At 48.3% G+C, this 70,448-nt stretch overlaps 6 protein-coding genes across 7 annotated transcripts; 5 read left to right on the plus strand and 1 right to left on the minus strand.

Moving 5' to 3' along the window:
- The first annotated feature begins 17,112 nt into the window (after positions 1-17,112).
- LOC104585555 lies at positions 17,113-18,661 on the plus strand. The gene is made up of 2 exons (XM_010242478.1): positions 17,113-17,775; positions 18,650-18,661. The coding sequence occupies exons 1-2, from the start codon at positions 17,113-17,115 to the stop codon at positions 18,659-18,661; spliced, it is 675 nt and encodes a 224-aa protein (XP_010240780.1).
- Positions 18,662-24,410: 5,749 nt separating this feature from the next.
- On the plus strand, positions 24,411-25,583 carry LOC106865512. The gene has a single exon (XM_014895652.1). It carries the CDS (start codon positions 24,411-24,413, stop codon positions 25,581-25,583), a length of 1,173 nt encoding a protein of 390 aa, XP_014751138.1.
- A 2,431-nt stretch (positions 25,584-28,014) lies between these two features.
- Positions 28,015-29,079, minus strand: LOC100835173. Its single transcript, XM_003579563.4, has one exon. It carries the CDS (start codon positions 28,881-28,883, stop codon positions 28,299-28,301), a length of 585 nt encoding a protein of 194 aa, XP_003579611.1. The 5' UTR covers positions 28,884-29,079; the 3' UTR covers positions 28,015-28,298.
- Positions 29,080-38,940: 9,861 nt separating this feature from the next.
- LOC100832824 (vacuolar protein-sorting-associated protein 11 homolog) lies at positions 38,941-44,377 on the plus strand. Its single transcript, XM_003579555.4, has 5 exons — positions 38,941-39,324; positions 39,866-40,039; positions 40,162-40,485; positions 41,043-42,818; positions 43,743-44,377. Exons 1-5 carry the CDS (start codon positions 39,085-39,087, stop codon positions 44,097-44,099), a joined length of 2,871 nt encoding a protein of 956 aa, XP_003579603.1. The 5' UTR covers positions 38,941-39,084; the 3' UTR covers positions 44,100-44,377.
- Positions 44,378-45,820: 1,443 nt separating this feature from the next.
- LOC100835987 lies at positions 45,821-49,580 on the plus strand. Of its 2 annotated transcripts, none has more exons than XM_003579565.4 (4): positions 45,821-46,130; positions 46,713-47,073; positions 47,162-47,290; positions 48,237-49,580. In XM_003579565.4, exons 1-4 carry the CDS (start codon positions 45,910-45,912, stop codon positions 49,371-49,373), a joined length of 1,848 nt encoding a protein of 615 aa, XP_003579613.3. In that variant the 5' UTR covers positions 45,821-45,909; the 3' UTR covers positions 49,374-49,580. The 2 variants fall into 2 exon arrangements, with proteins under 2 accessions (XP_003579613.3, XP_024312229.1); XM_024456461.1 differs by having other exon boundaries at positions 46,023-46,130; positions 46,654-47,073.
- Positions 49,581-52,863: 3,283 nt separating this feature from the next.
- LOC104585310 (putative F-box protein At3g16210) lies at positions 52,864-54,345 on the plus strand. Its single transcript, XM_024456258.1, has one exon. The coding sequence runs from the start codon at positions 53,117-53,119 to the stop codon at positions 54,191-54,193; it is 1,077 nt and encodes a 358-aa protein (XP_024312026.1). The 5' UTR covers positions 52,864-53,116; the 3' UTR covers positions 54,194-54,345.
- Positions 54,346-70,448: the final 16,103 nt, after the last annotated feature.

The raw sequence follows: 70,448 nt of genomic DNA on the forward strand, positions 1-70,448 counted from the left end.
CGAGTTTCATTCATATTGAATGTCGGCTTTTGTAACACCCGTTCTGACTGAACAGATGAGAAGACTCGGCTAGCCGAGCAACACCAGAAGGAGATCTCTCAGCTGCAGGCTGAGATCACTGCACAAGGTGAGGCGCATAAGACCGAGGTGAACCAACTCACCTCGGCCCTCTCTGCTCGAGAGGATGTGAAGACCCGTCTGGAAGACGAGGTCAAGAAAAGCAAAGAGGCCGTTGCCGCACTTGAGACTCGCGCGACAGTCGCCGAGTTGGAGGATGCCGAGAAAGCGGGCCTGATCAACGCTCTCCAGCGTGACATTATCAAAATTGATACCATGCTGACAAGTATGCTGAACTTCTCCATTTAGCTATTTGTTTAAACAATAGCACTGTCACGCCGAGACTAATTAACTGTTCTCTGCCCCAGCCAGAATTCTTCCCCTTATCCGTCAAGCATGCCGAAGCGACCGTGACAAAGGCTCGCAAAAAGAGGGACCCGGCAGTGGCGACGGGGGCACCATTTGAGTGGAACGTGGAGGACCACCTGGTGAGCATTGTTTTCCGGGTGAAGCCTCTCAAATCCTTCGACATCGATATGGTGGATGCTTGCCTCCAGCTCTTCAAAGCTCCGTGGCCCGAGGAAGAGGTGCCTGTGGAGATCCCGGACTTGGCAAGGCGGCTGTCCGAGGGCCCGTCCCGGCTAGAGGAGTGGCGGGAATCCGCTGCACGCGTCGGAGCCGACAAGGCTTTGTCGTTCGTACTCTCCTGGTACGACGGCATTAACCTTGATGTGCTCCAGACTATGCGCCCTGACTCCCGTTATCTCTCGGACCCGGAGCTGGTGGCTAAACGCTGGGAAAGGGCTTACTCCTTCATACCATATGCCGACGTGCACAAGTTTGTAGAAGGCCCTCTCTCTGACGTCGATGCCGAGATGATGGATGGGGAGGAAGAAGCAGAGGATGAGGAAGCCGCTGTTGAGTCAGCCTCCACCGAGCCGAGTTCCGGCACCAATAACCCGGCTGCATCGTCGTAGGGCGCTTTTAAAAGAAACTTTTAGAATAGTTAGATCCCCGGAATGCCGGGTGCAAATGTAACCGACATACTCCTGTTTATTAAGTACCAAGTTGTCATTTTAATCAAGTCGTTTGTTTTATCATATTCCAGACCGAGTCCCCGAGTAAGTTTTTTCTCTTAGTGAAATGTTACAACTTTGGTTCTTTTGTCTGCCTTGTCGACGTTCGACGTATGAATCGCAAAGCCATAAAACCACCCTGTAGAAAAAAAAAAGATAACCCGGAGGACTTGCTTGGTAATAGATGAGTTAACATAAAATGCCGAGTTAAGGCAAAACAAATCTCGGATCGCCTTTTTGCTTATTTCCTTAGTCGTTTTTCGTGTGCTCGGTTATCTTATACACATCTCTAGCTTGCCATGAAGCCGGGTTGCGAACAACAGCGAAGTCATAGAGGGATGTTGTCAAGACCGACACAGTACTAGATCGACGTAAGATTACACAACTAAGTCATGCCGACATACGAGAAGTAACTGCAGCAAAATATTTAAATGATACAGAAGTCCCCGAGTTTCTTTTAAAAACTCGATGGATAATTTTATTGTCTTAGTTGAAATATTTGACATAAGGAAAAGACGATACATATACTCATTTTTCAAGTATAGAATGGACGAAGCAAAGCTACATTCCATGGCCTTTTGGTCTCCTCGCCTGACCGGTCTATCCTGTTCGCCTTGGGGTCCTGAGCATCTATAAGATAGTAGGAATCGTTGTGGAGTGCTTTGCTCAAGATGAAGGGTCCTTCCCATGGAGGTGACAATTTGTGCATGCCGGCTGTGCGTTGCACAAGCCGGAGGACAAGATCTCTGTTCCCGGAATACTCGCGGGCTGACCTTTCGGCTGTGATAACGCCTTAGGTTCTGTTGATAGATGGCCAACCGAGATAGAGCCAGTTCCCGTGCTTCTTCAAGCAGGTTGACATCGTTTTCTCGGGCCTCTTTTTCCTCGGCCTCCGTGTACATGGTTACTCACGGAGAGTCATGTTCAATATCAGTTGGTAAGACAGCTTCTGCCCCGTATACGAGGAAGAATGGCGTGTAGCCTGTATAGCGATTAGGAGTTGTCCGGAGACTCCATAGCACAGCTGAGACTTCGTGCAACCAGCATCCCGGAGTGCGCTCCAGTGGTTCGATTAGCCAGGGTTTTATGTCGGCCAAGACCATGCCATTTGCTCTTTCCACTTGCCCGTTGGATTGAGGATGCGCCATAGAGGCAACATCCAGTCGGATTTTCTTTTCGGCACAAAAACGTGCGAAAGGCCCCTCCGCAAAGTTCGTTCCGTTATCCGTGATGATACTATGTGGGTATCCATATCTTAAGATGATATCCTTCAGAAACGATACCGCAATTTTGCCGTCACACTTCTTTATCGTCTTGACTTCAATCCACTTAGTGAACTTGTCGACCATGACCAGGATATGCGTCATGCCTCCCCGCGCCCGCTTAAATGGCCCTATCATGTCCAAACACCAGACGGCAAATGGCCAAGTGATTGGGATGGTTTTAAGCTCGGACGCCGGCATATGGATCTTGCTGGCATATCTTTGTCAGCCATTGCATTTCCTAACTATATCTTCTGCTTCCTGCAGTGCACTCGGCCAATAGAAACCATGCCGGAAAGCTTTGCCTACCAGTGTTCTCGAAGATGCGTGATGGCCACATTCTCCTTGGTGTATATCCCGGAGTATCTCCTGACCTTCTTCCGGCTCAATGCAGCGTTGTAGGACGTTAGTGACGCTCCTCTTGTAAAGCTCACCGTTGATGATGGTGTATGCCTTTGCTCTTCTTTGGATCTGCCTTGCCGACACTTCCTCTTTCGGCAGATTCCCGTCTTTGAGGTAAGACATTATCGGCTGAGCCCATGCCGGCACAGGACGAGTAGTGAATATTGGCTCATCCGGTTCGTCTACTTCCATTGGCTCAACCGCCATTGCCTCCGTCGAGTTAGGGCTCTCAGTCCCCGGGTTACCGGAACCGTTGCCACTGTCAATGTCCATAGGGGTAGCACCGGCCTCAGAACTTGCCGGGATGAATATAGACTCCGATTCTGGCAATGGCTTGATAGACGGTTGCGTAGATGCTCTAGTGCTACCCCAGCCGGGATGGCCTGTCGTGTCGAACCGAGTTTTGACAATGTATCGGCCGCTTCGTTTCTTCTGAACATGAAACCGGTACAGTGCCATATTGGCATCCAATGCGTTCCAGTTGTCGGAAGCTTGCTGGACGACTAGATCGGAATCACCAAAGCATTGAATCCGGTGAACTCCTATTTCTTTTGCCATCTTCAGTCCATGCACCAGCGCTTCATACTCGGCGACATTGTTGGACGCTGCGAAATGAATCTGCAATATGTATTTGAGCTGATCACGCTTAGGCGAGGTTAGAACTATGCCGGCACCCAACCCCTTTTTCATCTTGGAGCCGTCGAAGTGCATCTTCCAATAGTTAGTCTTCGGGGCTGGCGGCTCATACTCCATCTCGGCCAATCCACCAGAAAATCTGCCAAAGGTTGAGACTTCACGGCATCTCGTCTATCGTATTGTAGCGTATAAGGTGCTAGTTCAACTGCCCACTTTGCTACCCGGCTGCTCGCGTCTTTGTTACCCATGGTTTCCGAGACAGGCGCCTCACAGATAACTCAGATCTGATGTGTATAAGTAATGCTTCAATTTCTTTGCCGCCATATAAACACCGTATGCCATCTTCTGATAATGGGGATAGTTCTGCTTGGACGATGACAGCACCTCGCTCAAATAATATACCGGTCTTTGCACTGAGTTGTCCTCCTCGACTCTCTCCACTACTATGACGGCACTAACAACCCGGTTGGTCGCCGCAATGTATAACAACATTGGCTTTTTCTCCATTGGAGAGACCAATATCGGCGCCATTGCTGTCATTTTCTTCAGCTCCTGGAAAGCTAGGTCTGCCTGTGGCGTCCACACAAATTTGTCAGTTTTCTTCATTAGCTGGTACAAGGGCATAGCCTTTTCGCCCAGCCGACTAAGGAAGCGACTTAGTGATGCTAAGCATCTTGTGAATTTCTGCACATCTTTAAGGCACTTTGGCAATTTCATTTTTTCTATGGCGGTGATTTTTCCACGATTTGTTTCGATGCCTCGGCTTGATACCAGGAAACCGAGCAACTTTCCTGCCGGCACACCGAATGTGCACTTGGCTGGGTTCAGTTTCATTCGGAACCTCCTTAGATTCGCAAATGTTTCTGGATATCGTCCAGGAGCGTAGCGCTTTCCTTGGTTTTTATGACGACATCGTCGACATATACCTGCACATTCTTGCCGAGTTGATCGTGCAAGCATTTCTGCATGCATCTTTGATAGGTAGCCCCTGCATTTCTCAAGCCGAACGGCATAGTACGATAGCAATAAGCCCCGAACGGGGTGATAAACGATGTCTTTATTTAATCATCAGGGTTCAGTGGTATCTGATGAAAACCAGAGTACGCATCCACAAAAGACAACAACTCACACCCGGCAGTAGAATCAACCACTTGATCGATCCGAGGTAACGGGAAAGGATCTTTAGGACACGCCTTGTTGAGGCTGGTGTAGTCGATACACATGCGCCACACCTTGACAGCAGTTGGGTCGTCTTTCTTCTTCTCGACCATGACCGGGTTTGTCAGCCAGTCGGGATGTAGTACCTCCACGATGAAGCCGGCGGCTAGAAGCAGGGATACCTCTTCCGATATGACTTTCCTTCTGTCGTCAGCGAAGCGTCGAAGGGGCTGCTTCACCGGTCTTGCGTCTGATCTGACATGCAATGAGTGCTCAGCTAACTCCCTCGGCACACCTGGCAGGTCTTGAGTTGACCATGCAAAGATGTCCTGATTCTCACGAAGGAAGCTGCTGAGCTCGCCTTCCTATTTCTCCCCTAGGCCGGCACCAATGATGACGGTGCGGTCCGGGAACTCGCTATCGACCTGTACCTTCTTTGTCTCTCTGGCTGCCTGAAAGGCTACGCTTCCATGAGGATTGGTCATTGCCGGCAGACCGACTTGCGCCGCCTGTGCCATTGCCACCGCTTCTTGCAATTTCTTTTTCTCGCTAGCGATGACCAGCGACTCGGCCAAAGCAGACCCGTCTGCCGCACATTCCATTGAGCGTTTGTAGTTGCCCATGATAGTTATGGTACCATTCGGTCCCGGCATCTTCATCTTTAGATAACTCATGTGAGTAGTAGCCATGAACTTGGCGAGTGCCGGCCTACCCAGCAGTGCATGGTACGGGCTGCTAAGGTCCACCACCTCGAACACTAGGTTCTCGGTCCGACAGTTCTCTCTGGTGCCAAACAGGACATCCACGCGGACCTTGCCTACCGGGGCACAAGACACTCCCGGTACGATACCATGAAAGGTAGTCCGGCTAGGCTCAAGCATGGTATCTGTAATGCCGAGCTTAAGCATCGTGTCCCGATATAGGATATTGATGCTGCTCCCATTGTCGATGAGAACCTGAGTGAACTTGACGTTAATGTCGGGCCCAATGAGCGTCGGATCAACCACCAGAGCATATTCACCTGGGTTGGGCATCACCTTGGGATGGTCTGCTCGGTTCCAGTTGACCTCCTGCTCCGACCAATACATGCATTTCGGAACCGCCGGCATAACGGCATTGACTTCCATTTCTTGCCTGCGCTGACTTTGCTTGTCAGTGGGCTCGGTGATGGAAATCATGTAGCTCTGGTGAGGCTCCTTGTATTCGTTTCTCCCGGCATACCTTGGGATTTCCTGCCCCTCCACCTGGTTGACCGCATTGTTTGCCTGAGGGGATCTTTGGACCTGTGCGTTTGCGCCTGTGAGAGGTGGAGGTGGGGGTAAGCGGCTTGCTTCACCTTTCTCGGCCCACTGCATCTACCCGGCGAGGACGCTTGCTTGTCGGCCCGGCTGCCGGCGTCTGCTGCCGAGTGAATAACCTGCGATGCGCCGGCTCTGCCGTGCATCCTTATGTATGCCTCATTTTGCTCGTTTGCTGTTTGAAGCAGCTCTTTCACGCGCAGTTGCTGCTGCCGACATGCCTCTCCCGTGAGATTCGGCAACTCCTCAGCTGCAGCCTCGGCCGCCCGGAGATTCTTGACAGGGGTATTGTATTTCGGCTTTAGTGCCGAGGCAAAACTTGCCGACACTACTAGCACAACCCTGCCATCTCTTGTCATCTCGGCATTCAAGTTCTTGCCACGGTTACGCACCTCCCCGACTCTGCTAGGGTTAGTAAATGCAGTAGAACCAAGACCATGAGCTTTGTTATACTCAAGAAGCGAGATCTCGAGCTGCTGCCGAGCGTTAGCGACGTCGACTGCTTCTTTTAGCAGCCTTTGCCTTTCCACCTCCAAATCTGCCTGCAGCTGAGCCGGGTTGGCGTTTGATGCTATCGGCATGGTTAGTCGCTCGATGGAGACCTGGAGCTAAGTCGGCTTCGGCGGCAAGGCCGACGTGCCGGCTTGTGCCGCGACATTATCCGGCTTCTCCAAGGGGAACTTCGCCGTTCTGCCGGATCTGCTTGGGACCGCGCCATTCTCAGCGGTGCCCTTGCCAGCATCGATGCCATGCGCCGTCACCATGACTTCCACACGGTCAGCGGGGCAGTCGACATGCCGGCCTCGAACCGTGCAGACAATGGGGGGATCTTCGGCCACCACCACCTACTCGGGGTACCTGCAAGGGCGGTCAGTAGCCACATAAACCTCGTGCATGCTGAAGTCGATGAAGCGGCCTGCGCAGGGAAGTAGTGCGCCGTTGAAGCAGCCTGCGTTGTTGTCGATGAAGCCTAGAGAGCCGAATCTCTGGACCAAACCGGAGACCACGCGCTCTCGGGTGACGAGGAAGCTTCCCGTTCGGATGAAGACTCCAGCCAGCGCCGCTGCTGGCCCCACGGTGGGCGCCAACTATCGTGGTGGTGGCATGGCAGATGCCATAGGATGGCTTGAGTTGGGGCCGATGGATGATGGTGGATCCGGAGGAGGGAGGGCGTGAAGAACACGCACAAAACACGCAAGAACGCACAGATCTACCCAGGTTCGGAGCCCTCTTGCAGAGGTAAGACTCCTACTCCTGCTTTGTTGTATTTGCCGGGATAGCCGAGATTACAAAGGTGCTCCTTGAGCCGTATTCTTGAGGAAGAAGAAGAAGAAGAAGAAGAAGAAGAAGGGAAATGAAACCCCAGAAAGCTCCGTCCTCCTTACCGCAGGGGGTAAGGGTCTAGTTATAGGCGCCACATGGTACACTGCCATGTGGGCCGAGTCTGACGTCGCTATCTACGGGCCCCGCCGGGCACGCGGCGTTGCTCCCTCTAGGTAGTACTATGGGGGACAAGACAACTTTACTTTTACTGTCTGCCGGCAGCAGGTACAGCTATCCTCTGCCGGCCTCGTCAGGGAATCTCCTTTCGGTGCTTCCAGCGCGTGGTCACCTGACGCCGTGGTGCAGGCGCTGACCGCTTTTCCGGGGTGAAGATAACTTCGCTTTACTCCGCACCGCTTGGTCAGGATAAGACCGTTGAGGGATCCCGGCTCCTGCCGGGGTTCCCGTAGTCATCTTGATCTTGCAAGCTTTGTGAAATATAACAGTCGAACCGGCATACACTGGGTATGCCGGTTTAGCCGACTTAGCGTTAGTCGCAATCGGAGATGCCGGCATGTTTATCTAAGCCGGCCTAGCCTCCGTTACCTCGGCTAGAACTGTCTCTATTAACTCGGCCAGAGTTGTGTCGACGTGATCCTACCTGGGATCATCCCCCCGACAAGAGCACCAAATCCCACTGCATGTGTTTCCCATCTATGGCAGCCTATTACAGAATAGAAGTATAAAAGGAGGTTGTACAAGCTAATCTATGGCACCTGTTTCTTCCATTGTGAAACATAAATGCACAGCTAATCTGTAGTATTCTCTGAACAACCATAGATGGGCTGCCATAGATTAGCTTGTACAACCTCCTTTTATACTTCTATTCTGTAATAGGTTGCCATAGATGGGAAACACATGCAGTGGGATGGGCTCGGCCACTGCAGTATTCTCTGAACAACCAAAAGAATCAAGCTAATCTGTAGCACCTGTTTCTTCCATTGTGAAACATAAATGCACAGCTGAAACATATGAATTTGGACAAAAGAACCATGAGAAAATGCAGACATGAATGAAGGAGAGGGCATCCTGTTTGAAACACACATGTCCTTTTTTTTAAGTCTATTATACACCCATGTATTGCCTGAAGAAACTACTCAATGCAGAATAAAGAAACCAACAGTGATGGTGGCCAAATAAAAAACTTTCAAGCACACATGGTTGTGCGGCATTCAAAATGGGGATGTTTTGAGTTTAGCACACGGAAACAGAAAACAAATTCACGAACCAATGCATAAACTTCACATGTGAACTCAACCGAAAAAAATGTTCTCCAAGAAGATCTTTAGTGATACCTCAGCTTTCAGTACAACATTAGCTACGCCATTGACGATGTATTTGGCACCAGAATCTGCATCTCATTGGAAAACTGGAACTTAACCCCATGAAAAGTAGGTCTTCGCTAGGAACTTGAAGGTCAGTATGAATAATTCAAAGATAGATAGGACCTTTAAGCAGTTAGCCACCTGAAATATAGAGAATATTTTTTTAATATGCCGTACTAATGCATTCTCTGTAAATTACAATCACCATACCCAGCCACCCAGGACCATACAACATTAAATTCTTGGTAATTAGAACTTTTCTTGCCATAGCTACAAAAGACCCGGTAAGAATAAGAGGATGTGGAGGGTGTCGGAGGAGTTGCCTGTTCGACGGAAGGGGCAGATGGTCCGCGCAGGTCGGGGGTGATGCAGCTTCCTCAGAGTCAGACCCGAGCACCGGGGAGTCGCGGCGCAGCTGTCCGGCCTTTGGACGGAGCAGCAGGTGGACGTCGGCGCGGCGCATTGGCCGGAGGATGGTGGAAGACGAAGCAGCGGAGTCAATGACTGACGATGGAAAACTCATGGTTGTCGGCGACCTGCGGGCGGCAAACAGGGCGTAGCGATCCAATGGCAAAGATGCGCTAGGGACCGCCGCCAGGAGCCGCATAGCCCCGTTCAGACTGCGCCCAGACCTCGTCGTCCTCCGGACTGTGTGCCACAGTTTGGATCTCGCAGCCCCTGACCGGGATGGGGTGCGTGCGACAGAGGCGAGGAGGGGCAGAAGCGGCGGCCTCGAGAGAGGCGAGGAGGGGCAGTGATGGACGACATGGTAGGCTGGTAGCTGTAGCGGCGGGACTATCGCTGGGACGGAGGATTGGATGAGGAGGAAAGATTTCGTAGGGATTGTTTTTGTTGTGAGGGGGCGTTGGTTTTGTTTTTTTGCAGGAGCGACCGTGGGGTTAGAGTATGGTTTTCTTGACGAGGCTTTTGCCGTGCGGGATCGTGAGGGAGGACGGTTTTTTCACGAGGATTATTCCGTTCCGTGCGGGCGCGCGAGGGTACGAGGGACGACCAACGTAAGCAAACTGGAAATTAAAGAATAGTAATAGATGTGCTATTCCCGTCTCCGTTTCTAAAACACGTTTGGATCAGCAGTCCGTACCGCAGTCTGATCGGAACTGCCGTAACGTCGGCAGCCAGGCCACTCCGCTGGATATTAATTTCTGCGGCACGAGAGATTTGGCCCTGCTCTGCTTTGGCTGCACGAGAGTGGAGGGATGCGCCGGCTAGGTCATTTTCCTGTAAAACTCGATCTCTTGGGCAGGTCGTCGCCGGCGGTGGCCATCCAACTTGATCTCGAGCACAGGTACGAGTACTACAAGGCGTCGCTGCTGAGGCACCAGGTCTCGTGGAAGCACCTCCAGGAGCCGGCCGATTCGGCCCGTCTCGAAGAGTTCAACGAAGCGATCCGGCAGTCGGATCACATGGCTTCTTCTTCCGCGGAGGCGGAGACCGACGGCGTCGTTGAACGGAAGAGGAAGGCCGGAAGAGATCGAGATGGGTCCCGATCGGATGACATGGTTTCTGCTGCCAACGTCGGGGTCGGAGGCGGCGGCCCGGAGAAGAAGGCCGCGCCCCTTCGCATCATCCTCGTCGGCACGACGTCTCGCCTGGTGGTGCCCGCGCCGGCAAGCGGCAACGCCGATCAAGCTTCCGGTTCGAGTTCCCCACCGAATCCTGGTCCCGGGAAAAGGATCCCTTCGTCGCGCACCACGAATCGACCGTCCGGTCCCGCCGTGCCTGCCGCAGAAGAATCGAACGGCGGCATGGACGACGACGACGACCTATGCAATCTCGGGATGGAGATAGCATTGCGGATGACCCAAGACGAACTCAGATTGGAGTCGGAGAGACAACAACTCGGCATGGACCACCGGCTCCAAGAACAGAGGCCGCATCGGCGGGCGGTGAGGCAGCGGAGAGCTGACGCCGCGGTGAATAATGCGGGGCCCGTGTACCAGTACTTCTCCCTCCGTCTCACTGACGAGGAGGCTGCGGAGGACGTGGCGGCGGTATCCCTCCCCGTCGAAGCTCAGCAGCCCCTGCCGGCGGGGAACCGGAACAGAAAACGACGTCGAGGCGGATGATGATACGAATTGCTCCAAGTGCCAACTACCAATGTACTCCGTACCATGTAAGCGAGCGGCCGGCGGCGCCGGTGGAAGAAGCTTGGGGTGCAAATTGTTTGCCAAAAGTGATCGCTCGGCAACGGCAACACCATTCATCCATCTCATCACCTGAGATCAGATCATGCTTGATTCATCAGTAACCTCGGGCAATGTCAGAAGCTGAGCGAACAGGTTCAGAGTGGGACGCTATTCCTGCTGGACATGTATAAATGTAGCTATGTGCATAGCTTTCGAATCTTAATAGTAGAACCTATATTTGTCTGATCATATAATTTATGTTTATGCAGTCCAGCCAAGCATTAAAAAAGAGAGAGATGATCAGGAAAATAATGAATTAAAATATGAAAAATAGAATACTCCTAATCAAGTTAAGGCTGCGTAGATATAAAATGGAAGAAAAAGTTTGAAAATTTAGGATAAAAAGATGGTCTAGAAAAACTATTTCCATCAACCATTTTACCTTTTTTTGTGATCAAGACGAAACTATCCATCACTTGTTTTTCGATTGTCCTATGGCGCGCCTCGTGGTCGAGAGTTGTCTTTGTGACTTTTCGTCTCCCCACACCCATTTGCATCTCAAATTTGTTCGGTCGTTGACTCCGTGGGATGGAGAAACTCTCAAATCACTCATTCTTGTTGAGTCTTGTGCGATTTGTTGATTTATTTGGAATTGTCGGAGTGATTTGATTTTTAACAAAAAAAAAGTTTTCAATTTTTTGCAAATGGTTTGTTGGACACGTAGTGACTTCGTACTTGATCGCTACTGCTTCCGACGGGGACCAAGGATTTTACGAATCATGGGTGCAACCGTACAAAGACGGTAGCACGAAAGTTTTAGGTTGCGCGCCGAATGGATGATGTTTTTCCAGATTCTTTGTTTTCTTTTGAGCCCTTTTAAATTGTACTTGTGGATAATCATAGGTTACCTTGGCTTAATAATATTATAGATGTGTGCGCCCATCGATGCCGTGGCCGCGAGTATTCCCTCATTTTTGAAAAAAAGAAGCCATTTGACCTTTTTTTTACAAGAAAAGAAGGTATTTTCATCAACCATTTTACCTTGACTTAGCCAAGAGGTTCAGATTCAGCATTTAGTATGAGATATTCCAACTTATCTTTGGCTACCAGTTTGCGCGCAGAAACCTGTTGGAATCACTATGCCAACCCCAATCAGAACTTGAATTATAACTACACATCAATGAGGAGCAACTTGAGAAATAGAAGCCTTATGTCAGGATCTAAACAACACCATATGTTACTAGTCCATCTGCAGAAGAGAGACCACAATGGTTGTTCTTAGTGCTAACAGAAAAAAAAAAAACTAGTCCGAATTCAAGACTTGGATAGATCACTGCTTAAACTCTTTCAATTTTCAAATATACACGTACGAGAGACGAGCGGGGAAAAGCATCAGAGAGGAGCGTTGGTTAGGACGCGTAAGCAATTCAATCCCAAACCGGACACGATGGCGTAGGCGACAATACGAGATGGATCCGTCCTTTTATGCCTATATACGCTCGCTTGCTCCGGCGTGCTTTTGTTGACAGGATGGAAAAGGAGCACTACTTAGTCAGAACCAATCTCATTGGCGGGTCGCCGTCCTCGTTCGTGGCCATCCGGCTTCTCTGCGCCAAGGACAAGCCGTCGCGGCTGATGGACATGACGTGCCGGATGATTTGGCTTATTGGATATCCATTCTCGAGAACTGGCTCTACAGAAACAAGTGCCTCTTGTGGAAACCACATTGGTTCGATGTCCCAAGTGATAAACTGCATCACATCATTTACCTACACGGACTGCTTCATCAGGTCAAGACAAGAAGAGATAAATTGAGAAACAAGAATGGTGTAAAAGATGAAGGCGAAGACATAAAAAGGATCCGACTGGCATGATACAATCCATTTAATAGACCAGTACAGTGCCCGGACGTTGCCACGGCCTCTTAAACATATGCACATGAAAATTCACATTATAGAAAAGACAACATGATTTGACATTCAATCGTAGAACGACACAATGGGTATTAATCAATACTTCCTAAATTACGGTCAATGTACAATCACTTGTGACACGTGTGAGTTGTCTACACGGATGGTGTTCTATTCCACTTGTATATTTAATCAAATGTTCACACGGACCTAGCATTAGAACATATCTTGTTGGGTTTGCCCAAAGATCAATCACATGAAAACGCACATGATTAAAAATTTATTTGGCTAGAGACACGTGTCGTGCCTCCTTTGCTTTATTTCTCTAAAATATCACGTTACAAACTTCACGTCCCATTATAAGGCAGCTCTATACGTGTTTATATATACACACACAACGACCGGCTACTTGTCCTAATCAGACACCAATTCAAGCTGTAACGTGAACCTAGACTCCTAGCTATACATGTACACGGACACACTAAAGACTCTAATCCGATTACAACTAGGACACTGCTATTACGTGCAGTACATTTGATTAGTCAAGATTAAACTAACAATCTCTCTTTAATCTTGACTTATCTCTTGCTCCCCCGATCTCGACTTTCCGTAACTTCACAACTTGCCGACTCAGCTCAACGTATGATCTTGACTCCCAGCCACGCTAACCTTGTGCACTACACTGTACACCCTATGGCAACACAGTCCACTTCTAACGCAAACACATCCACACGCGACTACTCACATAATCTCATGTTGGGAACATGGTCTCACTAAAGAGATTCATCGCTGGTTACCGTCTCACAATACTCTTGAGCTTCATCTTTTCATCGAGACACATAAATGACCACCCGCCACCTTGTCTGCACGCACGTTCTTCGCCCACGATGATACACCTCACCGGACAACCCTTCGACCGTGACGTACTTCCACTGCAACAGAGCCTCATTCCGACGAGCACTTGGACACAACGACGACTCACAGACACTGACCTGGACGTACAAACGCAGCTTGACCCGATGTCGAGTACTTTTCGACGATCAGGATGATCTCCCGTTATTAGAAGATCGGTCCACTGCGACGATAGTCCTATCTGATCTGCTGAACGTCGCTCCACTGCACAGCCACCGATTGCCCGTTCCAACCCGAACACCTCTTCGCACACTGCCACCGTTTACCCACTCTTATCTGCAGACACCGCTCCGGCGCTGATTGCCCGTCCTGAGGCGCTAGCACATCGCCTCCCCGGGGCAAGTGCGTCTTCAAATTTTTAACCTCGCTCTGATACCAAATGTTAGATTTGTCCAAAGATCAATCACATGAAGATACACACGATCAAAAATTTATTTGGCTAGAGTCAAAGGGTCGTGGCTCCTTTTCCTTTGCTTTATTTCTCTAAAATCTGACGCTACAAGGTTGACGTCCCAGTACAAGGCAGCCCAATACGTATATATACACACACAACGACCGGCTACTTGTCCTAATCGGACACCAATTCAAGCTGTAACCTGAACCTAGACTCCTAGCTATGCTTGTACACGGACACACTAAAGACTCTAATCCGATTACAACTAGGACACGCTACTACGTGCACTAACTTTGATTAGGCAAAATTAAACTAACACATCTTGCTGTACATAACATTTGTATTATTCCGTTCAGCCGAATTGTCTTTGTTGTAATATAATAAAATCCTTACATGGGCCGGGCCACGATCCTACGTGGCGACGACTAAGTCAACGAATTTCGGAGACCGGTCAAATCGCCAACCAAGCATAGCCATGCCAACTAGACGCCGGTCAAAGGATCAAGCCCTCTAAGCCATGGTCAAAGGAGTTAGAGTAAGGACCAAGAAAGCTCTAGAAGCAAATTTACCACCTTACCCTCACTTTCTCTCTCCCTCAACCGTAGCCATGATCTTTTTGTCATGGATCCCTAGGCTATAAATATCCCCCATGGGGTCATGTATCATTCACTCTCCAATGGAATAAGATTAAAGGGGAGAGGGCTAGAGCATCTCAAGGAGCCCGTTCTCGAGTGCTTGGGTCGAGCCTAGTCTCGACTCGACCTCGAGGACGCGATTTGAGAAGCCTAGTTTTGAGGTTCCAGGCCGTCTAGTACGATCTCGATTCGAAGTAGAGGGATCGGGTTAGAATCTTGAGGGTATCCTAACCTCGCTACTTGGGAACACGAGTTCGGCCCAGGTCCGAGGCGGCTCCTAGAGATCTCTCCCTATAGGCGACTTGGGAAGACGAGTTCGGCCCAAGCGCTTGGCTAACGACCCCCTCGAAGCCTCTCCTAACATAGGACTAAGTCGTACCCGTAGGGTCTAACCTATTCAAAAAATATCGACGTGTCAACTTGTCCCAAGTGTACGGCGACCTTCACTATAAGGCCGGCGTACACTCCCTACACCTTATTCTCGCATTTGTGCCATCGTGCATTGGCACCCCGTACTCCTGTTGTTTTCTAGAACAACAACAGTGGCGCCGACCGTGGGAAACCCTCGCCGCAATTGAAGATTTGATGGCACTGACGAAGCCTACTTCATCGGGTGTCCAACTTGCCGCGAAATCTACACGATTACAAACAAAGAAAGCAAGCACCTCGGAGGCTCCCGAGGAAGGAGAAATTCTCACCAATCCGGACGCTGCCACAAGCATGGGCGCCACGATGGAGGTCGTGGCCGCACCCCCGCTCCCGGCCGTCCCCGAAGGAGCTGAAGCACTCGGAACCGTCGTGGGCGGTCCTTCGACCCTCACCGACGTGGTGGCAAGGATCGGCGAGCTACCTGTGGTTACCGCCCCCGCAAGGGACACGGAACTTGGTATGCCTCGTTCGATGGGCTTCGCGCCACCTCCCCTGCGATCGGTGGTCACCTTGCCCTCGGAATCTACAAGAGGAAACAATGTGGCCTCAGGAGGATCCGCGCCGGAAAATCAAGGAGTCACGGTTTACGATCCCTCCAACCCAGGACTACCTCCATTAGCGCTCGCCGCAATCGCCAATGGAGCTCCTTGGTACCATCCGTATTGGAGGCTTCTGCCGCATGGCGCTCTCCAAGTCGCACATGCTCCGACCCAACCTCGCTTTGTGAACGCCCAGCAAGCACCCCTTGTTCCCCCGCCGGGGCCGAACAAGGTGGCAACTAAGCTCCGCCTCAAGGCGCGCCCCGCGGAGATCGAGATCCCAGCGTACACGGAAACGAGCAGGTGGCGGAGTCCGGAGCCCTCGCCGGCGGTGAAAGAAATCCTCGCCGACGCTCCGACCCCCTAAGAAGACGCCGAGATCCCTCTCCGAGTGACCCCTCTAGTGACGAAAGACCCCGACGAAGGAGGATTGCGTCGCCGAAAAACTCGAAAGGGCCGGCCATCTTGTAACCCGCTCACGCGAGAAATCCAAGATGCAGCTTTCCCACCAAGGTTCAAGCCGCCGACGATACGGCCATACGACGGAGAATCCAACCCTCTTCAATTCCTGGACGTCTACTCCACCGCCATACGGGCGGCAAGTGGAGGCCCCACCAAGATGTGCAACCTTTTTCCGCTCGCGCTCACCGAGATGGCGCAAACTTGGTTTTATAACCTGCGGAAGAATTCCGTGCATTCGTGGGAGTGCCTCCAGGAGGTCTTCATCGCCAACTTTCAGGAAAATTTCAAGGAACCCATGCAAGCTCACGAGCTTTACGCCGTGAAACAAAGGCCGGGAGAGTCCTTCCGATGCTTTTTCCATCGTTTTGCGAAGATCCGAAGCCAAATTGCCAACCCACCGTCGACGACTGTGATCGACGCCTGTATGCAAGGCCTTCTCCAAGGAGAAGTGAATCACGCACTAAGTCGCTATCCTCCAAAGACGACCGAAGAGCTCTACCAAGTCTTACAAGAATACGCTCGGGGCGAAAATGGAGACATCGCCAAGAAGGACGCACCACGCGGCGCGCTCGAAGGAACTCCCTCGTCGGATCAGCCCCAGGCATCCGCACCACCCTCCAAGAGGAAGAGGAGGCGGGGGAAGAAGGCGTCCGGCGACCAAGCTCGAAAGATCTTCGCCGTCGAAGGGCAAAACTCGTCCCAAAAGACTTGGCAGCCCAAGAAGCCTCCTCACCCCGCCGAGGGAGGCGCCAGAAGATGCCTCATCCATAACTCGGCAAGCCATAGCACCAAAGAGTGCAATACCATCATCGCAGCTCGTGAAGAGTTCCAAGCACGAATGCAGGCCCGACGCAAGGACGAGAAGGCGCCCGAGGCCCCGCGCCCCACCAACATCATCCTTGCCGACCCTGCGCCCAAGGAAGAGAACCTCCCGTTTCAGGAACCCGCTCACCATGTCGGGGTGATACTCGGGGGCTCCGCCACAGGCCGAGGGTCAAAGAGACAGCGCAAGGAGTATGCGCGCGAAATCAACGTTGTCGGAACCTTCACTCCGACACCACCACCCAAGTGGGCGAGTGTACCCATTTCCTTCACCGAAGAAGACGCTAAGGGGGTACGCTTCCCACACGACGACGCCCTCTTCGTGATGGCCATCGTCTCAAATTGCGAGCTCAAGAAAATATTCGTGGACGGCGGAAGCTCTGCCGACATCTTGTACCTGAGCATGCTAAAGAAGTTGATGGAGCCGCAAGGAGGATACAAGAATGGTTCCTTGCAACCGTCGCTTTACCTCCTAACTGGTTTCATCCCTGGCAAGTCCATCCAGCCGCTCGGCCAAATTGAGCTCCTCACGACCTTCGGGGATGCCACTAATCATCGGACTGAGCTCGTACGCTTCGACGTGGTGGACATGGAGGCCTCCTTCAACGCCATCCTCGGCAGGACGACCTTGAACCGCCTTTGTGCTGCCGTCCACCACAACTTCCTATGCATGAAGATCCCGGGCCCAAAAGGCGTGATCACGGTCCGTGGTGAACAATCCTCCGATAAGAAGACGCTATATCGCCATGAGACTAAGTGCGTCGAGAAGGGAGAGGCGTCCGGAAGTATCCACATGCTCTTGGGAATGTGGGAGTCCAAGCCCGATCACCCGAAACGCTACATCCCTAAGCCTCTTCCCGAGGGAGAGCTTAAGGAGATACGCGTCTCCGACAACGACGCCAAGCGCATCGCGAAGATCGGAGCCAACCTCTCGATCGAACTCGAGAAGAAGCTCATCGACCTGCTCCGGGAGAACTCTGACCTCTTCGCTTGGTCCCCCTCCGACATGGGAGGAGTCTCGCGTGATGTCATGGAGCATCGACTCGCCGTAAGACCCGACAAGGCGCCTATAAAGCAGAAACTCCGGAAACTCTCCACGGAGCGGAGCGAGGTCATCAAGCAAGAAATTGCAAAGCTCTCCGAGGCCGGACTCATCCGAGAAGTTTGGCACCCCGAGTGGTTGGCCAATCCGGTCTTGGTGAAGAAAGCCAACGACAAATGGCGAATGTGTGTCGACTTCACCGACCTGAACAAGGCATGCCCTAAGGACGACTACCCTCTCCCGAGAATCGACCAGCTAGTCGACTCCACGGCGGGATGCGAGAGGTTAAGCTTACACGCTTCCTACCGTACGAAGACTCCCAGCGACGGACGAAGGCGCCTGGACGGACGATGGAAACACTACTCCCTTTATTATTAGGGTTAGATATATTTATAAGGTTTATAAGTTTAAAATGGACCCGTAACAAGGCTCTGGTACATCTGTACTAGTTGACTTCGATCGAAATTGCACTAATCATCTGAATGACCACTCGGTTACTGAAGAAGGAGAAATAATATTTGCTTAGCAGCAAATGTTGGCAATTATATGTTACATTTTTCTCAAGTTCTTTTATCAATTTCAAGAGTTAATGTTTAAACATGGACACAAAGATCCGTCTTGCAGATTATATCCTTTTTATTGTTATTCATTGCTTCGTTTGTGTTGCGAGGATATTTTCCATATTAATATATACATTTATTATCTCATTAATTTGACGTGGCTAGGCATAGGTCTACTTCACACATTATGGTCTGCTATGCGGCTCTTATGTTTTTGACTTTTTGTATTCTAAATGTCGAATAAGTTGTTTATTTTGCAGTTATTGGTATGAAAATGCGGTGCACAAGTTCATGACATATTTCTTTCTCTCTCTCTGGTATGTTAGTGTCACACTCACACACAAATATCAAGCTATATTTATTCATTTCTATGCAGCACAAGCTTAGCTTTCCTTAGGGAGACACATCCTTATATAGGCTTTCTAGGTTGGTTGCTCTTCACAAAAAAGTAACTCTAGAAACTACTACAAACTGCTCCAGTTGACCTATTCAAAACTGACTTGAATACTACTATTCTTACTAGTAGAAAGATTCCTACATAGTCTGGATGCTCTTCATGATTAAGCTAGCTCCATCTACTACCAGCCAACTAGATTTTTCTAGATACCAAAACTTAATTATGACAAGACTAGTACTAACACCGGGTAATTGTGAAGCCATGTGTTGTTTTGACCAAAAACTGAACATGATATAAAATTGATGTTACCATTGGCCCATGTATCCAAGCAGAATTTATACCTAATTAAATAGTAGTAACAATGGGATACTTCCCTGTCAAAAAAAAAAATGATGGAAGCAACTTGCTTGGTTCAGAGATCATTAGCATGAGCCTTACTGAATGTTTTAGATGACACTTATCTCTTGGCACACACAGTTTCAGATGCCATGTTTTCACTACAGTTTTTCACCCTCAATTTGTAACTGAATTTTATATCTGAGATTTTGCAAACCCAGAATTGATTACCTTGTGCTAGTAAGGGTTTATTATGTGTTCATTTTTCACCAATGAATGTATATGAAGTATTGTCGTGGCATATGATGCATACACGTCGATGTTAAAAGAAAGATGTGTTGCTGACTATTAAAATGTAATCTGATTATGCATGGACCAATTAATGCTTGATATGTTATGGAGTAAATATTACATCCATATGAAATCTTTACTTTCGAACAAAGTCAGTAAAATTTACTATTAGTGGAACAATCCTATAGTCTAATTTACCGTAAGTAAAACTAGGTCATATTTATCTTTGATCAATTGGAAGCTAATATTAAATAGCCCTCTTAGTTTTACATCCTAACAGGCAACTTGGAGCGTTCTAAAAGTTCTCTATCCTCTAATATATTTTGTCTGGTCCAAACTACATGTTGCTACGGTTTGTGCACAGTATAGTTTCTTCGATTTTTGGTCGCTCTGGATTTCTAATAATTGTAATTTTGTGTACACATGATAAATATGACGTGATTTGATTCATCGCAAAGTACACATCGCTCGGGTTGGTTTACTAAGAATTATTCAAGTTATGACTCATGACTAGAAGTTCATAAAAGTTCTGCAAAAAATCATACGTGAAAATTATGGGTTAAAGTATATATAGTTTGTCGCATAAGCTTGATGCCTGAAATTTTCCAAAACTTACAAAAGCATTTTTTTTTCCTTCTAAAAAGTGGCCGGGAGGTAAAGAGCTCCAGGATATGATAAATTTTAGAGTTAAGAAAGTCCAAAAAAAATACTAACTAGGACGAAATGTGAGCCATAGCAACAATTTAAGAGAAGATGGATCAATTAAATTTATGCAGTAACTATTGACCGTTACTAAAGATGAGTTGCGCTACGTGTGATGTGGGCACAACAACTGTTCAATTAATATATTGGTCGGCCAGAGGCATGTACAGCTGTTCTGTTCTTGGCCGAAAGCAGAGGGTCACACTAGGTAGATCAAGTCATCAATTTTACATGATAAATTGTGTCATGTGTGGTTATTAGAATCATGAATAACTGCGGCGAAGCAAAGTGACACGTTGTGACGACCGAAGCTTCTTTTGTCTGTTTACGGCCTTGTGCGCCGTGACTTTCTTCTCGCTTAATCTTTGTTAATTACTGGAAACCTTTTTTAGGTCCTTGGGTGCATTCCTGTGGCAAGTATGTTGACACTATGTGTGCGTGGGGGGGTGGGGGGAGGGTGTGTGTGTGGTTGAACTACTGTTCCGCTATCTGATGATTGACAGCAGTGGAATACGATCATTTTGATGCTCCAAATGGAAGTATCAATTGCATTTTGCGTCATGTCCTGTCAGACATTGTATTTTCTCTACTAAATAAAATTTGCTCTGTTAACATACGGTTACGGTAAAAGCCTCTTATTTTTTTAGAAAGACGGTACAAACCCAGACGCTCGGACACGCGCATACACTCACCCCTATGAATGCACGCACGCACACCCACCCCATGAGCATGTCCGAGAGACTGAGCCTGCAGTTCTTGAGAGATTGATGAAGTCAGCGCAAACGTCTCGCTGTTGGCGGGTACGTCACCTACCACTGAAAGAAAAACGTCGGTTAAATATGAGCATCTATATCAAGTCTATGACTTGAACCTGTGTGGGTTGATTCCACCAAAGGGAACCACACCACGTGAGCTAAGCTCAGCTCACAAAGCCTCTTATGTCTGTTTAGTTGCTTTTCATGTTTCTTGAGAACTTGCGCACATTTATAACAATGGCTCTCAAATAAACAACAAAAGAACATTGGAAGACAGGAAACCTCGCATGTCGAAAAAGAGATGAGAGAGGCTCCCGTCCCCCCCCCCCAGCGGCGTCTCGCCCGGCGGCGATGGCGGCCGCCCGCCCACGCCCCACCCCCGCCCCCGACCACTTGCCGCTGCCTAACCCCTGCTCCCCTTCGTGGTCCACGCCGGTCCGCTTCTCTTGTGCCGACGCCTGCGAGGACGAGGAGGAGGGGGAGTTCGTCCCCGACTCACTGCCGCCGACAGGCCCGCTGGAGCTTCCCCTGACTGTCCCCGCTCCCCCCAACCATGCCCCTGACCGGATCTACGTTCCACCACACCGGAGGCCTGCACCCGTGTCCCCTGCTGGCTTCAATTCAGGATCTCGCCCAGCTGCCGCATTTACTGTAGATCTCCCCCCTCCACCGACCGGTTCCCCACCACGCGGCCAGGCTAGACTCTTCAATGCGGCTGGAGGTGGGTGGACTCTGCCGCCTCCGCCTGCTGGGCAGCCTCCCTGCGGACAGCCCCGTCTTCAAGCCAACGCGCATTCAACTCCCTCGCAGACGGTTGGTGAGGCTTGGCAGCAGGTCGGGTCACACCGCCGCTCGCGAAAAGACCCGCCTTCACTCCGACGAGATGGGTCTGCTCGTCGTACGCTCGGCACCGCTCGGCTTAGAGGCCCTCGTAATGCCAAGGCACAGGAGCGATTCCTGGAGTTCAAAAGGCGCACTTGGGGCCGTTGCTTTCGCTGCCTAGCTCGCGACCACCGCTCCTCCACTTGCCGTGAGATCCTCCGCTGCCTCGAGTGCCATGGGCGCGGCCACGGCGCTCGGGAGTGCCGGCGACCACCTCCTCCTCGCGCTGCTGCTCCTTCTCCACCGCCCCTGCATCGCACGGTGTTCGGTTCCTGCTCCTGGGCTGCCGTTGTTGCTTCGGCGCCTGCTCCCCAACTGCCGTCGTTGCGCCTCCAACCGCGGGCTCCTCCCCCACCACACCAGGCCATGGCGCAACAAGGACTTGGGGCGCCGGACACGCGCCCGGATGAGGACACCTGCATCATCCCATTCTCCTTCAACATCGACAACAAGTGGGAGACTACGGCGGCCATCGCCTGGCCTATCAACGCGCCGCGGCGTCTGGAGGCCATCAACGTCGACCGTGCCATCTGTGCCGAGTTCTGTCTCAGCCATGCCGACGTTGCGTCACCCCACACCACCCTCCACAGTTCCTGGTCAAGTTTGTGCATAAGGCACACTACGACGAGGTGCTTCAAAAGGGGCGGGTGTCGGCTCGGGGCACTGCCGTCCAGATTAGGCTCTACCGGCCCCTAGAGCACGCCTTCGTCGCTGCCATGGCCTTCCGGGTCCATCTTCGCCTGGAAGAAGGTCCCTGCCTTCGCTTGGACCCCGTGCATCGTCGAGCACATCATCGGTCGTCGCTGCTCCTTCGACCGGCTGGACAGGCAGTCCGTGTTCATGGAGAAGACGGACACCCTCGACCTCTAGGCTTGGACGGCGAACCCAAGCAAGATCCCCAAGGTGGTGTCGCTCACGTTTATGGGCCGCTCCCTGAACGAGCGCGCCTCTGAAATCCTCGTCACCGACTACAGGCCATCAGGCGTCAAGCCCGGCACCACCTTCCGTGTCATCGTCCACCTCGACACGGTCGAAGACTACACCACCGCCCCCCTGGGCTATGAGCGGCATGCTGGAACGCCGCCCCTCTTCAAGCCACGAGTCAACACCTTCAAGTGCACCTTGGGACAGATCGACGAAGTCCCGTCGGCAAACGACGCTGCCAAGGAGACGCGGGACGACGCCGACTCGCGGAACAGGCGCCACAGCAACCGGGGGAACGACCATCCGCGCCAGGCCCCTCGCCGCCGTGATGACGATGAGGATGATCATCGTGGACGTGAATCTCCCCGCCGCCCCTGGCATGGATCGGGGGACAATCTGCTGATTGTCCGCCGGGAGCGCACGCGCTCTCCCAAGCGATGGGACGCTGAGTCCAGTCACCATGGACGTCGCCGCGACGCCGACGACACTGACGAGCCCAGGGCCTCGGACGCGCTGGGCCGCCAGGCCGCTGACTAGGGGTTGCAGGCCCTCTTCTTTGCGCAGGCCAAGGAGATCCAAGCGGGTCTGCGGGCCCATGCCGCCAACAAGGGAAGTGAGGAGCTCCAAGGACTGCTGGACCGTGCTCGCCACTACCTCCTGCGGGCGGAGGCTGCCATGGCTAGCCTGGGCCTGGCGTCCCATGCGACTGTGACACGCCCGGGCTCCCCGGCCGCGGCCACGACGATGCCTGCTCGGCCCACGCTGCCATCTCCACCATGCCGGAATGAAGCCCGGTTCGTCTCCGTCGAGCCTGCGCCTGCCTCTCCGCCGATCGTGGCCCCGGCCGCGATGGACCTCTCAGCGGTCTTCGCGGGGATGGAGTTGGCTACTCGGGCGGCGGCTTCACCGATGATGTTGCCTTCCTGCTCGGCGGAGGACGCGCCTCCACAGCATGACCCCTCCCTCCACTGTGGATGTGCAGGTTACTGAAGATACCGTGGATTGCGTTGCCGAGTCTCCTGTGCATGTCCCTGACGTTTGTGTGCAGGTTCCTAATGCCCCCACGGCTCTCATCGACGGTCGCCCTGTCAGTGGCGTTGTCGAGGACACCGAGGCCGACACGGAGGTGGGCTCGGAGGGGCCGGACGACTGCACCCTCGCAAGCTTCCTTGCCGCCATCGCCAAGCCGACAGCTGTGCCGATCCTCCCTTCGCCGACCCCGTCTGCGCCAACCACGAACAGGGAGATCCCGCCTGCTCCCCCCAGACGCAGCGGATGCTTGGCTTCCAAGAAGAAGACGATGTCCTGTTCTGCTGCTGTCGAGGAGCTTCTCGCGCGCGTCTGCGGTCTCATGGACCCCGATGCCACCTTCGATGACAAGAGCCGGGACGCCTACGTGTCGCTATTCAAGACGCCGCTCTCGGCCCCTGTGATCCACGCCATTGAAACCTTGGTCAAGAAGGTGAATAAGATTAGAAGCAAGCCGAAGGGAACCAATCGCAAGGCTGCTGCTTCAAAGAGGCTTCCTATTGCTGATGATTAGTGCCTGCTACCAAAGGTGGTGCGTGCCCGGCCTGTGTGTATGTCTCTGCATGTTTGTATCCCTAGGATTCCCCAAGCAGAGGGGGTGTCGCTCATGTTTGTGTGTCGTCGTACTTCATTAAGCCTCTACTAGTTGTTCACGATGTTTCCGACTTCGGCCGCTGAGCCGCTGCACTGCGCTACTATGTTGTTATGTCGATTCATAATGTTAACCTCCTGTGTTGGAACGTCAGAGGCCTCAACAACCCGGCTCGCCGCTCCGCGGTCCGTGACATCATCCGCGACACGCATGCCACTGTGGTTTGCATCCAAGAGACGAAACTCCAGCTCGTCGCTGGACGCCTCATCCGTGACATTCTCGGTCCCAAATTCTGCAACAACTTCGCCACTCTTCCTGCCGCAGGGACCCGCGGTGGGATGATCATGGCTGTCTCTGATGATTTCTTCGTGCTCTCTGGCATTCATTTCACTACTCACTCGATCACGGCCACCGTCACTATGCGCAGCGAGGGGATTCCTTGGTCCTTAACGTTGGTTTATGGGCCCCAGAGTGATGCCGAGAAACTCCTTTTCATCGACGAACTTAGGCTACTGGAGCCGGTGGTGAAGGCGGAATGGGTTCTTTTGGGCGATTTCAACATCATCACTAAGGCCGCGGATAAGAACAACACGAACATCAACCGTCGGCTCATCGGCAAGTTTCTGGGGCCTCTGAATTTCCTGCAGCTCAAGGAAATTAGCCTAGGGGGGCGATGCTTCACCTGGTCGAATGAGCAGGAAAACCCGGTGCTCACAAAAATCGACCACATCTTCTGCACTGACGATTGGGATGTGTTGTTTCCGAACGCTCTCCTCCAGGCGGTGCCAACGTTTTGCTCCGACCATGCTCCCCTATTCCTCCAGGGGGAGCCAACCCGATGGCATCGCCCGTCTTTCAAATTCGAACAGTTTTGGCTGCAGATGCCTGGCTTTCAGGACACGGTGGCAGGTGCGTGGAACAAGCATGTGGTGGCCCAAGACGCCCTCCGCAGGATCCACATAAAGCTCAATCGCGCGGCTAAGGCTCTTAAGAAGTGGCAGAAGGAGCGTTTTGGTTTTTTGGACTATCAATTGGCCATTATCAAGGAGGTTATTTGGCGCATCGACATTGCCGAGGAAGAGCGACCGCTTTCGATGGAGGAATGGGGGCTGAGACGGCACCTCAAGAACAACTACTTGGGTCATCTCTCTGTTCAAAAGGTCAAATTGCGGCAACGCTCCAGTCTTGCTTGGATCAAGACAGGGGATGCCAACACCAAACTTTTTCACATCCGAGTGAATGATAGGCGAAGGAAGAACTTCATTCAGCATCTCCAAACGCCGTAAGGGATGGCCATCACTCAGGCTGACAAAGAAACGGAGCTTCATTCCCACTTCCAGAACCATCTTGATGCGGCGCACGTCAAAAATGAGACTCTTGACTGGACTGCGCTTGGCTACCAACCGGCTGACCTGTCTGCTCTTGATGCTGATTTCTCCGAATCTGAGATTAAGGAGGCAATCTTCGCCATGCCCTCTGTCAAAGCCCTCGGCCCGGATGGCTTCATTGGTGCCTTCTTCAAGTCCTGCTGGGAGACCATGCATTAAGAGTGATGTGGTGGCGGCCATCCTCCAAATGGCGGAGCTACGAGGAGACTGCATGCACCTGCTCAACTCGGCAAACATTATTCTCTTGTCAAAGAAGCCAGATGCCGCTCGGGTTGGCGATTACCGTCCCATCAGCTTGATACACAGCATGTCCAAAATTTTCTCCAAGCTGTTGGCTTTGAGACTTGCCCCGGAGCTGGGATTGTTAGTGTCCAACTGTCAAAGCGCGTTCATTAAAAAACGGTGCATCCATGATAACTTTCTCTTCATCCAGAATTCAATCAAGGCGCTTCACTCCTCTAACACGCCAAGTCTATTCCTCAAGCTTGACATCTCAAAGGCCTTTGATTCTGTCAACTGGGCTTACATTCTGGAAGTGCTGAAACAACTTGGCTTTGGCCCACGCTAGCGGAATTGGATTTGTAATTCTTTCGCTTCGTCCTCTTCGCGGGTCCTCCTCAACGGCTTCCCGAGAACCCCCTTCCGGCATAAGCGGGGTTTGCGCCAAGGGGATCCCCTCTCCCCCATGCTCTTCATTTTAACGATTGATCCCCTCCAGATCATCCTGCGCCGGGCGGAGGAGTGCGGTGTGCTACAACGGGTCGGGGCCCGGCCGGTACGCTGCAGGATATCATTGTACGCGGATGACGCTAGCATCTTCGCCAACCCTTTCAAGCAGAAGCTTGCGACCATCTCGGCGATTCTGGAGCACTTCAAAAATGCGAGTGGCCTCATCACGAATGTTTCCAAGTCTGAGGTTTTTCCCATCAGATGCGAGGGCATCGACCTCACGGACATTCTGGACGACTTTCCAGCTAAAATCTTGGCCTTTCCCGGCAAATACCTGGGACTCCCCCTCCACTTCCATAAGCTGCGCAAGATTGATTTCAACCTCTCATTGATAAGTTTAGGGGTCGCCTTGGGGGTTGGAAGGGCAAGAACCTCTCCCGCGCCGGCCGGGTCACTCTCGCCAAGTCCGTCCTCACCTCCACGGCCACGTACCAGCGCACCGTGCTTAACCTTCCTAAATGGGTTAGGGCCACACTCGACAAGATCACCAGGGGTTTCATTTGGAAAGGCGAGGATAGCGACACTGCGGGCGGCGGCCATGCGCTCGTCAACTGGAAGACGGTTTGCAGGCCAAAGGACCTTGGTGGCCTGGGAATGGCTGACCTTGAGCGGTTTGGAAGAGCTCTTAGTCTTCGCTGGCCTTGGCTTAGGTGGACGGAGCCAGATAGGCCTTTGGTTGCTCTTGTCTTCCTTGCGACAACTCCGACATGGCCCTCTTTCGTGCTCCGACCCGCGTCTCTATCGGGGATGGTAAAACGGCTCTGTTCTGGCATGACAATTGGAGCGGTGGGGGGCCCTTGTGTTATCGCGCCCCGGAGCTTTTCAAGATCGCGTCCAGGAGGAACAGGACTGTTCACAAGGAGCTTCTCCAGGACAACTGGATTCATGCAATCAGTCGGCTTTTGACCGTTGCCCAGCTTCAGGAGTTTGTTGACCTGGCTTCGATGCTCAGCGACATCACTCTGGATCCTCAACGCGCTGACTCCATCACTTGGAATTGGACCTCTGACGGTATCTACTCTTGTTGGTCCACTTACCTTGCCCAGTTCATTGGCTCCCACTCGAAGTTCTTTGCTTCTAAGATTTGGAGTGCTCATATTGAGCCTAAGTGTAAGATCTTCTCCTGGCTCCTTCTCCAGAACCGTATCCTCACCGCCGACAGGCTTGCTATTCGTGGATGGCCCCATGACCCGATCTGCCAGCTCTGCTTAGGGGCGCCCGAAAACTCTACCCACCTATGCAAGGACTGCCAATTCACAAGGAGTGTTTGGCGTCTTGTGGCCGATTGCACTGGGGAGTCCGCGGCCCCGGTTGACGGGTTCGGTTCCATCGATGGCTGGTGGGAGGCCTCGCTCCAGCATGCGGGCAAGGTTCCGAGGAAAAGAAGAAGCGGCCATCTCATCTACGTCTGGTGGAATGTTTGGAAGGAACGGAACCGACGAATCTTCAACCATACGCGCCTTACCTACGTTGAGGTCGCCCATCTTGCGGTTGAAGAGATAACCAGCAAAACTTGGCCTTCGGTTTGCCTACCGATGGCTTTGCCATTGAACCAGATTAGAGTTTGTTCTTTTGATTGTGGGTTTGGCATGCTACCCTCTTAAAAAATTGCCCCCTTTAAATATTCATCTATTTCTTCTTAACGAAAAGGTAGCGCTCCTGTCCGTTCCTAAAAAGAAAAGAACATTGTGGAATGATCAAAGTAGATCCTGCAGCATGCTATCCCTACTGCTACAAGAAAAAAGTATCTCGTTGGCAGCTGGCACAGTTTCTATTTTCTACTACTTACATGCATGGGCTCGCCAAGTTAATGTATAATTAATCTTGGCTTAAGGGGAGAGCACACCATGCACACTGATATGCCAGAGAGATGAATTGAATTAATCAGGCGGTCCTCTCCATCATCTCGCAGAACCTCTTGAATGACTCGAGCTTCTGCAGCTTGAGCTGCTTGTGGATCCGGCGGATGAAGACGTCGGCGACGTGGTCGATCTCGTCTTCCAGCTTGAATTCGGCTCCATCTCCGTCCTTCTCCTTGGCGTCGCGCACCACGTCGATCACCGACCCCGGCGCGTTCACCAGCTCGTCGTCGTCCTCCTCCTCCTCCTGGAACAGCGAGTGCGTCAGGTAGTCGTCGTTGTCTTCTTCTTCCTCCTCCTCCTCAGCGTCGCGCTCCGTCGTCGCGTAGCTCGGCGAGTTGTAGAGCACGATGGCCTTCTTGCTGCTGCCGCCGTCGTCGTGGTGGTGATCTTCATGTTGATTGTTGTTGTTGGCGTCCTGGCCCATGAGGGCGTGGATCTTGTGGTTGATGGCGCTGACGAGGAGCTTCTTGTTCCGGAGGATTCCGAGCACCAGGAGGCGCGTCTTGAAGGCGCTCGTCTTGGCGCGCACCGCCGTCGACTTGGACTTTACCACGGCCACGATGGTCGACAGCATGTGCTTCAAGAACGTAGACGCCTTGCTCTTCATCTTTATAAACTCAGCAGTAGTAAGCTACTAAGCTGACTGTGGGTTAAGGGAGAGATTGACGTGTGAATCTATATAGCTTGATGATTTGTGTTGATCTCACAGTACTGTGTGCACTGGATGCTTGGACATGGAGTTCTGCCTGTGGGATGCCATGGGTATATATAGCACATCATCTGGCCGGCCGGGGTGGGGATGATGAGCACCGCAAAGCTCAAGTGTACGTCCTAGAAGTTTCAGCATCACACTAGAAAGCAGGTACTATTCCACTAAGCTAAGCGAAGTAACGGGCATCAGGAAATAAAGGAATTTCATTAGTGGGTGTGTACATGTGTACAAAAGGCTGCATGTGCCAAAAGCAAAAGTAACCAAAGATGATGGGCCGGGGCCGGTATGCATGCATGCATGCAAAAGTAGCTCGACCGAGAGAGCTAGTAAAAGTTGATTGATCGATGCCGTGGGTGTGTCTGGACGTGTTGTGATGTTACGGCCGGCCGGTCCGCCCAGTATATGATCCCAATCACCAATTATGGGGTTGATGTGATTAACTAATAAGGCAGGCAGCCGCCCGGCCGGCTCATCGTGCGCAACGGTTATCAAAAATGTTTTTGGCAAGCCTTGGGTAACTCTTTCCGTTCAAAGAAAAAGGCTTGCTTTCTTTTATATTCCATCCGTCCAACAAAGATGTCTCTAAATTTGAATGCATCTATACACTAAATCATGTCTACATACATCTAAATTTTGACAAACTTGAGATATTTTTTGTTAAACCGAAGGAGTACTAGTTTTTTCTTGTTTGTGTAAGCAATTTCATGGTGAGGTGTACATGCATATGTGTACTACTACGCAAAGCTGTCTGGGGCTTTTCTGTAGTGCGCTCATTGTGAGCATGCTCAAGTTGTAGGCTCGCAGCTTAGCTAAACTAGTTTACCATATGAACCCAGCATGCATTATTCATTGCTTTCGGGCGCTAGCTAGCTAATTGACAAGATGCAGTCGCATTACGACCGTAAGATCCAAAATGTGTGGTGTACGTGCATGCGTGCCATGCCCCACTGAACATCGATCCATCGCGGGAGCAGTAGTTGCTTCGGGAACGGCAAGTGCCCACGAGCCTTTTTCTGAACAAACACAAGTAGTCCAGCTTCTGTAACGTGGGTCTTTGCTAGTCGGCGCTGATGAGTGATCGATGCTGCCTGTGGGAATCCTTCGCCGCTAAGGTTCCTAGTTTTCCATGGTCCGAAAAGCAGAGTCTCTCCGAGCTGTCGATCGAATCGAATCGGCCGCCCGCGTGCGGACCACCGCGCTAGCTAGCAAAGAGCGTCAATCCGCTTGGCGTTTTCCACTCGATCGATCTACTGCAAGTGGCAGGGATCTATGAGCACGAACAGTCTGAGCAGCAACAGATGATTTAAAATACACTGACTAGGCGGCACACTGGAAATACCTACGGTTTTTGCCATATCTAGGTTGACTAGGGACGAGTAGATTCCTCTGGATATGGTTTATGTTTTCAGATTAGAGCGATGGAAAAAAAGAGTGAAACCGTGTTCAGATATTAATCTGCTGGTTTTGCTTAAAAATCGAGCGGCTGATATATTGTCACACCCAAAAATGGTGGCGGAGGTTAAGATCAGGGTTTATGATGGGCTACTATTGTTACTCAAAAGTACCTTCTGCATAACTCTATTGCTTCCATGACTGTGAAAGCTGTAATTGTCCGACTCCGCTTGCTGGAAAGATCTGATGAAAGTCATGTATATCTTAATGGCAGATCCTTTTGTGATTCAATCTGGAGAAACCGTAAGATTCTGAGAAGATTCATGGTATGAGGATAATTGTTTGTATTCTGTTCCGTTCAAAAAGAAAATTCATGTTATGTTTACCCTCAGCTTTACTTGTTCTGTGAGAATCACGATGTCTTTGTGGCTTATGTGAAAAATCATTTTGACCAAATTGTCTTCTCTAGATGGTTGCAAGGAACCGGGGGGAAGAGTGGGAGGGATTGAGATCGATGTATTATGATGAAATCCAATTGTCTGAATCCCCTGATGTACCTGTGTGGAAGTGGGAATCAAAGAAAATCTTCCGTGCCAGATCCTTAATTATTAAGCATCCTTGTTCTCCTATTAGTGGTGCAGACTATACTTGCATTTGCAAATCTAAGCTACCTCTCAAGATTAGAATTTTCCTGTGGCAATTGTTTCTGAATGCTGTTCAGACCAAAAAAAAAAGTGATCCAGCGGTGTTGGCCGGGCAGTCCTAAATGTTATTTCTACCATGATGAGACTCTTCAATATTTATTCTTTGATTGTACCGTAGCCAAGGTGGTTTACGGTTGTGTGGGATTTTTTCTATGTACTGATTTGATACATAGGTCTCTTTGGCAATATTTTGTGTGGGTGGGTAAGATTTTGCCAAATGATCGGAATATGTTTGTGTGAGTCTCGGTGATGTTTGCTAGGCCATTTGGACAACGAATAATGCAGTTTGCTTTGAGAAGAAAATAATCGACTCTTGTTGTGTTCTCTTTTTGGGTATTGGGCAGGTCTGCGGAAGCGATGAAGGATGAGGCCACTAGGGTCATGCAATATATCCACGGTGAATCTGCTCCAAAGAGCTCGAAAATCTCGCCCACGTGGGGCGGCTGATCATGCACTACACATGATATAGAGTCGTCGCCTTATATCCTGATGAACTTTAGCCTAGTTTGATCTGTAATCGCCTGGTATTGGCCGGAAATATTTATCTTCTTGTCTTTCTGAGAACTCTTTTAGGATAGTTTGCTGTGGTTTTTGTCCGATAGTAGATGGACCGAGATGGCTCAATTACAATGAGTTTTCTTCTAGCTTTTGATTCGATTCTGCTATTCCTCATCCACTATTTCTCCTTTTCGATAAAGGGAGCTTTTATTGAAATATTTGTCCTTCTGATGTAAGACATACTATATTGTATTTCTGTTATGTTTGAATGGAATGGAATTGATTTTTAATATATAATGTTCCATAGTACGTATTCTGAAGGAGTGTTGGATCGTGATGTTCTGAAATTTGAAAGAATGGCACGCAAGATTGGTTAAGTGCGAAATTGTCCAGTGCATTTTTTTTCCAGAACACAAAGTATTCTTTATCGGATCATACATGCCAACCTTTTATCTCTAACGTGTGGTAATTATCACAAGAGTGTAGCTATGTTAACTTGATGTTTTTCTCCAATCTTTAGGTCATGGATTCTCCTGAATATTTGTCTGTCAGATCTCACTTTGGAGGTCAGTTTGTGAATAATGGGAGAGAGATGCATTATGTAGGAGAGAAATTTGGCATGTCTAGGAGTAAGAAGCTTCAAAGCCGCAACTAGATGGTTTTCGGTCCGGTTTTCCTTATGAACGGGACCATTTCTCTTCTTCTTAATGAAATGCAGGAATCCCTGTCGCAACTAGGAGGAGGAGAATAGGAAACAGTTGACACATATCTGATGGAAAGTCGCGTACCAGTCTAGCATGTTGGTTCTTTTTTCTACAAATCGGTGAGTTGACAAAATGTCCATGCAATTGATTGTCAAGTCAGTTTTGGTTATCAGGAGAGACAACCTCAAAACAGCCTCCAACTTAGCTTAAATTGGATATGAGGGTAATTTGTTTGGCTTTAAAGAGCTTACTTCTTGTTTGGCACATGTGGATTTTATGGGATTTTTAGGAAATTTTGAGAATTATAGTTCATTTTCTAATGAGAATCTCTAGAATTCCTAAACATCCACCGGTAGCAAATTGCCAAACAAGCCCTTGGTGAGTGAAATACCCGGTTTGGTCAGGAGTTGATTAAAATAAAAGTAGCAGGTTTACAATTATTTGGATTAATTTAACCCTATAGATAAACAACGATACCTCCTTAATTAGGATCGAGCATGCCTGAGTTCCATATGAAAAATTGCATTGTGGGTCCCCTGCCATGACCTCAATTCCATCGGCCCGACGTACTGCCCTGAGGTGAAGTCATGGGCATGCATGTGGGTCCATAGATTGAGGGCCCACGTGCCGGTGACCCCACCTCAGGGGCAGTTCGTGAGAGAATCCCTACCGCATTAAGCTAACCTGACGCTGCTTGAGATTTTCCGCATTTTAAAGGACGGTCAATTCCGTCATTCGATTAAAAGAGAGAAACTGTACAAAGGGGGATCAAAAATGATCTCCGAAATAGAAAAGGAGGGGGGGGGGGCAAAAATATCGAAAAAGCCAGAGGGAAGGCCTAGCCTCCCGGATCGTCATTACATGCCCGGATCTTATTCTGGTATTCTTCCCAAATCAAATGGGCCACCTGAAGGGCGTTCATCGCCGACCCTCTGAAGATCCTTCTGTTGCGCTCCTTCCATAAGCACCACCATATGTAGATGAGGCGTCCTCCGAGCTTCCTCTGAGCCTTCTTAGGAAGACCCGAAGAGAGCCCATCCCAGAGCTCATTGATGGAGCTAGGGGTGGCCAGGATGGGGGGGTGATCCGGACACCATCTCTAAATGTGGCCCCATACCTCCCTAGAAAAGGAGCAGTCGCGGCATAGGTGTGAGATCGTCTCCGGTTGGGTTCTACAGAGTTGACAAATCGGATTGTGCGTCCATTGTCGAATCGCCATATTGTCCGCGGTGAGGATTTTCCCATGCAAAGCCGTCTAGGCGAAGAATTTGCACTTTGTGAGCACGCCAAACCTTTCTGGAGGAGAAGGCGGGGAAGGAGCCGAAGAATTGAGCCTTGTAGGAGGAAGCCGCCGAGTAATAACCGGACGTTGTCCATCTCCAAAAGATGGAGATTTTCCGCATGCCTCTCCTTCCTTCCGGCTTATATCCTCCAGCTCCTCGCTACATGGTTCGGCGACGCCCCTCCTCTCCATCGCTGCAGTTAGATCCGGCCACCAAAAGAAAATCTTGTTGTCTCAGAGCAAGATCTTGTCGCCTTGGCTATTCTCCATTGCACTGGCCAGCAGCAAGTGTCGCCGCTGCCGGTCATCACCCCAAGTCCTCTCCACCGCCGGTCACCATCTTTGCAAGCCGCCACCCTGAGTCCTCTCCATTGCAAGGTCCTGTGGCCCGGAGTCCTCTCATTTTTCATAAGAGGTACTACATCCGTTCCATAATTCTTGTCGAAATATTACATGTATCTCGACGCTTTTTAGGAATAAGTACATCCATTTTTGGGCAAATTTGAGACAAGAATTATGAAACGGAGGGAGTAGTTTATTGTTGGGTTTTTTACTTATGTGCCCTCGGTTCCTTAGTTCTACTCAGTTTTGCCCAGGCCTTAGAACACTGCTCGCTTCTACCCTCCTCCTTTGCGCAAATGCTCGCTTTTACCATCACGGAGCACCTCCTCACAGTCAACTCGGTCACGCCGTTAGCTGCTGACGGGTGGGACCGGGTATAAGCCTGATGGCTGGGACCAATGCGCGCTGCTGACTGTGCGCCGGGCTGGGCTTTGGCAAGCTTGACTCTGGCCACCGCGACGACGGCCGCTGCGGCGTGGGGATCGGTGCGAGCACGAGGACAAGGACCGGGATGGGGACATGGACGCAAGGATACGCCGCTAGGATGTTCTCGGTCGACACGACGGACGCTAGGATGCGCCGCTGTCGCGCGCTCACGCCACGGACACATCACAACACAGCCATCGAAGAAAGAACCTAGTTCATATATTCCAACAAGGACTTACATTAACGACATTAATTTTGAAAAAAAAAATGCTGATCGATCGTTCATTCCTCGGCTTCGTCTTCAGATTCCTCCACAGGCGGCGCAGGCCCCTCGACAGCCACCACAGGCGCCTCCGCCTCCTCCATGTACGGGAGGCCGTGCATCTCGCTGGCATGGGGGAACGTGGTCGTAGTGTTGGTGTACACGTTGTACAGCGTGAATGCGATGAACTCGCATCCACACCAGTACACGCGGCCAAGGAGGTAATCAGCGTCATGGCTGTTGGTGAGGTGCACCAAGAGGGCGGTTTTGACGCCGTGCTCGCGGAGCCTCTCCAGGAGGTACATTGGAGGGCCACCGGCCTCCAGGTGTCTGAAGCCGGTGTTGTGGAAGTTCCTGGCCAGCGCCATCGAGCTCCGGCTGCGCGACATTGCCCACACCTAGAGCGTCCGCTCCACACGCACGCCAGGTGGGAACAACGCCTCATCAGTGAGGGGTGGCGGGTTGAAGGTGAGGCCTGCGAACGCCATTGCTTGTCGTCGGTGGGGGCGTTGGGCGGCGGGTTGAAGAAGCGGAGTGGAGAGCTGTGTAGAAGGAGAAGAATGAGAGCTGTGTAGAAGAAGCAGAGCCATGGCGCCGGCTTAAATAGCGATGGTGACAGGGGAAGGGGAGAGGTTTTCCGGCGATCGGTGGGCTTTGAATGCGGTCGCCGGCGCAGTTTGAAATGCATGGGAAACTGGCGTACGTGGGAAGTTGAAGGGAACTGGCGTCAATAGCAGGCGTGCGCGGCGGCGCGGCCCAGTGAGAGTGATCCCAGCTCGTTTCCCACTCACTCTCAATAACTATGAGATTGTCTCGTCGGTTTCATCTCCCCACTACTCTCTCGGTCCCGTCGGCTTTCTCTCCCCATTACTACTTATGTGCGTGCCTAGTAAACCGATTCTCTCGTCTCCTCTGATCTCATCTACATTCTTCCTCTCGCTCTCTCTCGAGCTCTACCGCTTCTCTCCACCATGGCCAAGGACAAGGAGCTAGTAGACGGTACCGAGAGCTCGGGCGGCGGCGGCCATGGGTGTGAGCTGGTCACCACTCCGCTGTCTGCCACCCGCCTACATGCGCCGGCGGCATAGTCCCATGCATTGAGCATGGACGCCGCCGCTCGTTACAGCCGCTCGTCGCCGCCAAAGCGTGCTCGCATCGATGTGGACGTCCCGTGCTCGTCCTGCGGCTGACTCCCCCTCAACGACGACGACGACGACGACGATGACAAGGACAAGGAGGAGGCCGAGTGCGAGATCAATCGGCGCCACGCCGAGCTCCTGCACACGTACCAGCAACGTGTGCGGGAAGCTGGCCGGTGGCACATGGCTGCCACGAAGGTGGCTTCCGTGGCGGAAGATTTCGCCAATGAGTGCGGCCGGGAGGCGGCGGAGGCGAGGGAGCGGTACGAGTTTGAGCTCGTGACGCTAAACTCGGAGAGGAGCAACCTTCTCGAGGAGCGGGGAGGAAGAACGTTCGGGAAATCCGGGCGGAGCGTGACACCATCTTCGGCCTCAACAACGGCGACGGCGACGACGCTGCATAGTGTTATCCGTTATTTATCTCTAGCTGCATATGTATATGTTGCTACGTATCTCTATTTTTATTCCTATTTTATAATCGATCTTGCGCAGCCATCGATCTCTCTATATATATGGAATGTTATCCATTTTTCTCTTATATGTATGGGTATGGTAATAGTATAAGGTTGTAGTATTTAGAATGAAACAACGTTGGTAAAGTAAGGCCGGTCACAAATTGATTTTGGTCTGAATTTTTTTTTTCAATTGGCAGAATAGGCAAAAACAGTAGTTTAGGTGCAAAAAGAATTCAAATGCGTTTGGACCCGGTGCATTCCAAGTTTTTTGGTATGCCATGGCAAAATCATGACTTTGTTATATTGGTTCCACATCGATTTGTGCGAAATTTCATTGAATTCTGAATTATGAGCCGAAAAGGCTGGAAATTCAAAGAATACACGAAATATCGTTCCTGAAGTCCAGAAAATCTGAAACTTGTACAGAACATCAAGGATGAACACTAAACGCTTTGAAAATCTTCTTGGAAAAAAATTGTGAATCTAAGTGCTGATTGAGGTAACAGTTCCCCAGATTTGTTTGAATTTGAAATTCAAAAAATAGGTAAACAATTCAGATTTGAACAAGCTTTGATATAATGACAATTAATAAGCATATGTGACTAGTGTGCAAAGTTTGAGTTCACTTGGAGAAAGTTTTGTGATTCAATTCCAAAATTTACATCAAACTTCCAACATCTCCTTTAGAGATTCTAAAACATCCCAGAGAGATGTGCTACTTTGAACATCATGCATGTGATCACAAATTGATTTTGGTCTGAATTTTTTGGATGACAGGTATTGACAAATAAAGAGCCGATGCAAGTTTTCAGATTTCTCCGGATAAAATTTCCTATTATTATATATTTTTTCCAATTGGCAGAATAGGCAAAAACAGTAGTTTAGGTGCAAAAAGGATTCAAATGCGTTTGGACCTAGTGCATTCGAAGTTTTTTGGAATGCCATGGCACAACCATGACTTTGTTATATTGGTTCCACATCGATTTGTGCGAAGTTTCATTGAATTTTGAATTATGAGCCAAAAAGGCTGGAAATTCAAAGAATGCACGAAATATCGTTCCTGAACTCCAGAAAATCTGAAATTTGGAGAGAACATCAAGGATGAACACTAAACGCTTTGAAAATCTTCTGGGATGAAACTTGTGAATCTAAGCGGTGACTGAGGTAACAGTTCCCCTAGATTTGTTTTAATCTGAAATTCAAAAAATAGGTAAACAATTCAGATTTGAACAAGATTTGAGATAATGACATTAATAGGCATATGTGACTACTGTGCAAAGTTTGAGTTCATTTGGAGAAAATTTTGTGATTCAATTCCAAAATTTACATTAAATTGGCCAACTAGTGGGTCTGGTCAACAAAAGTCAACTTTCTCAAAACAATTTGAAATTTCGTCATCTTGCATAATTTTCCATTCGGATTGCATCTGTGCTATCAAAGATCAATTTTGAGGAAGTTCAATTTCCAAGCTTCCTACAAATTGTCCATTCCAGTGGGCTCAAAGGGCAAAAAGTGGCTCTTTCTTCCCCCCGGTGAACAAAAGCTGCTCATATTCATGGCCGCTCTTGCCATCCATCGCGACACCGTCGCTTCTCAACTTGGCGCTAAACCTTGCCGCCACGACCTCGTAGACATGCTGAAGCTGTATCCGCAAGCCGCGCATCCTCTCGTGCTCTATTCTGGCCGGAACGCGAACGGTGTTCGTGCCGTCCAGATCACGCTCGCGTGCCGCTGCTTTGCGCCGTCATGGCCAGCGTCCTCCACGAGCCTCGCCACCTTGCCCAAGAGACCCGCATCGGTTCGAGAATCCTTTCTGCAGAAGTAATCGACCCGAGGTGCCTCCAATCGCTGCGTCACCATCTTCTTCCTCAGCTCTTACTGGTTGCTGCCGCTGAGCAGATCTCCTTCTCCGGCGACCTCCGGACTCGACCGCCGCCTCCCTCAGCTCCACCTGATCACTCTGAACCTTCCGGTGATTCTCATTGAGCCTCACGTGGTCCGAGTCATCCCCGCGTCGCTGCTCCTCTCTGCCTGCCACCCGCCGGCGTCGAGGTTCTCGCGCAGTGCTCCTCCACCCCTTCCAATGCCTCCGTCAAATTTGTGATGACCTACTCATTCTTTTGCCCCTCTTTCCTGCCTCTCCCGTGTTCTGTATCGCCCCTCCTCCTAGCGGAGCCCTCCGCCATCGCAAACCGCACGGCCTTGCGACCAACAAGATTTCAGCAATGAGAAGCTCCAGCGCCACCTCAGGGTGAAGCGGCCTTGCGCCTACTAGACACCCCACCCCCTGTCTGGCCCGTGTCGCGCAGGGGAACAACTCCGGCGACGGCAAAGCGTCGGCGAGGCAGTGGCCAGAAGCCGCCTGATTTTTCCTTCCGACGGTGGACCCACATGCAAATTAATCATTTCTTTTACATTCAAAGGGATCATTTTCCTGTTGCTTCAACCCCACATGTCAGTAGCTAGATTGGCCCCACTCGGCAGGATTTAACTTGGCCTCACCCGTCAGGAGGTAACGGTCAAAGGACTTGAACGTTAACAAGTCCGCCGTGAGAACATTTGCGAGCATTTGCCAAAGAACGAAGTGTATAAGCGATCAACGTTTTAAACATCAAGCAAAACTGAGTACAAACGGAAATAGAAAACCTTTATTGTTTGATAGGCAGACGGCTGAATTTTGATCGGACAGCTGTGTGTACGCCGACCGGTGTCCAATAGACCCATTGCTGTTGCCATATTGCGTTCGAGTCCGATCCTGTCGCAAACCCGACCCGATCTGTCCAGTAGTGCCCGACCGACCGCTGCTCCTCCTCTTCGGCCGGCCGGCGGGGAGTTCGATCCCGCCTGCGCTGACCTGCGGCCCGCTCCCCATCTGCCTGTCCTTGGCCCAGCATGTACCAGTGGCGCAAGTTCGAGTTCTTCGAGGAGAAGGCAGCCAGCCGCGGCGGGGGAGGCGGTGCCCCGGCCGTGCCGGCCGAGATCGCGGGCCGCGTCACCTGCTGCTCGGGCGGCCGCGGCCGCGTCGCCGTTGGCTGCGATGACGGAACCGTGGGGCTCCTCGACCGCGGGTTCCGCCTCTCCTACGGGTTCCAGGCCTACGCCTCCTCCGTCCTCTTCCTCCAGCAGCTCAAGGTACACCCGAAAACGCATCTGCCGCTGGGGAATTCGTTGATAGATTTGTAACTTGGTGTTGCCTAAAACTTGATCTGTCTAGCCAGGGACAAAGTAAACAATCACATGCTTGTTCTTAGTTGAAATGAACTGCTAATTATGGTCTAGTGGACAGATAGTTCATCCATCCCCGATGTGATGGTCCTCGCGCAGCTCTGAACAATGCGAGAAACTTGGCAGTAAACTTGCTCCAAAGTTCTTTTATTGATTTCGTCAAGGTTTCAGAGTTCAGAACATATCTTCTTTTTTCATTGGAAAAAATGAAGTTCAATTCAATTGGGTTGCCAATAGCTGATATAATTGATTAATTGAAAATTGGCTGCCTCCTTATTGACAAAATGGTGCTTGCTTGTCACTAATTTCTTCCCTGTACTACCTCAAACCTCAATATATCTTACTGTTCCTACTGCATTTTCTCTATTTTTCTTACTCTTCTATTTTTTTTATCATGATAATAGCAGCTGAAAGTGGTATTTACACCTTACTGCCTTTGTATGATCAGCAAAGAAATGTTCTTGTCACGGTTGGAGATGATGATCAAGCATCTTCGCAGTCATCGGCAATCTGTCTAAAGGTTTTCGATCTTGATAAAGTACAAGAAGAGGGTTCAAGTACAACAACTCCTTTCTGTGTTCAAATTTTGCGTATCTTCACGAATCAGTTTCCTCAGGCAAAGGTAAAATTTTCCTGTCACCCCCCTTGCAGGTTACATTATATGTTCTCCTGCTAAGAAAACTTCAACATATGGTGCATACTATAACATCCTATTCTACTTGGCATATTTATTCATTTTTGCAGATTACATCATTTTTGGTTCTGGAAGAAGCCCCTCCCATTCTGTTGATTGCCATCGGATTGGATAATGGTTCCATTTATTGCATCAAAGGTGACATTGCACGTGAGCGTATCACACGCTTCACGTTGCAAGTAGAGGCGGTTTCAGATGGCTCAAGTTCACCTATTACTGGTCTTGGTTTCCGAGTTGAGGGGCCAGCACATCAGCTCTTTGCCATAACTCCTAGTTCCATAACCTTGTTCGGCTTGCATTATCAACCACCGAGGAGGCAAACACTTGATCAGATTGGTTGTGAGACCAATGCTGTTGCAATGAGTGACCGCATGGTTAGTATGTCATCTTTTGTGTTTGTGCACATTCATCTATTATGTGTGCTTCAGGACCTATTTGGTAGTTGTCCCGACTTAGTAGTTTGCCACTAGACAGCAGCATACCAGAAATAACATGGGAAGTTTGGTTAGTCCAACATCAGTCTTAATTTTCTGCAAAAAAGTTTTTACAGTTGTACAAACTGTATTATTTTTATTTGCCCTAAATAGTGTGACCTACCCTCATTCTCTGTGGGTTATGGCTGTGGCGAGACACCTTCGTGAGGTAATACATGGGAATCAAAGAAATCAGCCCTCTTGATACAGTATGGTTGTTCTGCAGAGCTGCTAGTCTGCTACTATACAAACTCTATCAGATCTACACCCTGATAACTGAAGCTAACCAAGTGCACAGAAAGAAGGTGTTCTACAAAATTTAGGAACATTTAGCTAGTCTTTTTAACTGGCAGCCAGTCAGACAATTTATTACATTTGCAGGTGTTTTTATTGTACATTTACTGTTAGGATTTATCTTGCTTGAAAGAAAAACTTATTTGTGTTCATTTCAATCTCAGGATCTGATTGTTGGTAGACCCGAAGCTGTGTATTTTTATGAAGTTGATGGTAGAGGTCCTTGTTGGGCTTTTGACGGTGAGAAGAAATTTGTAGGTTGGTTTCGGGGCTATTTACTTTGTATTATCGAAGATCAAAGAAGCCGGAAGAATACTCTTAATGTTTATGATCTTAAGAATCGGCTAATTGCTCATAGCATGCCTGTTGGGGATGTTTCACATTTGGTCACTGAGTGGGGCTATATTATTCTCATAATGAGTGATAAAAGGATACTTTGCATTGGAGAGAAAGACATGGAAAGTAAGCTGGATATGTTATTCAAGAAAAATCTTTATACAGTTGCAATCAATCTTGTACAAAGTCAGCAAGCTGATCCTGCTTCAACTGCTGAGGTTCTACGGAAGTATGGTGACCATCTGTATGGCAAACAAGAATATGATGAGGCCATGTCTCAATATATCCACACCATTGGTCACCTTGAACCGTCGTTTGTTATACAGAAGTTCCTTGATGCAAAGCGCATCTACAACCTGACAAATTATCTAGAGAAGTTACATGATAGAGGATTAGCGTCGAAAGACCACACCACCCTTTTGTTGAATTGCTATACCAAATTGAAAGATGTCGAGAAGCTGAACCATTTCATCAAAGATGAAGATGGGGTAGGTGAAATCAAGTTTGATGTGGAAACTGCCATAAGAGTATGTCGCGCAGCTGGATATCATGAACATGCTATGTTTGTGGCCAGAAAGGCTGGGAGGCATGAGTTGTATTTGAAGATTTTACTTGAGGATCTTGCTAGATATGATGAGGCGCTGCAGTATATATCTGGCCTTGAGGCAAATCAAGCAGGTCTTACTGTAAAAGAATATGGAAAAATTCTTGTGGATCATAGACCTTCTGAAACAGTTGAAATACTGTTGAGGCTTTGTACTGATGGTGGAGATCCTACTACCAGGAGAGGTTCAAATAGCATGCGCTTGCTTATGATACCTTCGCCAATGGACTTCGTAAACATTTTTGTGCACAGCCCACAGTATCTCATGGAATTTCTAGAAAACTATATCAAAGCAGTCAAGGATTCACCTGCTCAAATGGAAATTCATAACACCCTTCTGGAGCTCTATATATCAAAAGATTTAAGCTTCCCATCTATCTCACAAGAAAATGGCTTTGAGGATACTATTAAAGAAAGAAAAGGGAAAGAAGTTGCAAATGGCTATAGATCAGGCACAACGGAGAAGGGGAACCTTGGAAACGCAGGTACTAAAATGGCAAAGGATATTGCTGATAGGCAAAGGAAAGGGCTTGCATTACTCAAGTCTGCCTGGACATCTGAGATGGAGGATGCTTTGTATTCTGTTGATCTTGCTCTTATTATTTGTAATGCAAATGCATTCAAAGATGGATTGTTGTTTCTGTACGAGAAGCTAAAACTCTACAAAGAAGTTATCAGTTGCTACAAGCAAGCTCATGATCATGAAGGTTTAATTGCATGCTGTAAGAAGCTCGGTGACTCATCTCAAGGAGGGGATCCATCTCTATGGGGTGATCTGTTGAAGCATTTCGGGGAGCTCGGGGAAGATTGCTCTAAGGAAGTTAAAGAGATCTTGACCTACATTGAGAAGGAGGATGTTTTGCCTCCAATTGTTGTGCTACAGACACTGTCAAAAAACCCATGTTTGACGCTCTCAGTTGTCAAGGATTACATTGCTCGTAAACTTGAGCAAGAATCAAAGCTCATTGAAGATGATAGAAAATCTATTGACAAGTACCAGGTTAGTAATTTTATTGCAGTGTCTTCTGCATCTTTTTCATCTATTGTTTTACTAAGTACCTTTTACAATATTGAGGCAATTGAATTAGTGTAGCTTGGTTTGATGCAAATATATGAAAGCATCCTCTAGCTATATGGTGTTATATGTGATGCAAGATAGGTTCAAGTCTAGATACTTTTGGATAGTCGGTTGTTTGGCTGTTTGTTTAACAACTTTTTTGAAGCAGTGAATCAGATTATATCACTTGCCTACCTTAAGTCTTGTTTTTTTGTAGTATTGTACTCTTTATTATTGATATACTGAAATTTATAGTTGGGCATACCATCGCATGCAGCAGCTCTTGCCAGCTGCCTTCCATTCAGTGAAGATATCTACATATAGAACTAAAAGGCAAAACCCACGATTAAATAGAAATCAAGTTTCCTTTCCTAATAGAAGTGTCCTACTTTACTGATCTTCCAGAATTGACATGTGCATACCATGCTCCATGTGAATCATTAAACCACTTTGAGACATAATATTCTTTTCATTCAATACAATTATCATGTGGAACACATAATTAGAGAGGTTAATACTGGTAACTGTTTTTGTTTACTTTGGGAGTGTAAATGTAAGGTTCTTTGCTTCTACGCTAGCAATTAAATGATTAAAGTTGGCACCCGGCAGTTATCGAAAGTTCTATCTTTCAGACATCAAACATGTTTGACAGAATCATGCACTTTTGATTAACTAAATTTGAACATAATAAAACCGTGCAACTTTCTAACTCTTATGTAAAGGGAAGGATTGCTATAAAATATTTCTCTGAGGTCGCAAGATCAGAGACCCTATATTTGAAACTTTAGATAGAGTTACTCTAACACTCTTCAGTGATTCAAATAAGAAACATGAAACATTTAGTGACACGTGATTTTATTTACACAGGAAGAGACAGAATTGATGAAAAGGGAGATAGAAGACCTCAAGACAAACGCAAAGGTTTTTCAGCTAAGCAAGTGTACTGCGTGCACTTTCACCCTTGATCTTCCTGCTGTCCATTTCATGTGCATGCACTCATTCCATCTTCGCTGCCTCGGCGACAATGAGAAAGAATGCCCGGAATGTGCAGCTGAATATAGATCTGTTATGGAGGCAAAGCAGAAGCTAGAACTAAATTCGAGAGATCAAAACCTCTTTTTCAGGGAGTTGAGGGGTTCAAAGGATGGCTTTTCTGTGGTCGCGGACTATTTTAGCAAGGGCGTGGTGAGCAAAACAACCATTCCACCTGAAAATGCCCCATAGGGAAGAGTTACTATCTACTGTTTTGCGTTGTACAGCATATATGATGTTCATTTCTATTTGATTGTGCTTCGGTTCTGCATATGCGAGCTTCCGTCAAGTACTAAGTTGTCCTCTCTAGCCTTATTTGATCCATGCTTGAATTTTCTGTTGTACAATGGCACTGTAAATACTTGTTCTAGCCGCCCTTTTTTGCTGGCTGCTGGAAAGAGGTTTCTCGGAGTGTGCTGCTTCAAGCATTCGAGTTTGAATGGATATTTGACATGTGATTTCTGCTCAGACATTTGCTGGGTGTTGGACAGCGAGTTTCTTATAAATGGCAATTTTATTTTTTTTGAAAAAAAAGAAAGAAAAGAAGACATCAGTTCTGCTTCTATTTGATAGTACACCGTTTTTGTGATGATTTTTTTTATGAGATTGCAATTTTTACGGTAGCTGTGTTTTTGCTGGGTGCTGGAAAGAGGTTGCCACGTGGTTCATTTTTTTTGTTTTTGATGTTTTGTAAAATTAAAATCACAGCTTTTCCATCTCATCTATTTGTGTTTGTCTGGTAGTTCATTCTTATTTGAGTAAAACAATCGTAGAATTATTGTAAGTACAAACTATCTGTGGACTCTCAATGTCAGTTAGAGTCGATGGTTAACCATGTGTTTTACCTTCATTCGACTTTATTGCCATGTGAATCTCACAGCAACGAAGTTCGTTTCTTCCATGGTTCATCTGAACTGAACCAACTGCAAGCTCCAACTGCTGCTGGCCCCAGAGAACATGGAGATGTTCCATTGGAATGCATACATTGAATTTGAAGAACTAAATGCTATAGAACACGACCGTGAAGAATGGCAGAGATCTAGTGTCATGTGTGTCGATGTGCTAGTAGGTAGGGTGGACAATTATGTGCATATACAGAGGCAGTTATCAGTGACCAGCCTCAACATTTCAAGCATTATAGTACAGTTTGATTAACATGAAAGTATCGTATCGCCAATTAACCATGCACATACGAGCACCGTACTTGTTTCCCTCAACCACAGTAAAGTGCTATTCCTCTTTTCATATATACTCCCTCCGTCCCATATCAAGTGACTTAACTTTGTCCAATATGAATGTATTTATGTCTAAAAAACGTCTAAATAAATGTAATATAAAGTCACTTATTATGGAACGGAGGGAGTATAAAATGCCCTAACTTTGTCCTAAGTCAAACTTATTAAAATTTTGACAAAATTATAGAAAAAATACAAATATTCAAATAAGTGTAATATGAAGAAAATACACCATGATATATTTAATAAAACTAATTTGAAGTTGCAAATTGTTGATAACTTTCTATAAATTGGGTCAAACATTAAAAGGGGATTTGACTTCGGACAAAGTTAGAACATCTTATATTTAGGACCAAAGTGGATGCAGTAGCAAATAAATCCATTATGAATTGCAAAGGGTTGCCCGTTTTCATGCTGCAATTAAATGTGTTTTTTCGTTGTTGTGTACGCTATTCATAAATTTCCATACATTGTACTTTTATGCCGCGTACCATTTTTGATCTTTTGTTGGGATGAATGGTCATTTCTTGCATACACATAATGTTTTCCTACATAGACATAGACATGCCTAAAATGATTACCCATTTGGCGCTCCCCCCGTTCCAAACCAAACATCCCTGAACTGTAGCTCCACGTCCCGGGCCCTCGGGTTTGGAGCCTGATGAGGAAAGAAACGGCCGCACGCACCTGCCGCCGGTAGTACGGGCTCATGGCCTCGGAGCCCACCCACGAGCCATCGCCTCACCTCACGCCGTAGCAGCAATCATATGCGGCGCACCACGGCGACAGCTCACTCGCGCTTCCGCTCTGGCTCTTGCTCCCGGGCCTGGCTCTGGGTGTACATCATCATCCATCCTTGTCCCCTTTCCCCCACTCGTGTGTGTGACTGCTGCTGCTGCTCTGCTCATCATCACCATCATGGCCTGTGCAACCAGCTGATCGACCGGCCTCAGCTCTCAAGCAGGACGCCTCTGGGTCATAATGGGCGGTACGTACACGCTCTTCCATGTCGGTTCTCCGATGGCTTCTCTTTCCCTCTTCTTTTTCCAGGCAATCTTTGAGGTTTCAGGAGCATCTCTTGCTTTTTTCACCTCTTCTTCTTGGAACTGTATGTGTGCGTTCTTTGATGTTCGAGAAAGCTATTTTTCAGTTTGGCATTTCCTTGATCGTATTTATTTCGCCGGCCGCAGTCCCACCTGCTTTTCTTTTCTTAAATCTCATCTTCTCACTACTCTGTTCGAGTATAGTACTAGTACGACTACATTTTAGGAATTGTAATTCAGTTTGCGACCTGCAAATCCTGATATAGTCTCTTCCCATGTTTAAACTAAAGGCGATGGTGATGGTCACATCCCCTTTCGCCAGTCTCCCTGCTTCTTATTCCTTCCTCTAAAGCTGCATCCATCCATCAGTTTCATCTTTCTCTTTTGCGCTTTTGCTCTTTCTTCTTCTTCTTCCCCTTTGATCGCCTTCGATGCCACAGTCTTGACCACATCAATCACTGACCACAGTAGCGACATTGGGGGCGGCACTGCTCTCTGTCTCTGCTCTTTTGCTTACTGGGAAGCAGAACAACTTGCAAGCTCCCAATGCCGGGGCGCGACCTGGAGGAGTGCGCCTGCGAGACCGCGGTGAGACCGGCCAGGATCCGCAAGCGGCGCGCGCTGTCGTCGTCCGGCGCGTCGGGCCCGGCCAGGAGGAGGCCCGCGGTGCTGCTGCTGCGGCGGCGGCAGAGGAGAGCCGGAGGAGCGGCCATGTCGGAGTCGTCGTCCCAGAGCCGGCATTGCCGCGGCCACGGCCACGCCCCCGAGGGGATGTCCGCCAGGAGGCTCGTGGCCGCGTTCTGGCAGACGGACAAGGACAGGCTGTTCGGGGACGACGACGCGGTGATTCGCCGGAGCGTGGTTCCTCGTAGCCACGCCTCCACGGAGGTGAGCAAGCGATTCCTCATCTCTTTGGTTTCGTGATTCCTGGGACTGTTGTGGTTGGCAAGTAAATCGATCGATCTGGCGATTGTAGGTGTCCAAGAGCTCGAGGAGCAGGACTAGCAAGGTGTTGTTGGAGGCTGGTGGTGGGAAGAGAAGCTGGCACAACGACCCTGGCCAGTGGATTTCGGCAGATGCCATGAGCAAGTGCAGCGCAATGGAGGTAAGTAAATCCACAATTTGATTGTTTCCATGTTTACATATGTTTCCATGTTTACAAAATCTGTAGTTTTTAACTAAAATGATGATAACAGGGGTGTCTGAACTCTGAAGCCTCAACATACTCTGAGTAGCCGAGCGAGTGACAAGTTTAATCAAACCCTAGCTAGTTGCTGGTAGAAGGAATCTTTCACTTCAAAAAGGCGAAATTTTTTGGTACCTGGTTTCAAACGTTGCACATCTTTAAATGCAAGTTGGTTCCCAGAAACACACAAATATTTGAGGAATCAGACCACCTGCCAAATGCTAGTATATGTCTAGATGAGTAGTTTGTGCATAGGTGCCGGCGTGCTGAGTTCTTAAGTTACAGATGATCTTAAACAATACTTACTCCGTACCTAGTTAGCTGCATTTAGAAGGATTTCTAACTTCGAAAAGGCATACACTTTTGATGCCTCTCAAATTAGTACACCTTTAAGTACGAGTCGGTTTTGTAAACTTGAAAGCAGAAGCAAATGTGAGGCGCATCTCTAAGGGAACATTTTTCATATGCACATGCGTCTTGTTCACTTATGCTGTTGCAACAGGCTATCAGCTAGGCCTGATTGTTTATTGTGCAGCTGAAATAGCTCCGTAATACTTTCCTTACGTCTAGGCTGTTAGGGAGGATTTAGCTATTGGGAAGTTGGTACCTTTTAGGTACGTATGGGCAAACTGGATGGTTGTCAGATTTGTTGAAGCTAATTTTCGGTTTAGAAAAACAGACAGCCTCATCACAGCTCTTTGATTATGTTGCCTGCATGTGCTGTCTCAGTTTTAGTATCTATTTTACTGAAAAGTGTAGTAATTTAATCATTTTGTTCATTTCATATGAGAAGCTTGTTTTCCTTTCGAGAAATTAAGAAATGACAAGAACTTGGAAGTTACCAAACATGGACTTTCTATTTCAGATTGGCAGACGCTCTCCGGACGATGTTTCAAGATGTCCTGAGGAGAAAGCAATGCACCTGAAGGATCTGTACAACAGCTTGATCGCATCGAAAGAACTTGCCAAAGTGCTATCACACATCTGGGGAGAACTGAACCCATCGACAGTCTCACTCATTTCTGCCCTGCGTTCTGAACTTGATCTCGCTCGCGCTCACGTCCGAAGGCTTATCAAGGAACATGAATCAGAGCGTATCGAAACCGATGGCTTCAGGAAGCAACTCCTGGAGGAAATGCAGTCTTGGAAGGCCAAACAAAAGGAGAAGGCTGCAGCTGCTCTGCAGTACACAGTTACCGAGTTGGACAGCGAGAAGAAGTCGAGGAAAAGGGCAGAGAAGGCTAACAAGAAGCTTGGCGTGGCATTAGTCGACACGGAGTCGGCGCTAAGTGCCGCGACAGACGAGCTTGAAAGGGAAAGGAAGTGCAAAGCAAGAGTGGAGAAGATGTGCAGCGAGCTCATGAGAGGCATCGCCGAGGACAGGGCCGCGCTGGAGGCAATGAGGAGAGAAACCGAGCAGGCCCGCGAGGAGCTCGAGAGAGAGCGGGAGATGCTTCAGCTGGCGGACGAGTGGCGCGAGCAAAGGGTCCAGATGAAGCTGCTGGAAGCGCGCCTTCAGTTCGAGGAGAAAAACTCAGCCGTCAGTCAGCTGCACGACGAGCTCCAAGCGTATCTGGACGCTAACAAGGACAATGGATCAAAAATGGATCGAAACCATGCGTATGAAAACGTTGGAGGTCCGGAAGAATCAGATGGTGCGATTGCAGGCAACGGCAGCGACGATTGCGAGTCGGAAGGGAGTGATATGCACTCGATCGAGCTGAAGGTGGATGGCAACAGCAAGTGCTGCACCTGGAGCTACGACACTCCTTCGTCAAGGGGCAATCTCTCGTCGATGCGTGGAGGGATAATAGTCCAGGAAATGGATGACGCACTGGAGGGAGACTGGGCCGAAGGATGCAGCAACGGGATGCTCAACTTTGATCATGACGAGGAGAGGTACCAAGCGATTGAGGATCTCAGGGAGCAGATGTTAGCTGGGTCTGGGCTCAGCATGTCACAAGGCAGAGAGAATGCTGAAACAGACTACTGTATCTTGTAACGGGAACTAAACTGGGAAAATTATATGTATAGTCAAGGTTCTTCTTTTGTTGACGAGTTTCCTTGTACATGGATGTTTTGAGATCTTGAGAGTTAGGGTTACGGTGTATTCGTGCTTCCATGGTTTGGTAGTTTTTTTTTTCCAGAGAGTTAGAGTTTCTTTTTTTCGGATTGCTTTTGAGGAAGCAATACTACAACGCCTTATCTAGTTTGAAATTCTTGTGGGTAAAAGGTAAACATGCATGCGCAATAATTTAGCCACCAACCAAAGCAACTCTATTACAAATATAAGTAACTTAACGTTACAAGAAAACAAATTGCAGCATGTTAAACCCTATTTTCATCGAAACACAATGCCGTACCAGTGACCCATGGGGTCCCACTGATACGGGACGCGTGGGTCGTGAGTAACAAACCCCACCCCCCCGTGAGGTAGGCCTCCCGGGAAGCCCGCCTCAAGGAGACGGTCGTTGTTGAAGACAAAGCCAAGAACCGGAACATGAGAAGCAAGCACCCGCTTTGGTGGGTACCCGGGAACTCTGGTCCCGGGAAGTGGAAAGAACGCTGTCCCGGCAACTGGCCGGGTGCGCTAGCCGGGAAGGGGCTCCCAGCAACCCGCGCTCGGGCATGCAGGTGGGGCCCGCAGAACAGTGAAGACAGGACGAGACAGCGAACGCAGTGCATTTAATGCACCGACAGTATTCACATCTGCAAGTCAGCAAGGCTAGAACGTCTACTCCATAATCCATTTTTATCTACCGTGTACAGTAGCCTGGTCCATGCGTGGATCAACAGTAGTGTAATTCCTGTGGCGATGACACGCGTATAGGAAACGTGTCGCGCTGCATGCATCGACACTTGTGGTATCTCCTTGTCTATAAAAAGAGGACCAATGCCACCGGTCAAAGGGTTCCAGTTCGACCGCAGTTAGTAGTAGCAAGGAGCACTGCTCCTGTTCAATCTCTTAGGAGAACAAGTAGCTCCCCGGGAACTCTCTGGGGCAATCTGTACGAGCACACATACATTTTCGTGAATACTACACAAAGCAGGACGTAGGGTGTTACACCTCCGGGTGGCCCGAACCTGAAAAACTCACACATCGACACTTCGTGTCTTTCGTCACGTCGGCGATCGCCGGAGCCATCGCCTTGCCCTCCACCGAACCAAAAAAGGGGGTTGCTCAGCATCCCCGGTGCCGGAGACCCGTGCTCCGACGCACAGTTTTAACACCGACCAAAGAACCTCTAATACAATTATAAGCAACTTAACATTACACAAAAACTAACTATTTGTTTCATATAAAAACCTATTTTCATAGGACAACTTTTACCCAATTGAAGCAATTCTTGTACAATTATAAACCACTTACAATTAAAACAAAATAAACTATTTTTTGTTTCACATTGTTTTTGAAGAAACAATATGTCTTAACTACTTTGAATTTCTTGAGGGCCATAGGAAAACTTGTTTACCTTACTTCAGTATTGTGACTGTTTTTTTAATTCGGACCTGATAGTTTAGTAGCCACAGAAACTAAGATATCTACGATGGTTTTTGTGCATCCCTAACACACGAAATAAAATAATCCATAATCTGTTTTTGGGCCGGACCATCTTCAAAATAGTTTGGGCCATACAATTCACTAAGACAAAGGGAAAACATAAATGAACCTAGTATCTCTAACCCTAATAGCACATACCCTTCTCATATTCCCCTTCCGCTCCCGAGCGGCTGGCGGCGCCCATTTCCTATGCGGACTAGCTCCCAATTCTTCCGATCTTCGTTATCCCACCCAAAATAGGTCCGCGTTGCTGCCCATGTTGGAGACGTGTCGTGCTGCCCTTCAAACGACACATCCCAATTGGTATCCCTCTCGTTAGATCCAACCGTGCCACCAGATGGCCGGGAGTGTAGATCTGGAATTTGAGTTTGATATGGAGGTGGAATTAGGTATGTTGGAACGCAATTTTAATAAATCTATCTTTTGTATGATTTACTTTTTCCCTGACGATGCCCTGTTGGTCTCCCTCTACTCAGATCCAAACCTTCGATCGGAGATGGGGCATGCAGATATGGAACTAAATCTCGCATCGGTGCTAAATGGGGTATGTATTAATGTAACTACCAGTACTCTTTTGTGTGTGTTTTGGTTGCGGTTGCACGGGTTGATGATGACTAATCTGATTATGCAGTATTTTTATTATCAATTGAATTAGGAACTTGAATTTGAATGCATGAATTGCTGTGTTTTAAAGCTTTGTCAAAGTTGTCATGCTTCTTTAGTTTCTTATTTAGGATTTTCTTTGTCCCGAAAAATGTTTGAGCTAGGAAAATTGCGTTAGTTAGGGATGTTTCATGGTCATTATGAGAATATTGTTGTAAGAAATAATGCTTAAGTTTGAATTATATTATAGCAGATTTTTTTTCTTGTACATGTTACTACCTCTGTCCGCGTTTATCAGGCTTGTGTGTATATACAGATTTTTTTTTTGAAAGGAAACTGTAGGAAGGCTCCGACAGTGAACACGTGTATATCTAGAAGATCAATTTGATCAATTCAGTATGTATTATATTGCCCAAAAAGTATACAATTAGATTTGTGACCGAAAGAATTTTTTAGTGATATACTTTATGTCATATAACTTATATATCACGAGTCAAATTGGTGATTTAGAAACACGTGCAGACCTTATAAACCCGGACGGGCGTAGTAGATAACACAAGATCGCCATGATCCCAAATGCTAGAATGCTAGAGAAAAAAGAGTTGCTAATTAGTTATTGGAAATCATAACAAGTGAAGTGGCACAAATAGAGAACCAAGCATAACTTGGGTGGTTAGCCAACAAGGTATGCTGGTAACCTACCGGAATTTAATCCTCGAAACTCGCATTTTGGTGTCTCACCTTGTAAAACTTTATCTATATACCGTTGTACCGCAATCGTGCAGCTCTTACAGTTTAATTTTTTTTTCTTGGCACAAATATCATGTCACGAGGTCAAACATTTCCTTTGCTAACTGTTGGCATATTTTTAGTATACTATCTCCATCCACAAATAAGTGTACGGTTAGCTTCAAAATCTGTCCACAAAAGAGTGTACTTTTTTTTTTCAAAACACTTTAAAGTAAAAAAATTGCTTCTATTTCTCATCACACAGAAATCAAACCCAATAATATTTCTCCATGCACTTAGCTCATTAGAGGCAAATGAATTAAAGAGGAAAGAGATGGTGGTTGTGTATTTAGTTTTTCTGTCCCAGCCTAGTGTGGGAACACTTCTGATAAAAATAATCAGAATGCCTAATTATTAATTTTAGTTCCATATACTTAATCTTGCTGCCGAAAGCCGCATGAGAGTGACTAATCTTGTGTAGGACTCACAAAAGAAAACATACCATTGTATACCTTAATTTTGTGCTGATCACATTTTCAGTTGTCTGATCGTCGATCTAGCTGAATCAAATATCTGATGTTGATGCCATTTTCACTAATCAGTTTCGGAGATGGATTAATTCCTATTGCAATACGAGTTGAATACTCTGAGGTTGCAATGATCTAATCTAATCAATATATGTGTGTGTGTTGTAGGAGGATGTACAGGCAAGTGAAGACAAGCAGGATCATCAACACTTTCAAGAACACAGCCTGATCCCACAGCCCCAGCCTCCGGTTGCCGCAGCAGCCACACTCCCAGACGACATACTGTTCTCGGAAGTTTTGGTGCGCCTTCCTGTTAAATCCCTCATGCGCTTCAAATGTGTCTGCCCCTCCTGGTGCGCTGCCATCGCTGATGCTGACTTCATTCGCCGCCATCTAGACCACTCCCGAGGGATTATGCCGTCCATTCTCGTCACCCCGCGCGAAAGCTCTGGCGACGACGACGACGACGACGAGTTCTCTGAGGATATCTCCTTCCACCGTCTCCAGCTTGAACAGGCACTGGCTGGCACCATCATGGAGGAGTTGATGCTGAAGAAAGTGTCGCCGGACCAAGAAGATGGCATCACAAACAAGATCTTCCTTACACACTGCGACGGCTTGGTGGCCATCACGACCACCACAAACCAGGTATTTGTGTGCAACCCAGCCACACAGGAATTTGTCGCGCTGCCGACTAGGACCCCGGACTTTGACTCTGACGAATATTCCAATGAGCCTACCACGGCAGCGCTCGGCTTCGATCCACACCGCAACCGGTACGTCGTTGCCAGGTACTTCTACAAGCCCACATCGAGCAGTGAGGACAACAACAATATGGGGCACGAGGTCTTCTGGCTAGGGGGCGATTCCACATGGTCTTGGAAGCCCACTCAAGACCCACCGCTACCGATCTATCAAACTCGACCAGCCTTCATGGGAGGGGCCTTCTACTGGAAATCTGCCGACCAATCGCTGCTGCGGTTTAGCCTTGGCGATGAGGCATTTGAGGTGATCCCACCACCTCCAGGCGCCTCCTCCCACTACACTCTTGAAAGTCTGACGGAACTAGACGGCAACCTGTGCCACACCTACACCTCGTCTCAGACCAAATTTGAGGTGTGGCAGCTGGCGGATGACAGGTCATCATGGTCGAAGCGTTGCCAAGTCATTAACTTTGACTTGTCTTTTGGCTCGGAAGCCTTCTTGCCTGTTTGGGCTGGCAGGGGTGGGATGCTGTTGGCTGTCGACTACAACAAGCTATACTGGTACTGCGACAAGAGTGGATCTCTAAAGAAAGTGGTGGACATGGAACATGAGGTGGATTTGGGGAGACGAGAGGACGGATTTTACCGGCAGCAGATCGTTCCTTACATTGAGAGTCTGGTTTCCATAAGAAAGTGATTAGTGCTGAATGGTCCAGTGCAAGGTGTCCTACCAACTTGGGAGTATTGGTGCTTGTTTGTCAGATATGCTGTTCAGTTTCCAAACTCCTTCAGATATAATTTCCTTTTTCTTTCTTGGGAAGGGAGTCTTATTGATTCCCAGATACTATATTAAGCTAATAAAGAACACATGTGTGTGTTCAACATATATACCCACCCTGCTTATCAAACCAGGAGAATTGTTACGAGTCTTATTGATTCCCAAAGACTATATTAAGCTAATAAAGAACACATGTGTGTGTGTTCAACATACCTAGACCCTGCATATCAAACCAGGAGAGTTGTTACTCACTCGAGTACATGAATGTGAAAGAAACAAAAGGATCCATGGCGTCACATCGATGGAGCGGAATAGGTGAACACCCCACTGGCACCCGCTCCACCTGCAAACACGCTGCCGACAAAACTTTCAAGTCCGGTTCGTAAAGCATAGACCAAGTACAAAGCTAATGTGTACGAGCTAACATGCATACATAACCTGCACTCTCACTACTACAAAACATGTTATTACTTATAATGATGACTTTTTCATCAACGATAGGTTAGAACTTAGAACACCCGTCAATGATGACTTAATTTGCATGTTATTTAAACAGCACTTCATTCATTCAATCATTATCTCATAGCATGACTACAGCCAGTCATACAGTCACCAATTCAGTGAGCGTGCAGCAATGCACACATGCATATTTACACTGCTACACAAAAATTGACATTTTTCATCTCTGTTCAGAGACCATATGAAGGGAGAGCGAAACCCCATTTGTCCATTTAGGGCTAGTTCATTTATGCTCTTCCCGGTGGGGATTGACAGGGAATGGTGAAATTGTAGTTCAAGTTCCTCCTAATCCCTCTCAATCCTGGAGGGATTATCACAAACGTACAGGCCATTAGGGGGTGTTTGGACAAACGGGGATGAGCAAAATACCAAGTTTTCCAGTGAAAGCTCCTATTTGTCCTCCCCATTTGTCCATTATGAATTTTTATTCTAATTTGCACCTATGCACATGATTTGAACACCATTGATAATTCAAAGGTAAAAATTGGGGCACACATAATTGAATACCAATTAAAATTAAAATTAAAATGCAATAACAATTCATATATCTTGTTCTTTTATGCACAACAAATGAGCTGCTCGATCTAGATGAATGTAGTCTAATGTTAAACTCAGTTCAATTAAAACTATGGATACATCAGTGTCATACCAACCATGGTTGCTCTCATCAGTACGTTCATACGAAAAAAAGGATCACAATCAGAAGTTTTAAGCTGACTGTATAGTGTATTCCATAAAGTAAAAGATTGCAATTTGTTTGAGACACTGAATCAGTCTAAAGTCTATACTAATTCATTCAGTTTATACATGTTTCCATCTTGCATAGAGAGGCAGCGCGCAGCTGGATGCAGAACTGCAGAACATGTGTATGTGTACAAATCGCTTGGAGAAAATCAGCTTGGTATACTTACTTGTTAAGCCAATTTGAAATGCCTCAACAGGGAATTCTAGAAGTAGAGTTGTTTGACGTATGGGGAGTGGATTATATTGGGCCATTACAATCTTCAAAAGGTTATAAACATATATTGGTAGCAGTTGACTGTCTCGAAATGGGTAGAGGCAATCCCGACAGTTCATGCAGACTCAAAATCGGTATGCAAATTATTCAGGACAGTCATTTTCCCCAGGTTTGGAATACCCAGAGTGATAATAAGTGATGGAGGGACACACTTTACCAGCAGCCAGTTCCAAAATTTGTTAAGCAATTATGGTGTGCACAATCATAGGGTGACCACACCTTATCACCCCCAAGCTAATGGCCAAGTAGAGCTTTCAAATAGAGAAATCAAGCAAATACTTGATAAAGTTCTTTCAAAATCGAGGGCATATTGGTCAATAAAGCTACCAGACACACTTTTGGCATACAGGACTGCATACAAAACGCCTCTTGGAATGTCTCCATTTCGACTTGTCTATGGCAAAGCATGCCATCTACCAGTTGAGCTAGAGCACATGGCTTACTGGGCTATGTGTCAGTTGAATTTGGATATGAGCTTGGTTGAAAGGAAACTACAAATCTGTGAGCTTGATGAATTGAGAAATGATGCATATGAAAGCTCAAGAATTTACAAGGAAAGAACAAAGAAGTGGCATGATAAGCACATATTGAGAAGGGAATTCAGTCTAGGGGAAACAGTGTGCTCTATGATTCAAGATTCCATCTCTTCCTTGGGAAATTCAAATCGAGATGGCACGGACCTTTTATAGTCAATAAAGTCATCCTAATGGAGCTATTGTTGTGACAAGTCAGTCAGGGGGGACATTCAAAGCCAATGGACAAAGGCTTAAACATTATATCAGTGGAGAACCTATTCAGCAGGAAGATGAAAAGAACGATGATGGACATGGAGAATCACCCTCCGTTCCATCACAAGCTCAAGACTGATTGTACAAAAGGGGTCCAGCTAAAAGACCTTAAAGAAGCACTATCAGGAGGCAACTTGAGGTTAATAAAGTATTTTGTTTAAGTCAATATGAGTTTTTCTTTTATGTTTTCTTTGTTTTTTTTACTTACATTAGGATTGAAGCTCTGGAGTAAGCAGAAGAATGGAGGGGAGAAAATCAAGAGAAAATCATATATGATTGGTGCGTGCAAATGGCTATTGAGCTGCACTCTCGATTTTCCAATCAGTGAGCTGTTTCATGCCCATCAAGAATGAGCTTACACTAAAATGTTTTTTTCCCACCAAAATCTGCTAAAACTTTCGCATGAATCTTGAACTTTGGTGTGCGTATTCCCCCTCATTTGAATCAGGAATTTGAACATCATGCTCTTTGAAATCATACATCTTTCGGTTAAGCTCTTCTGAAACTAAATTGTTCCATACGGTCTTCTCAAGGTGTCAAGGAAATGAGTACAAACTCAGTTTAGTACCTGCACAAAATTGGAAGTTACTTGTTTGTTTTACAGTATTTCTGGACTTAACTTCGATTTCCTGCATTCTCTACATTTGCTCTTGAATAATTCTGAAGTTTAAATAATACTCACTTCATTCCTTAAAGATTGGCATATTAGCTTTAATTAAGACAAGGTTTTGACCACAAGTCAAGGTGTGGTTTATATGACATGAAATTAGTATCGCTAGATTGGTTATCAAAAGTACTTCATGATACTTGTGGTTTCATGTCATATAAATTACACTTTAACATAATAATTTGTGGTCAAAGGTTTGTCTTGAAAGCTAATATGCCATTTTTTAAGAAAAGGAGGGAGTATTCCGAATGCATATTGTGTGTGTAGTCCAATTTTGAGCCAATTATTCGGTGTCACTAAGTAGTTTGTCATGTTCCCTGGATCGGTGACAAGTGAACATTGTGGCATTGAATATAGATTTCCTTTTCAAAAATATCTTGCTTTTCTACCTTTTGATTCAATAAGTGGTTAATCCACATCTTTGCAGTTATGTTTCCAATAAGTGGCTCAGCCACATGAGTTGATTCTAATAAGTGGTTTTACCACACTGTTTTTAATCTTTTCAATAAGTGGCTTGGCCACATGGTTCTGCAGCTTTGAATAAGTGACTCAGTCACATGTTTGCAATAAGTGGCTGTGCCACAATTTCTGTTCTACTCTCTGAATAAGTGTCTTTGACACATTGTGCGTTTTCATTTTCTGCAATTTTCACAAAACTACGAAGTTGTGTTCAAGCATTTTCTGAAATAGTTCAAGTTGCAAATGCTTAGAATGTGCCAAATCTTTGTTAAGTTTAGGAATAGTGAAACTCGAACAAGTAAACAACAATATTTCTGCCTGTACTAATTTGTTTTGTACTAATTGCCTTGCTATCTAAAAGAAGAAGTTGGACTTTGAGCTTACTTGAGGACAAGCAAGAATTTAAGTTTTGGGGTGTGATGTGTATCACATTTAACATAAATTTTATCCACACTCATCTCATTTTTGCTTGAACTTTATTCAGTTTTCCTTTGTAGATTAGCTTATTTAGCTGAGACAATACTCCTTTGGACCATTTTATTCGGTGAAGTGTTAATTTACAGATCGGCGCGACGCAAGGCGCAAATGCTACTCACTGGAACCTTGAAGAGAGGCTGATCTGACGGACCCACCTGTTAGAGAGCAAAGGCATCAACTTGTGTAGAAAGTCAGAAAAAAAGAAGTGCAGAACCAAGGAAAGAAAAAGAAAAGAAGGCACCTTCTCGGTCCATCGCCCCAACAGAAAAAGAAGAGACATTAGAGCTGAGGCCTGAGGGGCAGAGGGGCATGTGAGGGTGTTGTGCTGGGGAGGCTGAGATCCAGAATTCACGGAGAGAAAAGAAAACCATGGGGGAAGCTAGGGTTTGCTGGAGATCTCAAATCCAGTAGCTCATGAGACGGAGATGAGTCGAGGAAACACACGCGAACAAGCTCTGTCCAGCTGAACAATTCTTGCTTTCCCACCTTCTTTGCTGTCAAGTAATTGGTTCTTCTCCTCAATCCTTCTGCTGGCTTCAAGGGTGACCGAATTCCCCAACCTCTAGCCTTAATTCTTGTTCAGAACTTGTAATCTGTTAGTTGCTGAAGCGAATTCTGTCTCTACTCTCTGAATTGCTTGTAATCTTGACACTGAAGAATATTTGTGTGGTTTCTGTTAGTGTAAGAACTCAGATCTTGTTAGTAGTAAACTTGTGTGCTGTGCTTGCTGTTAATTTGCAACATCAGTGCTCAGTTTATTTGTAGTTCGTGCAAAGTAAAAAAATACCAAAAAAATATTTCGTACCAGTTCATTTCTTTCAGTACTTGTTTTATTAGTAGTATAATTGTTCCTTCTAGCAGTGATTAACTTGCAAGCTCGGTTTTATCTCCTTTACCTTGTTGCTCTTCCTCCTGAATCCCCTTTGCTTTTACTTGGGAGTTAAGACTGCTAGATTCTAGGGTGTTTAGTTAAGAGTAAAATTCACCGGGTCCTAAAACTATTCGAGGGGTGTCAAGTGGATCGTTAAAATGCATACGTGGACCCTAATTCTTTGTAAGTTGTTCATGTGTGGTCCAATCGAGCCAGAGCGGGTGCTGACCGGCCAGGTGGCAAGTTGACCACCACGCTGGCTAACCGTTAGGTGCTGAAAATTTGCAAATAGGCCCATCCTTCCAGTTAACTCATTCGGCGGTCATTTTCCCCAATTCTCCCATCCCGGAGTAGAGGCGACGTGGGTGGAAATTCTAGGTTTTCCCCTCCGGTGAGCTTTGAAGGGGGCCGGCAGTGAGGTTGCGGCTTATCTCCGCCTCTCTTCCTTTGTTTATATGGGTTTTTGAAAAAATTTAGGCCAAAGCTACTTGCGGGAAAACTCCCGCCCAACAACCTCGTCTGACGTGGCAGCGGTCAACTTGCCACCTGGCCGGTCAGTAGCCGCTCTAGCTCGATTAGGACCACGTGTGAACAACTTACAAACAATTAGGGTCCAAATATGCACTTTTAAAGAATTTGGATTTACTTGCACTACTACAAAAACGCATATATGTGACGAGATATGAGTGGCAGGTGCAGCCAGCCCGCCACTGATGTCGAGCATCAGTGACGGGTGGTCACGCGCCCGCCCCTGATAAACAGCTGCAGACTTGCAATTTTGGACCCGACAGACATCAGTGGTGGGCTCTGCTCATGACCGCCACTCATGACTAGTCATCAGTGGTGGGCCTAGCAGGCCCGACACTGATAGTGGTTCATCAGTGGCGGTCGGAAAGGCCTGCCACTAATGGACACAAGTGAAAAATTGTAAAATTCAGAAAAACATACATCAGTGCCGGGCGTCGCGTATAGGCCCGCCACTGATGATCCCTGGGGACCTATGAAAATTGAAAAAATCATAACTTATTCATAAAAAATCAGAAAAACGTGATTTTTTTGCTAAAGTCTTATTTTTTCTTGATTAACATATTGGAACAATAATACCATATGGTGACATTTGAAAAATGGCCTATGTAATACAATCTTGTTATTTCCCGTAGTTAAACTTTAGGTTTTAAACCAAGTGACCAAAGTTTTGTCCATTTCTATGGTATAATTCATGATAATGTATCCATATTTTTCACAAGTGTGCATATTCTCATGAAAAACTATATTTTAAAAATGTTTACAAAGTTTTGGTTTAAAAAAATCATTTTCCATTTCCCAAATGCGAAAAATTGGATATTTTGTGAAGCAAGTAAATTAATATGGTTCAAAATGGCACCTATACACTTTTCACACAAAGTAGAACTTGTTTCTTTGCAAATGTCCAAAGGTTTTGAAAATTCTGCACAAAATGTACTAGTATTAGGTATGAATGTTTATGTGTTTCAGGGAACGGGTTATTTTGTGAAGCAAATACAAATAAAATGGTTAAAAATGACACATATCAAGTTTCCAGAAATAGTAGACCACATTGATGAACTCATAAACCAATTTACTTATTTAGAATATTTGTACATTATATGAAAACAAAAAATACAAATTATGAACCCATCAGTATCGGTTCATGCCGTGATACCCGCCACTAATGGCCATTTAGGCCCAGCCCAGCCTGAGGGGCCTAGGGTTTGGAGGGATACCCTATAAAAGCTAGCCTCGTCTCCCCCATCCCCAATTTTTCCTCCCCCAGCCGCCACATGCTTATCTCTCCCTCTGCCCTCCCCATCTCTCACCTTGTCTACCTCCTACACGAACAGCCCTATCTCCTTCCTCACCAGCGCCACCGCCCCTCCTCCCTCACTGTGATTCCCTCTCCACCTCCCACATCGGCGGCCGGCGACGGCAGAGCACATATGGAGGAGCAGCAGCACCGGCAGCGCGCGCGTGGAGGAGCAGCGCCGGCAGCAACACGTGTAGGAGCAGCAGCGCGGGTGGAGGAGCAGCAGCGCGGGTGGAGGAGCAGCGGCGGCGCGTGGCGCTTGGAGGAGCAGCCGACGTCCATGACGCCGGATGACTGCCGTCGCCCCCCCCCCCCCTCCCTCCACCGCAGGCAGGTAATCTCTCCGTACGTTCTCGCTCTCTCGGTTCGTCTCTCTCTCCGCCATGACACCCTGCTGCCGGATACCGGCCGCCTCACGCTCTCTCAATTCGTCTCTCTCTCCCTCTGATTTATCTCTTTGTTACCTATCCTTCTCTCCCTCTCTCTGTGTTCTCTCTCACTTTCAGAAGGTCGCCGTCGATCTGTAGACGAGGAGGTTGTTTCTAAATCGGCTGCAACGAGGCGATGTAATTTGTAGTTTTTAATTGTGTTCTCTGTTGTCAATCCATGCGACGTCATTTTGATTGCTAAGTGTGTTCTGCTGTGAATGCATCCGATGATTTAATTTTGATTTTTCTTTACTCGGCTACTATCTCTGCTGATACAATTATGCCAGCAATTTGTGTGTGATTAGAACAAAATAAACATGGCTAGCATATAATTATATGCTAGCCATGAGCTTTTTTTAATTATGGTCACAACTCATCAGTGTCGGTCCCTCTACTTGTGCCCGCCACATGCCCGTTACTGATGTTCAGTACATTAGTGACAGGAAGTTAGTGACGGGCGGCCCGTCCGTTACTGATATGCTTTTTCGACCGTTACTGATAACCATTTCTGTAGTAGTGTTGACACACCTCGAATAGTTATAGGACCTGCGGTGCATTTTACTCTTTAGTTAATTTAATCTGAGAGCTTTAAATCTTTACTTGCTGCATATTTAAATGTTTTGTTCAGTGGTTTGTAGATCAATTTTCCCTTTGGTTCTGTTTTAGCTTTGTCTAATTGTTGTAGCCAATAGATCAGTCCTTGTGGAGAGAACGACAAAACACTTCCTAAAATTACATTCGTCGGGCATGATTGGATGGGGCGAACCGTGGGGATCGCGGATCGGGGCAGGTGTGCGAGGAATAGTTAAAGGAGGAGAGGAGTTGGATCGGTACTTCAGGAAGGAGGCGGATCGAGAGGTGCGAGGAGGGCGAGGAGGAGGCGGATCGTGGAGGGCAGGTGTGCAAGGAAGTGTTTGGAGAGGAGAGATGTTGGATTGAAACTTCGGGGAGGAGACGGATAGAGAGGACGTGAGGAGAAGGGCTGAGGACGTACTGTGACGACGACCGTATCATCGTCACCAACTTCATTTTAATATATTGATATAGATACAGTCTTAAACGTATACCACGCAGGTATGTTCTCTAAATCTAATGTTCAACTTAGCTCATATTTAGCTGTAGGCTTTGGCGGGCCCGGTCCTCGGAGTGCAGCTGTGCAGCGCACCGGGCCCCAAGTTTCTAAGGCTCTCCTACCCGACGATATGTGTGTGTGCAGTATGCTAATGGGCCTGGCTCAATTTTTTTTTCCAATTTCCATCCCGACTCGATCCGTCGTCTTGGACTCCCGATCGTTGTCTCCTGACGCGCGGCACTTGCCCGCCTGCGTGGAAGCGTCATTAGATCGTGTGGCCTCATCGGTCATCGGCTGATTGATCGCCTAGCTAGCCGCCCCTCAGTAAGCCTGCCGCTACGCTGTGCCCTGCGCCTCTTGCATGCAGCAAGCCGGTTCGAGTTGGAGTCTTCAAAATATCAAAGCCGGCCTGCTGCTTCCGCAACCTGCATCGTGTGGCCTGATCGCCCTGCTGCCTGCACGCTGCATCGCCGTCAACGGAAACGGGACTACGTACGGACGTGAGCCATCTTACCTACCCATCTTTGATCTTTTGATTCTTTATGCTAGTTTCAGTTTGTAAATTTATCTAGTCTTGTTAAATTTCAGAACTATGAAATCATCGTCATCTTGAAAACATCCATCCAGCAATGCGAACAGCAGTAAATTTATCAGTCTCGTTAAATTTCAGAACTATGAGTCCTTTGTCGTCTAGAAAAGATCCATCCAGCGGTGAGAAAAGCAAAAGGATTTTTTTATATATAAGGAATGTTAGAGAAATGTTTAAGGTAACATCTATAAACTTATAAGTACTCCCTCTGTTTCATAATTCTTGTCGAAATATTACATGTATCTAAACGTTTTTTAGTAATAGATACATCCATTGTTGGGCAAATTTGAGACAAGAATTATGAAACGGAGGAAGTAGTACTTTTCCTATCCACCCGAAATCTCATGACCGGGCCGGGGCATCCTAACTCCGCCACTCATTGCAGATATTGGGGATCTCCAATGGAACCCCCAAAAATGGTCCACATAGCTCATTGGGGGGGGGGGGGGGGGTGGGGGGCGGTTGGGTACGGGGAGTCTCCATTTGTGCAAAACATTTTCAAACTTTGTCCACTTGTCTTCTTGTCCCACATGTTAAATACTCATGAAGAGATAAATGGGGTTACCGTTGGACAGTTTGATATTTTACTCACCCCAATTTGTCCAAAGATCCCCTAAATGGACAAATGGGGAGGACAAATGGCGACTCACCCTTGGAGATGCCTTTAGGTGGCTGGATTGGCATGCTGTCAGCAGAAACTGACCACGCAAACCCATCCCAAAGGGGTGGTGGCAGCCTGGCACGGTCACGGGGTGCCCGGACATCTAATAGTGGCACCTTCTCTCGTCGGTGGAACCGAATGATCAGTGCAGCAGTTACCTTAGAGCATCTCCACTCCCCCGCCCCCATATGGCGTCTGGAGCTAGGCCATATGGGGGGGGGGGGGGGGCACACACAGTTCATTTGAGGTCAAGCCGTGACCCAACCACACCCCCGAAACAGCGGTCCCAAAATACAATTCAAACATTAAAGTTTTGCCGCCACTTCACAGGCCAGCCCAAATCGCCTGAATTTATCACAAGTCTCGGCGAACAAAATAACATCAAACTTAAATAAAGTAAATCACTCGGCCCGATGGTCCTCTGCCAGAGTTGAAGTCACTTCCAAGCTCGCCGGTGTTGTAGAAGTGGCCGGAGCTGTTTCGGGCGGTGATGGTGCCGATGGCATAGAGGCGGCCGGAGCTTCCGTGTCGGGCATCGATGGTGGAGTCAATGTTGTCGGCGCTCTCGCTTCGGCCAAAATGAGCCTGCGTTGCCCGCCTTACCATGCCTTCACCTCGTCGTCCATGCCAGTGGTGTCGCATATCAAGTTCAACAAGTCCTCCCGTCACTTCTTCGCCGCGATGTTCGCCTTGAGGACCTCCAGCTTGTCATCTTTCTTCTTGATCACTGTCGCCCACCATGAGGCCGCGACCTCGTCCCTCTTTGCGGCTTGTGCGGTGGCGGCGGTCATGCACTTCTCGATGCATGTGTAGAGGCGCTCCGTGGCCGGCACGGCATCCCTCGCCGCCTTTGCCTTCTTGTGGCCGATGGGCCGACCCCCCGCCGCCGCCGAAGGAGCGCCTTTTGGGTCGTAGGGGCGTCCTTTGACCTCGCGAGAGCATTCCGCGTCTCCATCCACTTGTCGCATGTCTCAATTCTTGCGAAGACGCGGATGAACTTGAACGCGACGTCATCGTTGTCCTCTCGGTAGGCGGTGAACATGGTGACCATCTACAAGATGCCAGCCCGCAAATGTAAAATCGGCGACACAAAAAGAGTAAAAGACGATGGCTTTACCTGATCGTGGACGTTGCTGCCGCTTTGGGGTCGCTGACGCACCTCTTCTTAAATGCCATGCCATTTGTTGCACGCTTGTTGGATCAATCCCCAACGGTGTGACATGCTGCACTCGTTGCGCTCGTGGGTCAACATCTGGAACTCCCGATCGATAGGCCGGCGCTCATCATATGTCGCCTTCACCCCCTCCAATAGGTGTCGGCATTTTGATTCGCGCCAGTGAAGGGGTCCATGCTCACGGCTATCGGCTCTAGGGATACGGGGGTGTCCCGGATACAAGGAGCGTGAGACACGGCCCCACCATGTCAGCGTTAGGCTCCCCGGGGACGGGGTACCCCGGGGACTACCTTCCCGGGAGACTTGTGACCGTTCTCTCCTCCCTCGGGCCCGGGGCCGAAAGGCTCCAGGGGGGTGCCTGGTCTGGCACTTGGGGAGGGAATGCGTCACTGCTTACCACAGCCAGTCCTGGGCGGCTACTTTGGCGCCCACGAGCTTGGACTGGTAGGAATCTGCGCGTTCAAAGGCGTCCTCGGGACCGCGCGACTGTGGTGTGACGATCGCTGGCGAGGACGACGTGCGGGATGCAGCAGGTCCCCTTTACCTTTTGATCGGCCAGCTTCCATGCCGCGTCAGGACTATCACCGTTTCGGCCCAGCCAGGGCCGAAAGTTTCTCTGTGCCCTCGGCAGGGTGGGTACAGATCACTTTGGACAGGAGCCATAGTGCAGGCGGACAGTTTCATATCGTCTTGTAGCGGGGATGTTCCCATGTAGCAACACGCATGCTGGGTGCCCTAAGTTTGCCACTGTGGTGACCCCTTGAACTATAAAAGGAGGCCCAATGCCCCCAAAGAGGTTGGCATCAAGGATAGACCAGGCATAAGCAGTTCGGGTAGGAGAAGGGTTGGTGTTCCGACCGCCAGAGAAGAGCAGCGTCTACTTCTCCCTCCTCCCCGGGCCGCCGTAGTTTAGGCTAGAGCTCGCCGCTCCGGCTGCTCGTTGTAACCTCTCCTTGTGCCATCCACCACCATTTATACACTCAAAGCAGGATGTAGGGTATTACACCTTTGGGTGGCCCGAACCTGGGTAAATCTTCGGAGTCGAAGTCCTTACCGGTGAGGCTCGGAGCACTCTTCCCGCGCCCCACTCTACCTAAACTAAAAGGGGGTGTCTGCACTCCCTATGTCCGTGTTCACACACACGCACGACCTTCGAAGCTTCAGCAAGGCACTCATCCTCCTTGGAAGTCTACTTGGTTCCTCAGCCTTCGCCACCGACCTTCTTCTTCTCGTCTGCCACCTTCTTCTTCCCCTTCGGCTCAGCGACGGTGGGCTACTCGGTCTCTTCTACCATGTCGTAGGTCTCCTCGCCAGCGTAGGCTTCTTCTTGAGTGTAGGTGTAGTGGGCATGCTGGGAGCCGTCGTCGATCATGTCGGCCATAATAGACTCGCCTTGTGACATTCCACCAAACGGGTTGGGCGCGGCCTAGGTGCAGTTGACGGGGAAGGTGTTCAGCTAGAAAGATGCCGATGGCGAAGATTCGGCATAGGAAAAAGGCCCACGCTGCAAAGGAGGCGAGGCGAAGCTGTTGGGGTTGAAGCCGCCAAGAGGATCCGTGGCAAAGGTGTTTGGGTTTAAGCCGCCGAGTGGATCGGTGACAGGGTAGTCCGGCAAGAACCGCGAGAGCGACGGTGTGGCATTCCCATGGTTTTCATGGGACATCTGGGGCGACGCCGGCTAAATGCTCGGCGGTTACGGTGACGGTGACGACGATGAGCTCCCTTGGTTGCTGCCGCTCCAGTATTGGCCGAAGGAAGGCAGTGGCGCCGCCCTGCCGGCCATGGTCGCGGCCATCTGTGCCGCAGCCGCGACCCTCCATGCATCCAGCTGCCAGGGCAGGGCGGCGTTCCTCTCCTTGGTCATCTTCTCCTGACTTCGGCGGGCGGCGTTCTCGACTTGGAAACAGGAGCAATCCGCGAGCCAGACGGCGGTGCTCATCCCAGGTGGACGCTCGACCCTCAATCTCTTCGGCATTGCGTCGCCGGGCACCGTGGAGCGAGCGCTGCGTACCTCTTCGGTGGCATGGCTTTGGGGTGTCGGCGGTGTCTGTGGAGAATGGAGGGAAAAAAGGTGGGCCAACGAAACTTTGGAGGGAATTTTGGATTATCTTGCCAATAGGAGTGCCCGCCTTGCTTTTCGGCTTCAGCTAGCGCCCCCCATCACCCCCCCCCCCACCGCGAGTTGGGTGCGGGTTGGGGTCACCGGCTAAATTCTTGAGCCGCGCCAGCTACTTTTCAGAATTGGGGGGGTGAGCTGGGTAGTTTTTTCGGTGCTGGCGCCCCCATTTGGCCTTTGGGGGACCTTTAGTGGGGCCGGCTAGAGATGCTCTTACCCACCGTGCCACCCTCCCTCTAGCCTCTTCTATGCATCTCCTTATAAGCAATGGAAGGGATGGAATGCACACTAACCTAGTGGAGACGCTGCAACCCACATTGAAGCGTAACGAGATTAGCCAACAAGTAAGCTACTGATGTACCATCATCAGTAACGGTCACTGGACCGTTACTGATGTATATATCATCAGTGGCGGGCTGGCCGACCCAACCGTTACTGATGTATATATCATCAGTAACGGTCGCGTTACCACATCAGTGTCGGTCGAGCGATCGACACTGATACATTTTCGGTATTTAAAAAAATAATTAAAACCATAGAAAATACATATAATGTATATACAGCACAGCACAGAATGTATATATAGCACAACACATAAAAATACATATAAAGCCGCATCACATCACAGCACAGCACAGCACATCACATCACATCATTTAAAGCATATAAATGTATATAAAGCCGCATCATTTAAAGCATATAAAGAATACAAAAGTATCTCACTTCACGACATTGATTACAAAGTGTCAAAATTTCATAGAAGCATATAAAGAATACAAATATATCTCATTTCAAGTTTGAAGCTATTGTTGCGGGTGAACCCTAGACACCACTTGTTCCACGCGTTCGTAGAAGTACCCACTAGGCTTGATGACCTCATTGTTGATGAGATGGGCGGACTCCCTTTGAATGTTATACACGACCCATTTAGGTAGGTGTCCCATTGTCATTCATCGCCGTGACTGACCCCTTCCACTCAGGCTTGAACATGCTGGCATTCTCCATAAGGATGTGAATGCTATACATAGCTCCTTCAAGTTGTGGCTCCCCCTCGGTGTCTTCTTCCTTGGCTTCTTAGCGGGAGTTTCAGTTGGCTGCGGGTTACTCTCTTCCACCCGTCGCTCGTTGTCGCGCTCTTCTGAACGAGAGCTACCTGAGCCAGAGCTGGCAATTTGCTCTGTCGATGAAGACTCTTCATCGACACGATCTACCTCCTCCCGATCAAGAACTGGTTTCTGGCTACTCTTGCCCATTTCGTACCTATGCCATCAAAACCATCAAATATGTATCGGCCGAAAATTTTGGCATGACCTATGCTAAAAACTAGCAATTTTTCTCTACTAGGAGCTCGAAACCTGCATAAAAACCCACCCGCATATGTACCCCCTCGGCACGATGGCCGGCCCCTTCTCCAATGACCCGACACGATGGTCGGGTCCACAATTCATTACTTAATTCTCCAAAATAGCATATAAAACCGCTATATAAAAAACTACATGTATAGCATATAAAACAACATGTATATAGCATATAAAACATCATGTATATAACATATAAAAAACTACAATGCATATACTCATGTGTGCTATATATTATCAAATGCATATACTCATGTGTGATATATATTACAATGCATAAAACATCATGTAAAATGTGCTCACTACAATGCTCTGTAACTCAATACTATATCAAATTCACAATGGTAATTAAAATGTATCAATGTTACAAATTAGCTATTACAATATGTGTGCCCATCTAACTCAATACTATATCAAATTCACAATGTATACATGCCCTGGTGTGTGGTGGGAAATGTACATCTAATTTGATATAAATTATCTACTACTACAAACTACAATGGTAATCCTAAATTAACAGCAACAAATCCTAAATCCTAACCCTAAATTAACAGCAACAAATCCTAACCCTAACCCTAAATTAACAGCAACAAATCCTAACCCTAACCCTAAATTAACAGCAACAAATCCTAACCCTAACCCTAAATTAACAGCAACAAATCCTAACCCTAAGTTAACAGGAACAAATCCTAACCCTAACCCTAACCCTAACCCTAAATCAAGCTAAAGAGGAGAGGGAGGGAGGCAGAGGAGAAGGAGGCAGAGTCACGCACCTGTGGCTCGGGGAGGAGGGAGACGGCAGCGCGGGGTGGCGGCGCTCGGGCTCGGGGACGAGGACGCGGGGTCGGGGAGGAGGACGACACGGGGTGGCGGCGCTCGGGCGAGGACAACAGCGGGGTGGCGGTGCTCGGGGTCGGTGACGAGGACGACGAGGCCGCTGGCGGCGGGCTCCAGGCGAGGACGGGGAGGCACGGGCTCGGGGCGGAGAGGAAGATGGCGCGGAGGCGAGGACGAGGAGGCCGTCGCCGGGCTCGGGGCAGCGCAGGGTCGACGGTGGCGGCGGCGCGAAAATCTGGCAGCGCTTCGCTAGGGTTAGGGAAGCGCCCACGGCTGATCTCTCGGGTTAGGGGAGGACGCGCAGGCGAGAATGAGACTAAATGTTTCGGCGTGTTCCCTTATATACCCTATATACATCAGTAACGGGCGGGTAAGGAACGCGACCGTTACTGATGTTCCTTCAATCATCAGTAACGAGCGCGGAACAAAACGCCCGCCACTGATGTGCTCAAGTGAGCAATGCTCAACAGAACATCAATAATGGTCGCCTTGTTACCCGACCGTTACTGATGTGTGCATATACTCATCAGTAACGGGCGGGTAACCAGGCGACCGTTACTGATGCGTTCCCATACTTGTTGGGATAGATGAAATCAAAAATCCATGCATTGTGTCTAGTTTTTTTTTTGGGAGTGACAAAGCAATGTACTAACATGCATACACAAAAGTACATCGATCACACATAATTTCACTTAGTACAAAGTTTGCATTAAGATTCAGTACGGGTACATTTTACAATATGACTACTAGTGCTTCTTCTTCCTTCGGTAAGTCATAACTTGACTCCTCGCAGAACTGCTTCTGAGGTAGGGTTTTTGTGGTATTTTCTCGCTCTCGCTCCCATCACTTCTTCTTTTTCCTCTCCTTTTCCTCGTTAATATCGTGCGTTCCGCTTCTTCGTCATTTGCGGCAGTTGTCGGATCATGAAAACCTTCGTAGTCTTCTTGTGAAGTAACTCCATCCACTCCAACAATGCTTCTTTTCCCTCTTCTTACTACGGCGCGGCCTTTATTTGCTGGGTCGTCTATGTAGAATACCTGCTTGCATTGTTAAGAAAAGACCCATGGTTCCTCTCTTGCATCCCTTCAAGGGTCTTTAGCATCCAACCACTTTCGGTGGCCCATGTAAACAATTTTGGATGTCGTGTTTTCTCTGCACATTGTACAGGCCTTGTAGCCATGTGTCACCTGGCATGAAGTATTTCCATTCGCGGGGTAGTCATGCACGCAGGTCAGAAACGCTACTCTCATCGTGAAGTACTCCCTCCTGTTTGCGTCCCAAACCACTCTGCCAGGGTTCCAAAGCTGCTTCAGCTCAT

Source organism: Brachypodium distachyon, chromosome 5 (assembly GCF_000005505.3).
Source record: "Brachypodium distachyon strain Bd21 chromosome 5, Brachypodium_distachyon_v3.0, whole genome shotgun sequence".
Taxonomy (NCBI): Eukaryota; Viridiplantae; Streptophyta; class Magnoliopsida; order Poales; family Poaceae; genus Brachypodium; species Brachypodium distachyon.

Excerpts from the sequence above, each read along its gene's own strand:
- LOC106865512 (XM_014895652.1), top strand. The coding sequence starts at position 24,411 with ATGTCGATTCATAATGTTAACCTCCTGTGTTGGAACGTCAGAGGCCTC.
- LOC104585555 (XM_010242478.1), top strand. The coding sequence starts at position 17,113 with ATGGCCATCGTCTCAAATTGCGAGCTCAAGAAAATATTCGTGGACGGC.
- LOC104585310 (XM_024456258.1), top strand. The coding sequence starts at position 53,117 with ATGCGCTTCAAATGTGTCTGCCCCTCCTGGTGCGCTGCCATCGCTGAT.
- LOC100832824 (XM_003579555.4), top strand. The coding sequence starts at position 39,085 with ATGTACCAGTGGCGCAAGTTCGAGTTCTTCGAGGAGAAGGCAGCCAGC. Across the intron at positions 39,325-39,865 it reads TCTTCCTCCAGCAGCTCAAG|CAAAGAAATGTTCTTGTCAC; the intron begins GTACACCCGAAA and ends TTGTATGATCAG. Across the intron at positions 40,040-40,161 it reads ATCAGTTTCCTCAGGCAAAG|ATTACATCATTTTTGGTTCT; the intron begins GTAAAATTTTCC and ends TCATTTTTGCAG.
- LOC100835173 (XM_003579563.4), bottom strand. The coding sequence starts at position 28,883 with ATGAAGAGCAAGGCGTCTACGTTCTTGAAGCACATGCTGTCGACCATC.
- LOC100835987 (XM_003579565.4), top strand. The coding sequence starts at position 45,910 with ATGCGGCGCACCACGGCGACAGCTCACTCGCGCTTCCGCTCTGGCTCT. Across the intron at positions 46,131-46,712 it reads CCTCTGGGTCATAATGGGCG|AACAACTTGCAAGCTCCCAA; the intron begins GTACGTACACGC and ends ACTGGGAAGCAG. Across the intron at positions 47,074-47,161 it reads GTAGCCACGCCTCCACGGAG|GTGTCCAAGAGCTCGAGGAG; the intron begins GTGAGCAAGCGA and ends TGGCGATTGTAG.